The 51,397-nt window shown below is 45.0% G+C and overlaps 2 protein-coding genes and 1 long non-coding RNA gene across 3 annotated transcripts; 2 read left to right on the top strand and 1 right to left on the bottom strand.

Annotated features, from left to right (window-relative positions):
- The first annotated feature begins 1,517 nt into the window (after positions 1-1,517).
- On the top strand, positions 1,518-7,917 carry LOC309376425 (guanylin-like). Its single transcript, XM_081922761.1, has 3 exons — positions 1,518-1,644; positions 3,992-4,175; positions 6,404-7,917. Exons 1-3 carry the CDS (start codon positions 1,573-1,575, stop codon positions 6,466-6,468), a joined length of 321 nt encoding a protein of 106 aa, XP_081778887.1. The 5' UTR covers positions 1,518-1,572; the 3' UTR covers positions 6,469-7,917.
- A 2,898-nt stretch (positions 7,918-10,815) lies between these two features.
- Positions 10,816-12,233, bottom strand: LOC309377031. The gene is made up of 2 exons (XR_014171388.1): positions 11,951-12,233; positions 10,816-11,336 (listed from the first exon to the last, which is right to left on the bottom strand). It is a non-coding gene; the product is annotated as an uncharacterized lncRNA (long non-coding RNA).
- Positions 12,234-25,935: 13,702 nt separating this feature from the next.
- LOC309375798 (uncharacterized protein) lies at positions 25,936-48,835 on the top strand (the record flags this gene model as incomplete). Its single annotated transcript, XM_081921722.1, has 28 exons — positions 25,936-25,946; positions 26,097-26,206; positions 28,598-28,702; positions 29,015-29,110; positions 29,822-29,917; positions 30,010-30,105; positions 30,197-30,292; positions 31,809-31,904; positions 31,996-32,091; positions 32,606-32,710; positions 33,758-33,877; positions 35,790-35,961; positions 36,430-36,536; positions 37,183-37,284; positions 37,783-37,884; positions 39,344-39,527; positions 39,884-39,990; positions 40,490-40,588; positions 41,063-41,164; positions 42,180-42,281; positions 42,754-42,855; positions 43,277-43,451; positions 44,427-44,530; positions 44,765-44,857; positions 45,859-45,987; positions 46,692-46,863; positions 47,964-48,070; positions 48,810-48,835. The coding sequence occupies 28 exons, from the start codon at positions 25,936-25,938 to the stop codon at positions 48,833-48,835; spliced, it is 3,012 nt and encodes a 1,003-aa protein (XP_081777848.1).
- Between the last annotated feature and the right edge of the window lie 2,562 nt (positions 48,836-51,397).

A 51,397-nucleotide genomic window follows, 5' to 3' on the forward strand; every position in this document is an offset into this window, starting at 1 on the left:
AGAACGTCTCAGAAGTGAGGCAAGCACCTCTGAGACTCTATTGCAACAAGTAACAGCCTCCCATTTGGATTACTGCAATGTTTTGCACATGGGGCCGCCCTTGAAGATGATCCAAAAGCTTCAGCGACTGCCAGAATGTTAACCAGTTCTAAAGGAGTTGTATTAGCTTCATACCCACATCTGGGCCAAATCCAACACAAAAATGTAACATCAATTGAAAACATCAGTAAAGTCTGGGGGTAAAACAAACACTGTCCAAAGGCCTGCATGACCTTCATGGATTTTGTAAGACAGGCATAGGCAAACTCAGCCCTCCAGATGTTTTGGGACTACAATTCCCATCATCTCTGACCACTGGTCCTGCTAGCTAGGGATGATGGGAGCTGTAGGCTCAAAACATCTGGAGGGCCGAGTTTGTTTATGCCTGTTGTAAGACATCTAACAGAAAGCAGGCACAACTCCTGTCTGTCTTCAATTGGCAAGGAGTTCCACAGGGCAGGGCCTGCCACGTTAAAGGCTCGGTCCTTTGTGAAGGCCAACTGAACCTCAAGGGCATAGATGACCACCCAAATGCCCCATCAGATCTCAGCGATGGAGGTGAAGCATAAGGAATTAAGCAGTCCTCCTTTTGGCCCAAACACTTTAGGGCTTTGTGAATTCACACCAAAACCTTGAAGCTGGTTCAGATCCTATTTGAAGCAGGAGTTATTTTTCTGTATGCCACAACGGCCGCAAGTATACTTATGGCTAAGAAATGGAAATCACAGGAGATTCCAACATTGGAAGAATGGTGGAGTAAGATGGTGGAATACATTGAGTTAGCAAAGCTGATGGGGAAGATCCTGAATCAGCACAATGAACTGTTTCAGAAGGACTGGAGCAAATTTATATTATATATGAAAGAATATTGTAAACATCTGAAAACGTTTGGAGCTTTGAGTTGAAATGTTTTGTAATGACAATATAAGGAACTGATTTACATTTAACAAGGGGAAATATAAAAATAAGACAGAAGGTAAAAAAGTGGTTATAGAAATGTTAAGATTAAAATAAATATATATGGAAGTCAGGAAGAGGGACGGGGGGGCTGGTCGATGCTCTGGTAAGAGCGAGGTTTGAGTTTATTGATGTATGTATGGCTATTGTAATTACAAAAATTGAAAATGTAATAAAAATTATTTTAAAAAGAAATGAAGCAGGAGTTGCTCAGCAGCCTACAGGATTGGGCCTTGGTGTGGTCCCCCTGCCCTTTGGCTCTTAAAGCTATCCACCCACCCATCACCTGCTGGTGGCTCCATCCCAGCTGGGATACGGCAAGCAAAGTTCGTAGAAGGAAACACTCTTCTGACGAAGTGCCATAAAACAACAAAGATGTCAATGTTTTCTGGGCGGAGGCATTTCTTTGGGGCTATCACACTTCACAAACTGCCTAGGGGGTTGTCACTATCCTAGCCGGTGCCAATATACCTTAGTTATTCAATAACTAGAGGGCATCCTTTAAAAATCCAGCTCCGTCGCTGTCGAGCCAGTCCGCCCTGACATTCCAAGTGAGAACCAGAATCGTGACTCACCATGAACACCTACCTGGTGGCCACAGTCTGCCTGAGTGTGCTGGCCGTCCTCTCAGATGGGGTCGAAGTCAAGGTAAGAGTTGTGGAATCCTCCCAGGATTGCTGTTCTGCCCTTATGGCATCACCTTGAAGGAAAGGGCTGTGGCTCAGTGGAGAACTTGATTCCTGGATGCCTTCAGTCCCAGGTTGAATCCTTGGCATCTCCAAATAGGGTGGAGATACACCTTTCCCAAAGACCCTGGGCAGCTACTGCCCGTCAGTGTAGGTGACAGCGAGATGTAAGTAATAATGGTCTGACCTGACATAGGTCAGTTTCCTTTGTTCATATTTGGACAGCTTTCCATTTAGAACTGGAATCTTTAGTTTTAAGGGAATGGACTATAGCAGAGGATTAGAGCATCGGCTTTGCAAGAGAAAGCTCCCAGGTTCTGTCCTTGGTATCTCCAGGAAGAGACCCCAATCTAGAACCCTGGAGAGCTGCTGCCAGTCTGTGTAGACTGGGGTTTCCCAAACTTGGGTCTCCAGCAGTTGTTGGACTGCAACTCCCAAGTGTGGGGAACACTGGTATAGATTATACTGAACCAGATGGGCCAATAATCTGATTCACTACAGGGCAGCTGCTTATTGATCACTTTGGGCTTTAAGTCTGGGAGGTCTTAGATCCTGTGCATGTCCACTAAGAGGTCAACTTCTATGGTCTTAGTTGAGGGAGGCGAAACAAAGGAGACCCCTAAAGGAATAGCTTACAGCAAACAGTGGGTCCAGTTAATCATTTACCAAATGATATGTACACAGTCAGACTATTAGCAGAACAGTGAATTTACCAAGCAGCCACATGGCCACTATTATTGAGGATTATTTTTCCTCTCTCTTCTTTGCTCTGTTCTGAAATCCACCCCACCCAAATACTGGGAGAATCTCTAAAACAAATTATGGATTTGGACCTCGCACAGTTGGACACACCCTTCCTGTCACACCATTTACATGCCTTTCTCCTCCTTGCCTTATTGATGGGCATGTGTGCATTGAAAAACAACCACACTGCAACAAAGCAATTTTGATGTGACTGTACAGTGGTACCTCTGAATGCGAACGGGATCGATTCTAGAGCTCCGTTCGCTTCCAGAAGTGAGCGCAACCCTTGTCCGCACATCTGCACGTGCGCAGGTTGCAATTCACCACTTCCACGCATGCATGTGACGTCATTTTGACTGTCTGTGCATGCACGAGCGGCAAAACCCGGAAGCAACGTACTCCGTTACTTCCAGCTTGCTGCAGCACACCACCCGAAAATACTTATCCCGAAGCTACTTCAATCCGAGGTATGACTGCACTGTGTAGTTGCATGGAGATTCTTTCTCTGCTGTGTTTGAGCTGATGTGCACACACATGCCAGCATATGGATAAAACACCCCATGAAAAGAATCTTGATACAGTTGGATGCACATTGGCAGGGCGGGGGACAATTTTCAGCCAGAGGGCCACACCTCTGTTACATAAACTTCTAGGGGCCACATGATGGTGGGGAGGGAGTCAGAGGAAAAAAATGGCGGAGAAATGAATGTAGATTTTACCTTTGGGGCTAGTTTCTACACACACACACACACACACACACACACACACACCTCTCTATATTCTATAGAGGATGGGGGGAGGTGAGTTCATGTGGAAACTAGCCTAATGTACAAACATAAAATTTGGCCCCTGGAAAGTTGTCCACAGAGAAATGTGGACCTTGGGATGGTTCTTTTTTTTTTTTAAGGTTCCCTGTTCTACTGGGTTTGTGCATTGTTAGTTTTTAGCAGCCTAGCAGGCAGGCTAGGCTCCTTGCAGAGCGCAGGATTTGATCAGGCAGCACAGCCTTGGAGGATGGTCTTCTGAGAACAGGCCTCTATTTTTATTGCTTTGCAAATACATGCTAGGCAAGGATAAGCCTTGTCCTTGAAATTTCCCAGCCAAGGGATTTGCTTGAAGAGCAGGTTCCTTCACACAAACACACACAGGTTTCTAAGTTACAGTTTGACCTTTTCAGTGGGTTTCCGTGCATGAGGATGTTCCTGGCAAGGCTCTAATGTGCAGTGGTGGCTGGCGGGGCAGAAGGCAGGGGGACAACAACAGTAGGAGGAGACAGACCCAATGGCACACAGTGCCCAATAATTCTGTTTGTCCGTCTGATGAATTCTGTAAGGGCAGATGACAGCAGATCCCAATGTCTTCCCCAACTTTCTTCCTAATGTAGATCTTCCCTCACCCCTTCTTCCCTGGGACAGATGGAGGCACTATTTGGGGGTCTACCTCAGGTGCCAAAATGTATCGGGCCAGCCCTGGCACCGAGACTGGGGAGGAAGGAAGAGGAACCTACTGCATGCCCTGCCGTGGGCAAGTGATGGTGATACTCTGTTCTAATTTCCCCTGGGCAGGTGGGAGACTACGTATTCCCCTTGGAATCAGTGAAGCAGCTGGAGGGCTTCTTCAAGGAGAGGTCCAAGAACGTACGCACGCGCATGGGCGCCACATTTGGTGCATGCAGAGACCCGAAAATGCCCTCAGAGTTTGCACCAGTCTGTGCATCCCCCAGAGCAGGAATACTGCTCCGACAACTCGGTATGTGGTGATGGTCAAGTGCATGCATGAGAAGGTGGGATGACTCCTTGGCTTTGAACAGCCAGACAGAAGAGGCATATTCCAGATGGGCCTCTGTGCAAGTTTGTCCTGCAGCTAGAATATCAGACCAGCCCTGCTCATCTTGCCCAACATTCTATTATCGCAGTGACCAACCAGATACCCGGGGGAAGCCCAGAAGCAGGACCAATGAGCCCAAGACCCCTCTTCCCATCTGCAATTCTCAGATGCTGGTACTCAGAGGCATATCACCTCTACTTGTGGAGTGAAAAACTAGTAGCCATTGATAACCTCACCCTCCATTGATTTGTCTGATCCTCTTGTAATGCTGTCCAAGTAGGTAGACCTCACTGCCTCTTGTGGGAGCGAACCCCCCCCCCAAGTTTAACGGTTGACTCCTTGAAGGAAATGCTTTATCTAGACCCGTGGTTCCCAACAGAGGAGGACAATTTGATTTTTAAGGGGGGCAATTTGAGAATGAGTCATTAACAGTTAATGGCCTTTTAGGCTTCCTCCACATGAATTCACGTTTAGAAGAATAAGAATTATATATCACCGGGATGTGTGTGTCAGGATTTTAGAGATGCTTGGTGGGGCATGGCCCCCAAAAAAGGTTCGGAACCACTTATCTAGACTGTCCTGAATCTTCCAACACTCACCTCATTGGATGGCCCCATTGGGTTCTAAAATTACAAGAGAGGAAGGCAACCTTGATCCAGCAGAGATCTTCTGGGGTCTTATTCCTCCTCCTCTCCTCGGATGGCTTTAAAGGGGGATTTGACAAATTCATGGGAGAAGAAGGCTATAAATGGCTACTTGCCACAATGGCTGTGCTCTGTCGCCACTGCAACATTTTCCAGAGGAGTAACAAGGGCTGTCTTAAGTATATGCAGCAATGGGGTGCAAAGATCTGCCCAGCAACCCCCCCCCCAGGTTGACCAGTCCCAGGCAAGCAGGAGGGCGGAGCTGGCCAGCCACCTCAGTGTCTCGCTGGCTCAGTTGCCCCTGAACTCACAGCGCAGAGCCGCCCGTAGCAGAAGAGCCTGGCGTTCCAACCAGAGGGTGGGCTCTTTTCCGGACTCAACTCTCAGGCCCCGGACTCTCGGCCTGGCACCCCTGAGAGCCCGGCACCCCGGTGCCCCACATCCCTAGTGCATATGGGTTAGACAGCCCTGTTTGTATGTTGCTGCACAAACAAGAGAATTTTCTTGTGACACCTTGAAGAGTAACAGGCTTATGCTGGAGACTAGTCCTCAAAAGGTTATGTCATAATAAATGTGTTAGACTCTAAAGTGCCTCTAGATTCCCTGTTGTTGTTTTCCTACTTGCTAGGTAACTGGAACTGGGCAGAGGAGGAATGGTGGAGACTGCCTCCCCATCCTGACTCTTCCAAAGAAGAAGAAGAAGACAGTTCAGGATTGCAACAGGGGTTTGAGGGAGGTCACAGCTCAGAGGCAGATGAGGGGGAAAGCTGGGAAATAATGGGAGAGGAGGAGGAGGAAGAGGACACACCGGGGGGGGGGGCGACAGCTGACAGACACAGTGTCTTTAGAAAGCATTCCAGACCCTCCCTCCCAGACCTGACAAGCCTTGAAATTAGGAGAGCAAAGAGCTCAGAGAAAAAGCGCCCAAGGGCACCTGTAGGGGAGGTGATGACAATGGCGAATGAGGAAGGGGGTGGAAAGTCACTCAGGACAACACCATTATCCAAGAGGTTGTGTTCCAAAGCCTTTCTCTGTAAATATTAAATAAAAAGCGGAAGGTAAGAAACTTTTCCTTGTCTTTGTACATCCCTGGCAACCAGCTGTGGGAGCTGCTTAGAGCCGCCTGACTCTAGGAAGTGAGACCTCCCTCTTAATAGGCTTCCTAACCAGTGCTACCCTCCTTCTCAATAGGCTTCCTAACCCGGATCGAGGCCAGATCTAGGTCAGGGATGAGAAAACCGAAGCCTTCCAGATGTTCTTGAACTACACTTCCCATCATCTGTGGCCATTGGCCATGCTGGCCGGTGATGATGGCAGCTGAAGTCCAACATCTGGAGGCCTAGAGGTTCCCCATCCCTGGTGAAGTGACATGGTTGAGATGATTAGGGGTGAAGCCCCAGAGGTACTTATGGATCCTCTCCCCTCTCAGTCCCAATTGGAGTACTTGAGTGACCCAAAGAGTCGCCCCAAAGTCACCCAAAGACTCTTTCTTTTTCTTTGCTTCAGAAATGATCAGCGCAGATGCTGCAACCTGTGAGATTTGTGCCAACGTTGCCTGCTCTGGATGCTAATGAAGAAGACCACCACCATCTCTGCTGGCTTTCTAAGTGGATCCTGACAACTGGCCCTTGCTGCTACTGCTGCCTTTTCCTCATCCAAACCAACAGAGGACACCTCTGCCCACTTGCACAGCTTGGCTGGGCCATTGTGTCCCTGCTGCTGCTACCCAGCCTTGGCTTCCAGGACCCCATCCCTAAAACCTCTATGAGCACAATTCAGAGTCCATGTCGGAGGGGAGAGTGCAAGGGACAGGAAGTTGGGCTGCGGAAGGAAGGAGAATGGTTGAAAGGAAGGTGATTGGTCACTGCAAAAAATAATAATGACATCAGTTCCCTGTAATTTTTCTTCTGCTTTTTAAAAATTGAAAACCAGCTGTGTGAGTTTGCAAATGGGAACAGAAAAAAAGGGTGGGGAGAGGAAGTTTTTGTTGCCAGACGTGTTTCCTAGTCAAAATCTAGACTTGGCTGCATTTCCCCCTGAACAGGCTCCAGATACATTTTCCCCTATAGGAAGAAAAGTATCTGGGGTGACATTTTGAGCAAAAGGGGCAATCTGGCTTCCCTCTCCTCTACATACTCTTCCCTCAAGATTACAACCTCCTGCAGCTGATTCTCAATGAGAAGTAATATTAGATCTCAGGAATGTTAGATGCTGCCTAAATTCATTTTTTCACCCCTCACACTGCCATTCTTAGGTCAGTTCTCCACATTTCCGCACCTGATTGTCATTTTAAAAAGCACTCGGGGAAATTCACCAGCATTTTGGTGCAAATTTCTCTTAAAATGCACACATTCCCATGCGATTTCCCCTAACGTGAATATTTTTGCAAAGCAATTTCCCCTAATATAATGCATTTCTGCCTGCTATTTTCACTGTTGTAGGTACATGCTTATCCATACTTTGGCCTAGTATACATTTTTTTGGCTGGAGAGCTGCATTGCAAAACCTAGAGGGGTATGGATCTTGAACAATGGTTGTTCAAAGTACAAATCAGGCACTTTAAGCTTTAAATGCAAACTGATCTGAACTGAATATCTCCCCTATCATAACCCAGTAGCCAGTTTCTGGCCATCAGCTTTGGGGTGCATGGCAGTGGAGTATAGTGGTAGCAGAGAGGAACCAGAAATCCCAATTCCTTTCCAGCATTTTCCTTCCATCCCCAGCAAACCTTTCCTGTTCCCATGGTCTCCCTCTTCCTCTCCTCAGAGGCAGTTGATTTGGACAATGCCCCTGCTTCTTGATAGCCACACATTTTAAAATGAAATCAATATGCAGACTAAAACACTGTGTAGCCCACATAACACTTCTATTTGAGTTTAAATACCCTTTTGTTCTCTGTTGGTGATTTGGTCGTTTGGTTTTGATGGTGATCTCTTAAGCAAAACTGGCTTCTGACTTGCAAAACTGGCATCCTCATGGATATCCCTGTTTGGTGTGTCCAAAATAAAGATTTCCAGTGCACTGATGCTCTCTGCCTTTACTACTTTGATGTGAAAATGGTTTGGCTCATTTAATTATTACAATCATTTTATTATTTATACCCCCGCCCATCTGGCTGGTTTTCACCAGCCCCATTTCCCCAAAAATTCCCTGTTGCAAGGAAAAACTCTCTCCATGTAGGAATAATAATCATACTAATACCAAATTATTATTTATATATACCCCATCCACTTGGCTGGGTTTCCCCAGCCACTCTCGGTGGCTCCCAACAGAATATTAAGAACCACGACAAAACATCAAATGTTAAAAACTTCCCTAAACAGGGCTGCCTTCAGATGTCTTCTAAAAGTCAGGTAGTTGTTTGTTTTCTTGACATCTGATGGGTGGGTGTTCCACAGGGTGGGCGCCACTATCAAGAAGGCCCTCTGCCTGGTTCCCTGTAACGTCATATCTCACAGGGAGGGAACCGCCAGAAGGCCCTTGGCACTGGACCTCAGTGTCCGGGCTGAACAATGGGGGTGGAGACGCTCCTTCAGGTATACTGGGCCGAGGCCGTTTAGGGCTTTAAAGGTCAACACCAACACTTTGAATTGTGTTCGGAAACGTACTGGGAGCCAATGGATTAGTTGTATTTTCGGCGTCACCTTCAAAGGTAGAGTGCATTGCAGGAGATAACCTGTTTTGGATGTGGACAGCTTAATCTCCAGCATCACCAGGGGGGTCTGGAAGAGGCCCCAGTCTGAAAGCCCAGATATATACCACCAGTCTCTATGTAACCTTAATGGCATCTATCTCCTTCAAGCAACAACGGAGTGCATCTCTGGGGGTGAAGTCAAACCACTGTGTGAGCATCTCTGAAGTGACCTTCCCAGGGTGTAAGCCTGTGCAGTGTGTATGGAGTTCCTGGGCTGCCCAGATGAGAAGAACCCCCCCCCCCCCGGCCTCGCTGATGTGATCCAAAGGAAAGCAGAGCAATACATTTGGCACCATCTTGGCTGCAGGAATTGCTGGAAGGAGGTGTACAAGGCACCATCCAGCGATCTTAGGGACTCCACTCTGGATTGGTGTAGTGTTTACACCTTACACATCTCCCAAAATTGTCCCTGGCTACAAAATTTTCCTCGGGGTTTACTCCTGAATACTTTCTCATGAATGAGTATAACCACAAGGCAGAGGAGCTTTAGGATCAGAGTTTTCCTTCTCCTGATAAGCTACCTTGGCAAGTTGATGGACCCCATCTGCCCCTCACTTCCCTCTGTGGCACATGCAGAATAATAATAATAATAATTTAATTATATCCCGCCCTCCCCAGCCGAAGCCGGGCTCAGAGCAATGAACAACAACAACAACAGAAACCGCCTTCTTGATTATTGGTCTCGCCTTCTCAACCTGCAGTATTGCGCTAAATGGATCAACTGCATGTCTCACTATAAGGTAGCTTCCTTTCTATATTCTCAACCCTGTTTGTGGGCAAAACAAATAAATGAATAAACAGGAGGTAACACTTTCATCAAATTTCCCAGGGTGGGGAGGGGAGGAGAAATTATCCAACAGCTTCTCAAAGGTAATTCTTCACAGCAAGCGTACTTTCATGATTACAAATTGGGAAACGAAACAATACAACTCTCTCCCTATGTGTGCGGCTGTGCACGTACACGCATGCCCATGTATACAAAAGAGCTACCTAGGATGAAAAGAGATGAGCTGAATTCAATAAAGCTAATGCAACTGGAATGCAGAAAATGGTTCATTCAGGAATGTGTTGACTCAGCTCAGATTAGGATATGCAAACACTGGACCAGAGGCAGGCATGGCACAATGGCAGCTGAGGGATGGGGGCCCCAAAATTAAGAATTTAAGGAGAGCCTGCTGGATCAGACCAGTGCCCCATCTAGTCCACCATATTGTCCTCGCAGTCACCAACCAGATGCCTGCCAGAGTCCTGCAAGTAGGTTTCTGAGCACAGGAACACTCTCCCCCTTGTGATCCTCAGCAGCAGGTGCTCAGATCCATAATGCTTCTGATAGTGGAGGTGGAACATAGGACATTGATGGACATCTCCAAAAACCCGACATCATCCGATTCACTCAAAAACAGTGCCTAACATCTGCAAATCAGCCCTGCAACATTTGGGGGTGCAGACCCCATGTTTCACAGTAGTCTGTAAAACAAGCCCTCGGCACCCTAACCCCCAGGGTCACGATTTCGCCAAAAGCCTGTAGTTGTCCGATTCACTCAAAAATGGTGCCAAATCCTACATTTCATGGTAGGCCATAAAATGAGCCCTCGGTGCTGCAGGTAACACTAGCCTCTGTCCCTCTTTCCTTCTCTCCCAAGTTAACAAGACAAGAATAACCAGCAGATCTGGGACATCCCTGTTACTATGTAAGAGAAAGGAAAGGTAGTTTTACTTTATCTTTTCCTCCCAAATCTGTTATCATTTTTACATATTTATACAAGAATCAACATTCAATATTCAACCATCCTACCCCTGTCCCCAAATAAGCACCAAATGTTTATTTAATTACATTTAACATTTAAGTCATTTCAGTTTTTAAATAAAATGATTCCAAAAATCATTATGTGTCCATGGAGGCTTGTAACCATGTTCCATCAATGCTGCATATGTAATAAATCTATGACATAAGATTCAACTGCAATTCTTTATGCAAAATGAGATTTAACATCTTGAATTTCAAGCAGCACAGCATTGTATCCTGCTGAGTTAGAATAGACCCATTGAAATTGATGGACCTAAGTTAGTTGGACTGATGTTGGATACAACCCAAAATGTCCTTGGCTGAGTCAGCTAAGGATGCACCATCTTCCCTAATATGCGTCTCCTCTTTCATTGCTGGTGATTTTCACTCAGCCACAAAACGATGAACTAAGCAGAAGTATTGATGAGGTTGTGCTCATGTAACCACGTATTTATTTGAGATTTGTGCATGAACAACATGGAAGTGCAAATCTTTTAACAGTTGCTACAATGACCAGGTAACGGAAGGGTCAAACACCCAGCGGGAGATGCCTTCTCCATGTGAGAAGGGATGTTTTGTTGATGGCTGTCATTGACAAGAGCAATGCACACACTGAAACACAGTTCAGAAATAGTTGAAAAGTAGGACACATTTGCTGAACCTCTCCATCAGGAAGGACAGTAAACATGAAAGCTCTGGGGAGGTTTGCCTGGAATTGCCACATCTCAGAAATTGATGTGAAGATTCGGGAGAGCTAAAAGAACACCACTGCTCCTTCCAAACCTCAGCAGGAAGGAAGGAGAGAAGAAGACAAGGGCACAATCAGAAATCTCAGGTCTTCTGCTAGCTTTTGCTAATTGATCCTTCTGCCAGGCACATCATCTACCACCATCAATAACAGCTAGTGCAGGCAGCATTGGCACAGATATCACACAGAGCAATGTTGGGCACAGCAAGATCTGTTCAAGAAAGAGAAAAGACCAGGTTGGTTGTTTCCTGATGTTATAAGTGATGCTTAAACAGACACTCACATTCCCTGTGAACGAAGGTGGGTGGGGAGCTAGCTAGAATGCACATTTTGTTTCAAATACCTATGTTCTCTTTTCGGCTGCATGTTTCCGTAAAGAGTGTGCAGCAGGTACACATCCTGGATTCAATCACAATTGTAGAATCCCTCCAGATGATGCCCATGATGAGAGCTGCTCCCCACAGGTGGCTCCTTGTATAACTTATGCCAGGGGTCACCAAGGGGATGCCCATGGGCACCATGGTGCCCATGAGGTTTCCCCCTGGTGCCCACAAAGATGTCCATCCCCAACTTCCTCCCTGCCACATTTTCTAAAAGGGATAATGGAGGATGCTACAAGGAGGATGCTTGCTTCTAGTGCCTCGTAAGTGTGAAAACAGGATGGCGGAAGGCAGACAGGTTGGTTGGGCAGCACCCTGTTCTCCCAAAAGGACAAGCCTCCACAAGTTTCAGCTTTTAATGCCCACAACCCCACCCTTCCATGCGAAAGGAAACAGGGGCTTCCTATGAGACAGAGCAAGGAGATCAGGAGCCCTCACAACTCACCAAGCCTCTTGAAAATTAGGGGTGGCATGTTTCCCTTTACAGATGCCCTGGAATTCTTCCGGCAGCTCTGGGTTTCCGCAGAAAGTAAAGAAGGTGAGCTGGCTCCTTGTGTGGAAGGGGGCAGATCCCGTGTCCCTTTCCAAGAGCTCCTTTAGCTTTTTCGCAGACTCCAGGGAAAATGCAATGTCTCCAACCTGACCCAAGATAACCAAAACATCAAAGAAACAACAAGATTAGGGTGGTCCAGGAAGCTCCTCAAGCTGAGCTCTGGACTAAGACTGGAAACAACCCCAATGTTCTATTATTCCTTCCTTCCTTCCTTCCTTCCTTCCTTCCTTCCTTCCTTCCTTCCTTCCTTCCTTCCTGAATTCCACTCATCCTGAATTCTAGTTCCTCTTTAAGGATTTCTAAACTTAATTCTGGAACTGGACTGTAAACATCTATCTGATCATCATTTTCCCTTCTCTACTTGGGAAACTTCCTTATCCAGAGTCAGGCCACTGGTCCATCTAGCTTAGTATTGTCTACAATGACTTTTTCACACAGGGCATAGTTAGAATTTGCTCCCATAAGATGCACTAACTTCTAGAGGCCAGGTGGAAGACGCTTCATGGCACCCAACCATAAGTGTATTTGTGGAGATGGGGAACTTGAGGATATGAGTCACTGTTTATTTTACTGATCCATCATAAAGGAAGTCTGAATGATAGGTGTTGGACACCAGCGCCTCTTTGAAACGGAAGTTTATGTGCTTATTAAATTCTGATAAGGGTGACAGTGTGTGTGTGTGTGTGTGTGTGTGCCTTTGTAAGCAAAATGAAAAAAATTAACTTTTTTTTTAAAAAGGTCATAGCAGCAATTACCAACATAATGCAGCTTTTTAAAAAATAATTATAATTTATTATATATATGATAGTTCAGCCTGGATAGCTCTGTTGACTGCTGATAAAGCTACTTCCACCCTACAGAGGAGGTGGGGTTGCAGGCTTCACAGCCCCACCACGCACGCAGCGGCTGGAGTCCAGCCCCGCGCGATTGGGGGGATTCCCAGCTGCGTCACACCCTGGCCAGCCAATCAGCTGGCTCTGGGGACATGGCCTGCTACATTTAAGGCAGGACCCAGCCAGGGAGCTCCCTCTTTCCCTGCCTGCCAGCTGTTCCTGCTTTATCACTGCTGATAATGCCAAGGTTGCAGGTTCAATCCCTGCATGGGACAGCTGTATATTCCTGCCTTGCAGGGGGTTGAACTTGGGGGTTCCAACTCTACAGTTCTATGATTCTAATACACACACACTGGATTCTCTGACTGTTACTTCTGTTGTCTTAATGGTACCATCAGCATCGTGGTGATGCTCATACATCATTTGCCTGACTCTTTAGGGCTTGCAAGGAAGCTCCACTAGGTTCACCCAGGAGCAATCCCTTGGCAGCTATTTCAACCCTTTCATTGTAAGTTGCAGTAGGTGCGTCCCTGTTTGCTTGAGCCACTCACCCACCCTGACACAGCTCCCGCCTGTCGCCAGGGCTTAGAATTCCTTCACCCCCTTAGTCTCTTGGATCTCTTGACAACACAGGTGGGGAACCTCAGAACCAAGGTCCAAAGGTGGTGGCCCTCCATGGCGTACTATCTGGCCCCCACAACACTCCCCACTGATTTGCGTCACCGCTCCCCCCTGTAATTTTCCCTGGCTGACTGTGTCCTAGAACTCTGATAACATGTCTTTGATGTTTGGGTTGAAGATAGAGATGGGTGCATGAATGGATGGGCGTATCTAATCCAATAAATATTTATTGCTTGTAGTCAGAGGCCATTGCAAATACAGTAAAATGCGTATTAGCACAGACATAAAACAGCAGGTGTGCAGCTGAGCTCCTTGGTGCCTCCAACAGTGTGCCTCTACCTGACTGATTTCAGTTTTGCCACCTTGTTTTCAATGCTTATTAAGAAGATTCCTACAGGACCAGGCTAGTGGCTCATCTAGTCCAGAGCACAAGAGCACTCCAGAAAAATCCAGAAAATAGAATTCAGAAGCATTCTTGCCTCTGACCATGGAAGGAGAGCCCAGCTAGTAGCTGCTTATAACCTTGTCCTTGATGAATTTGTCTAATCGTCTTTTAAATAGCCCTGTCTGAAATCCTAAACAATGATGAGCTAGATGGACCAAGCCAAGGGTCTGACTCTAGATAAAGCAGTTCCCAATATTCCTCCTTCTCTAGAGGCGCTTTCTTCAGGACATGGGATTCTGAGCTCCACACTCTTGTCCTGAGTGAACTCTTGCCTTTGATGCAATCAGAAACTAGGGACAACCTGGAACTGGCTCGCTTGGTTGAACTTAAGAAATCATTTCTCTGAACACAGGATGCTTATTGTGTCGTGTTGTTGCCCTCTACTGGCCATTGATAGAAAGACCCAAATTTCAGCTTCTGTATTTTTTCAGAGACTGCAAAATACAGTAGGTACTTTGTTGCTGAAATGCAAACAAAATCAATTTCCTTTCCCATTCCTATTCACAGGTTCTGTTTCTTGCTTTAGATGAGGTGTAGAGAACCTGTGGCCCTCCAGTTGCTGCCGAACTACAACTCTCATCAGACCTGGCTATTGGCCACATTTGCTGGTGCTGATGGGAGTTGTAGTTTGACCACACCAGGAGGAACGAGGGGTTCCCAATACCTGCTTCAGGTGCTTGCTTAGAATGTTCTTAGTAATGTAGGCCTACCCTGTCGTGTGGCCCAGTCACGTTGCTTGAACCATCGAAGATGTTCTATTGCTGCTGTTGCCTTAAATTCGCTTTCAAGTCTTAAAATGTACACCACTCTGGAAGTTTTGTATGTTGAACAGTATAAACACATCTGCTTGTCGCATGGGAGGGGGGAGTGGAAAGCAGTGTACCAGCTAGACAACTTTGCAACACTTCTCTTTCTGAAACCTGCGTCACACCAGAATGATGCCTTGCCCTACGTTTGTGTCAAAATGCTTAGAGTTCCCCCCTTCCCAAACCACTGAGCTTCTGGTTTGCTTTTTTAAAGGCCACATGTACATTAGGCATGCCCTGTCCTAGGGGCATCTATGACCTGGTCACACCTTTGACTCAAATGAGTCATGAGTAGTCCACTGAATCAGTGCTTTTCTACTGATGTCTTGCTTACGGGCTTCTCAGAGGCATCTGCGTGACCACTGTGAAGGCTCGATGCTGAAGGAGTTGGGCATTTATCCTGATCCAACAGGGCTCATTTTATGTACATATGATCTGCTGTTCTTTTTGGTTTGCCAAGAAGGTCTCAACATTTTTATCTTTTCCCAGCACTACTATTTGCCTCAGTTCCACAGACTCCCTTCTTGGGGAAGTTAGTTCAGGTTCAGTATTCTGCCCTATAATTTCCACACTGAAGACAGATGGAAAGAATTTGTTCAGCTTCTCTGCAGTCTCCTTTAGCACCTCTTTCACTTCCTTGTTGTTCAGATGTCCACCTCCCTCCCTAGCTGATCTCCTGCCTATAAGGTATTTAAATATTTTGCGGTTGGGTCTCAATGTTTTTAGTGATGTGCTCCTCCAGTTCCTTTCTGGAATCCCTTATTTTTGGGGTTGCTACAACCCAGAACTCTTGAATCATATAACAACAACAACAACAACAACAACAACAACAACAACAACAACAACAACAACAACAACAACTTATTATTTATACCCCACCCATCTGGATGGGCTTCCCCAGCCACTCTGGGCAGCTTCCAACAAAGCATTAAAATACAGTAATGGATTAAACATTAAAAAGCTTCCCTAAACAGGGCTGCCCTCTGCCTGGTTTCCTGTAACTTGGCCTCTCGCAGTGAGGGAACCACCAGAAGGCCCTCGGCGCTGGACCTCAGTGTCCGGGTAGAACGATGGGGGTGGAGATGCTCCTTCAGATATACTGGGCCGAGGCTATTTAGGGCTTTAAAGGTCAGCACCAACACTTTGAATTGTGCTCAGAAACATAGAATTGTAGAGTAGAAAGGGACCCCAAAGTTCATCTTGTCCAATCCTGCCCACAGCCCTCCTGGGGTGGGCTTGAACCACCAACCTTCTGGTTAAGAACCATTTGCAGTGACCCACTGCACCACCGGAGGTAGCACCTCATGAATTAATCTAAGGCTTAAAATGGGGGGGGGGGCATTATGACAGCCTCTGGGTTTTGCTAGACTCCAGCCCTCTTCATCCCTGAATATTGACCATGGACAACATCTGGGAGGCAGGAATTTGTCTATGCCTGCTTTACTTTCTAAACTGTGGTGAGGTGGGAGCTGACATGTGATAGCCTCTCCCCACTCCCCATCCCACCCCAGATTTCCAAGATGGGAATCGGAAGTCGAAGGGGGAGTCGTGTGCAGGAGAGATCTGTTGCCTTCAAGTTCTGCTTGCTGGTTTTCAGAGGGATCTGACTAGCCATTCCATGCAAGCAGAAAATGCTGGATCAGATGGTCCAATCCAGCAGGGTGCTTTTAAAGTGCACGTCTCCTACAAGATAGCCACCGTTGCATGCTCATTGCGCATGAATTGTGCCAAAGTTTACTGAAACACTTTTTCCAGGCCTGCAATGCAATCCCCACTGTAGCCAAATGGGAGGTGAAGGTAGCAAAAGCAAGATGTGCCAAAGGGCATGTACCAAACCAGTTCAGCTTGCAAAGCCTGTTAGAATATTTCACTTCCATCTGTAGTTAGCGGGGAGAGCCCAGCACTGGCTGGGATTCCCCCCCCCCCCGAAACTCAAAAATATTGTGTTTTTCAAATGAATAGTGCAATTTCTGAGTTTGGACCCATCGCGAAATCACATTTCAGTCTGCCATCTTGATTCAAACTGGCACCCTGGCATCCAAATAGTGATGAAGTCTCCCACGCCACAGCTCAGGAACCAGGGGTGCCAACTTGAATAAAATATTGGGAGGAGCCAGGTAAGCCCCACCCTGCATAATCGATCACATGATGCAGTGCACACACACCAATTGAATGGTGTCCCCGGCCTCCTCAAAGGTTTTATTGGGGGGATGAAAGGACCTCAGCCCCTAGGAGTTGGCTCCTGTGTCAGGAACTCTCATGTCAAACATGGCATCTCAAGAGGTCACTAAGTCTATGTCAAAGAACAGGCCCAAGTCATGTTTTGGTCCACCATCTTGATTCAAAATGGCGCCTGGCATACAAACGGCACCAAAGTCTACTACCTCCACCTCAGGAACTCTTGGGCTGAGTTTGGTGACATTGTTCTTCTTCCTATTACTATCATCATCATTAATATATCATCACCATCGCTATTTATTTAGTCATTACCCACCCTTGACCATAAGTTCCCAAGCCGGGTTACAACACTGAAAATAATATTTAAAATAATTTAAAACAACTTTTAACCATAAACACATCTCAAATATTTTTTGAGATACACATCTCAAATCAGGGTGTCCAAATATTGACACAGACCCCATCCCCACCTCTGAAAACCCTTGTGCCAAATTTGGCAGCGATATCAGGAGTGTGACGACAATATCTCAGGAGGTAGCTGAACCTGTAGGGAACAGACAAACCACTTTCCAAAGTTTATAGGAGATGTAGGAGGGTCCAGTGCTTGAGATGCATCACAGATAAACTCACTGGGGCATCTTACTGGACACACACACACATCGCAGGAAGACTCTGCCAATGGCAGCGGCCGCCACCCCAGTGCATGCTGCACATGTTCAGGGAAATGTACCATCCCATTTATACTTTATGTGATGTAAACACACTTGATATCCAGGAGATAAGGCAATGAGTGTTTCTGATTGATGGAAGATCACCAGCTAGGATTCTGTTGCAAGAGGAAGAAGAGGAAGGGCCCCAGGAACATTGACATCCTGCTTCCTCCCCCTTTGTGGAAACCTCTATGAAGAGATTTCTGAGCTGTCATAACAGGTAGGTTGGGGGATGAGTATCTTCCATGCTACACCTATTATGTCTGAAATACAAGTCCATTAACTGTGTCTAAGTCTCTGGAGATGTGCATCTCGTCTCCATGCATGACACCAGGATGCGTTGGCACAAAGGCTGAATAAAACCCTCCAATGAATAAAAGTTCTAGACCTCATGGCATTCGTTACACACCCAATCTGGGATAGTGATGAGATGATTTCCAGCACTCTTATTGCACCTCCAGTTTGCTCTGTCTGCTCCTCCTGAATTTTGGTTTAACTTGCAAGATTTATTTTAAAAAATAATTCCAGAGAAGAATTAGTTCAGAACATGCTTTTGCATGCAGAAGATGCTCAGCATCACCAGGCGTGGCTGAGAAAAACCCAGGGGAGAAGTTCAATTCCCATCACATTTAAAGGTGAGACTACATAATCGGCACTTTCCGAAGCAATACAGGAACCGAAACACAGGCAACTTTCAAAATTTGCACTTCTCCAGATTTTGCAATGCTGTTCGTCAGCCACGTAATATGTAGGGGGGAAATGAATGAAAAGGTTCCCCCCCCCTCATTTATACCACCAGAACTCATGGACATGAGTTGAATGTTGAAAGATTCAGGACACATTAAAAAAAAAATCTTCTTCAGGCATCTTTTATCATATGTGGTGGAAGTGTAAGGTAATAAAAGCATTTTGGGAAATGATATATAATGAATTGGAAAAAAATGTTTAAAATAACTTTTATTTTAAAAAATACAGAGGCTTTTCTATTAGGAATTATAGGTACCGAAATTGCAAGAGAGCAAAATTTATTTTTTATGTATGTGACAACAGCCATGCAGATATTGTTAGCTCAGAGATGGAAAGAAGATAAAGTCCCTACCAGAGAAGAATGGCAAATGAAGTTGTTGGACTATGCCAAAATGGTAAAACTGACCAGAAAGCTCAGGAACCAGGAAGACCAAAACTTTAATAAGGAATGGGGAAAATTTACAAGTTATCTTAAAAACCACTGTAAACGATTGAAAACACTAGCAGGACTGCGATAACACTTGTAATGTAATGAGAACTATGGATACAATGGAGATATATAAAAAATCTTGGATTATTTTTAAAAAGATGCAGTGGAAAATGTTTAATAACAGAATCCACAGAGGGGAAGGTCGGAAGTTCAGAGATTCGGGAGGATCTTGTAACTTTGGGTGTGTTGTGGGATGTTTGTCTATGGAACACACTGCCACAGGAAGCAGTGATGGCCACCAAAGCCATTTCTGACCCTTGGGGAGGAGAGGGGGTTGCGGTCTAACCCCTCCCCCAAGCGCGGGGGCTGGCCTTTGGCCCCCACGAGAACTGGGGGAATCCCTGGGTGTGCTTACTACTCTGCCCGCCAATCGGCGGGCTGGGGGGCGTGGCCTAGCATATTTAAGGCCAGGCACGCCCAGGGACCGCCCTCTTTACTCCTGGCCAGCTGAGAAGTTTTCCCATCCCACCCACCCTTAGATATAGGTAGACATAGGTAGATATGACCTTGCTATGGACTTTGGTTGGTCGCCGCAAGGGGCCTGGTAGGAATTTTTCCAAGTTGGCAAACTTTCAGCCTTTTGGTTTTTTCGCCTACCTCTTAGCAAACGTCACAACTTTCCTCAGTATTGGCGGTTAGGCATTGGCTGGGGTTCAATTGTTATGCAAATGGATGGGGGGGAGGAACGCCATCACCTTCCCCCAAGGAAAGGGTAGTCCGGTAGAGGACTCCAGGGGGCGTTGTCTTGTCCAAAACCTAGGAAGGTAAGGGCCTCCGGCACGCCCCCGAGCGGTGACACCCGTGGGATCCTAGTTGGCGTACTTCAACAGGACCCCCACAGTTCGTGTTAACCCTTCCCGGTCACCATGCCGGGTAGTGGATAGGAGCCAATGCCTAAGGCCAATACCTTCAATTCTCTAATCAATAAAGTTGTGGCCTTTTCATGGCCATTAAACTTAAACATTGTGTCCGGTGTCTTTATTTCATAAGGGGGAGGGGTATTGACATGCAACTTGGATGTCTTTAAAAGAGGATCGGACAAATTCCTGGAGGACAAGTCTATCAATGGATACTAGCCATGGTGGCTGTGCCCGGTCTCCATGGTCAGAGACAGTAATGCTTCGGAATACCAATTGCTGGGAATTGCAGGAGAGGAGAGAGCTCTTGTGCTCAGGTCCTGCTTTTGGGCTTCCTCCAGGTGTCCGGTCAACCACTATGAGGACAGAATGCTGGTGGGGTGCATAAAGATGCATCAATTATATTAGGCAAAATTGCGTACAAATGTGTGTCTATTAGAATAAATTCACACTAAAATGCTGGTGGATTTTCCTGAGGGCTTCTTTATTAATATATATATATATATATATATATATATATATATATATATATATATGGAATGTGAATAAGTGAAGGTAAGTTTGAAAAAGTGAGAACCCAGGAGAAACTGAAAATATCAGATTTGCCCTTCCCTGGAGAATTTGCTTGACACTTCCTACCCGCAAACTTTGTTTCAGGTGTCATCTTCTTGTGCAGTTTGGTTCTCGTTGCTACGTGGCTGGCCTTTTTTGTTCCTCATCCTGAAATCATCCTTAGGAGCACTGCCAGTGCAGAGCAAGTGCTAGGAATGCAGAAGTTCCTGGGTCCCGTCCCTTGGCAATTGTTGATGGGAACAGCACATGACTCCAGAGCTCTGAAGCTTGTAGTAGCTGTCCATTTGCTACCAGGCCAGGTTCCCAAAACAGGAACTTAAGAAGCAGCCTTACACTGAGTCAAACCATTCATTCATCTAGCTAAATACTTTCTGCACTGACTGGCAGCACCTCTCCAGAGTTTCAGCCAATATTTTTTTTCCCCAGCCCTACCTGGAGATGCTGGGGATTGAACCTGGGACCTTCTAGATTCAAAGCAGATACTCTTACCACTGAGCTACTGTGCTCCAACACTGAGCCTCCACACCCACCAACATTTCTCCCATAAAAATAGGGACGTCCTAAATAATAATAATAATAATAATAATAATAATAATAATAATAATGTTATTATTTATATGCCAGCCATCTGATTGGGTTGCCCCAACCACTTTGGGTGCCTTCCAACATATATAAAAACATAATAAAACATTAAACATTTAAAAAATTTCCCTATCCAGGGCTGCCTTCAGATGGCTTCTAAAGGTTGTATAGTTACTTATTTCCTTGGCTCTGGGGTTGCATAACTCCATACCCTTCAACATTTCTCCTATGAAAATAGGGAGGTTCTAAGGAAAAGTGGGACATTCCAGGATCAAATCAGAAACTGGGACAACTTCTGTAAATCTGGGAGTGTCCCCGGAAAATAAGGACACTTGGCGTTTCTGAACCTCATACCATCCCCATTTATCCCAGGAACTCACTCTCAGCTCAATAAATAACCCATACTAGAAGATAAACTTGTGTTTGTTTCTGCTTCTGCCATAAACCCATCAAAATGCTTCAACCGGAACACCTCAAGTTCCAGTTTCAAGAGATTGTGACGTTCCTGGGGCAGTTGCGTTTTCTCTAACCGCTCTGCATGGACACTTACCCTACCTTCCGTTGACATTTGACCTTGTGGGTGGAGCATGGGGAGCCGCCTGAATACAGAAGCTCTTCTCTGCACCTCTGGAAGTTATTATGAAGAAACACAAGATGGATGGTGTCAACAGGATAAGGCTTCCTGATCACCAAATGTCAGCAGGGCAACAATGCAGCCGAACAGGAAATGCAAAAGGTCAGGTTACGCATGGCAGTGGGTTCCAGGTGCTCATAAAACCATCGTTCCTCAGGAGTGAACACACACAGTTTCCACAAGATGAAGGTCTTCCAGAGCACGGTAAGAATTCTCATTTCCTAAACCCAAAGCAGCATGTTTCCTTTCCACTTTTCAGCATTAGTACTGTGTTGAGATGGACAATTATGTACAACATAAACCATCCATAGTAAGAGGAGTGAAAGAGAAAGCAAGCAAAATATCAAAGATGGGGATGGGAAGCAGGGAATTGTCCCATTTTTTTTCCTTCTGTCATGATACTATAACTCAACATCCATTGGTCAGAATGAGAGGTCCACTTCCTGGAAAATTCAGCAGATCTCTGCTTCCATCTACACTGTGTTAATTCTTCTTCTTATCTGTTGTCTTCCTTCAGCTCCTTGGGGTGCTCTTGGCTCTGTCCCTCACAGGTAAGTGTCCACAGCCCCCTTGTGAGGTTTTGATCCAGCTATTGGGCAGGGAGCAGGTGTGCCTAGAGACACAGGAAGCTCCCTTATATTCGGTCAGACCACTTGTCCATCTAGTTCAGTGTTGTCCACACTAACTGGCTGCTGCTTTCCAGGGTTTGAGACTGAAATCTCTCCCAGCCCTACCTGCAGACGCTGAGGATTGAATATGGGAACGTGTAGGCAAATAAGATGCTCTACCACTGACCTGCAGCCCTTGATCTAATGCATAACATGGTTAGACCACAAAATATTAGACTAGGCCTAAAATATGCCTCAGCCTGCATGTCGAAAGGGGACTCTAATCACTCAGTCTTCATAACAGTGGATGACCATCCCTTTATTAATACAGAAACTTCAGGGGAAATGTAAAATGTAAGATAAAGATAAAGGAGCCCTGGACAGTTAAATCCAGTCAAAGGCAACTATGGGGTGTGGCGCTCATCTCGCTTTCAGGCCAAGGGAGCCGGCGTTTGTCCATAGACAGCTTTCTGGGTCATGTGGCCAGCATGACTAAACCGCTTCTGGCACAATGGAACACTGTGATGGAAACAAGGGTGCACGGAAATGCCATTTACCTTCCCGCCGCAGTGATACCTATTTATCTTCTTGCACTGGAGTGCTTTTGAACTGCTAGGTTGGCAGGAGCTGGGGCAGAGCAACTGGAGCTCACCCTGTCACAGGGATTTGAACCACCAACCTTCTGATCAGCAAGCCCGAGAGGCTCAGTGGTTTAGACAAAGTGCCATCCGTGTCCCTCTTGAAAATCTACCTCTGGTTCGACTATAAGCTAAATGTTCAAGTTCTGGGAGGAACTATTTGTTGACTGGTTTTTTTATTATTGCAAATTTATTAAGGGACATGTGAAGTGGGGAGGAAGGGGGACAGAATAAAAACAAAATGGTCACCTCACATTCCCTCCCCCCCCCCCGCCGGAGCCAAGTTCTGAGCATGGGGAAATCCACCAGAAATGTTGTTGAGGGGAAGACATTGAGGTGCAGTTGTGATGGGCCGAAGCCAGGGAGACCCCACCTCAAATCTTGATTGAGCCATTCATAGTCTTCACCGAGAGACCCTGGACCACTCAACAGCTCTCTGTCCATGAGTGCTGCCCCTTAGGCAATACTGGGTGAGATAGACCATCTTGGTATTAAAAAGAGAAGGAGGAGAAGGAGAAGAAGGAAAGGGAAAGTTTTCCTCCCATTGCAATTATATTATTATTATTATTATTATTATTATTATTATTATTATTATTATTCTATCCCTTCTTTCCTCCTAGGAGCTCAAAGTGGCATCCATGGTCCTCCCTTCCACCCAATTTTATATTCACACCAACCCGGTGAGATAGGTTAGGCTGAGAGGCTGTGGCTGACCTAAGGTCACCTTATGAGCTTCATGGCCAAGTGGCAATTTGAACCCTGGCCTCCCAGGTCCTAGTATTTCCTTTCATCCATCAAAGGGGTAAAGGGTTAAAGACCAGGCTTTCAGTTCCCATCTCCCCACCTGCAGTTTACTTCAGAAAAGCCCTCTCTGCAATGACTAGTTGTGCACATGAAGTCTCATCTAGTTAAGCCCCAGGTTTCTGCATCACTTCTGGTCTAAACCGGTGGTGACCTGCTGCTTCTTTTCTTTAGGTGCTCAGAAGGTTAAACAACCCCCTGCAAAAGGTCAGTAATTTTCCTTTTCTCTTTCTGTTCCTCGGCCACAGACAGAAATGCACAAACCGGATAGTTCAAGCTCCTCTTGTATTGGGGAATTGGAGCTTGAGACATCCTGGGGGAGGGGTGGATGTGATCCCCTCTGGCCTGTGGTTTTTCAGAGGTGCCTCTGGCTGGTGGGCTGGTGGGTGGATTCATATCTTTCTTTGCTATTTTCTTTTCAATATTTACGAATAACTCCCAAAAACCTTTCTGCTCTATAGTTAAAAAAATAATTATTCTAACTTTAAATGATCATTCTAATTTGTAAATTTAAAAATATGTATTATTACTTATATTAAGAGGATATTGGTATTTTATTGGTAATGTGCATTTTATATTTTATGTAATCTGCTTAGAGGTTTCGATAATTAAGCCTATATAAGGTAAAGGGACCCCTAATCATTAGGTCCAGTCATGACCGACTTTGGGGTTGCGGCGCTCATCTCGCTTTATTGGCCGAGGGAGCCGGCGTACAGCTTCCGGGACATGTGGCCAGCATGACTAAGCCACTTCTAGCGAACCAGAGCAGCACACGGAAACGCTGTTTACCTTCCCACGGTACCTATTTATCTACTTGCACTTTGACGTGCTTTTGAACTGCTAGGTTGGCAGGAGCAGGGACCGAGCAACGGGAGCTCACCCCATTGTGGGGATTCGAACCGCCGACCTTCTGATCGGCAAGTCCTAGGCTCTGTGGTTTAACCCACAGCGCCAGCTTAATTATAAAAACCTCTAAGCAGATTACATAAAATATAAAATGCACATTACCAATAAAATCACTCACACACACACAAGTTAGCTTAAAACTTTTCAAAATAAAATATGCTGGTTAAAAATATTTTTATTTTGAAAATTATGCAGGTTTTAAAATTATGCATTATAAATTACATATTGGAACTCATGTTTGGGTAGACTTAAATTCAATATGTGTCCAGTGGGAGAAAAGGAGAAAGAAGGACAGATGAAAGCCTCTGCCCGCATTTCTGTGCCCCCTAACCTGCCACCAACTCCATGTTTAAGTAGGGTTTCAATCTCTGATTAAACATGCAGTTCCCCGACCATCCCTCCTTTTGACAGTCCTGGATCATGCTGGGTGGATTCAACCCATTGTGCTGCGATCTGCCTCAACCCACTCTGAGGAAATTCCAAATGATTTGGGATCTGGGCTTTATTGCAAGCCAAGTGCCTGGTGCTAATATAGGAAGAGCTCTGCTGGGTCCCATCTAGACCAGCATCCTGTACTCACAGTGGCCAAATGGATGCCTCTGGGAAGTCCACAAACAGGACCAGAGTGAGGCAGTAGCTCTCCCTGCTTGCGATTCTAGGCAGCTGATATTCCAACGCATATACAGTCTCCAACAGTGGAGGCAGAACCTCCTCATTATGTGGGAATGAAAGAAAGCATGGGTGATTTAATTTGAGAGCTGCCCAAGCCATTAAGTGATTTACAATCGATAACATGCCGCTGTAATTTTGTGAGCTCTCTGGCAAAAAACAGCTGAGAATACAGCTCTGATGCAGGAGGCTGGATGAGGTGATTCTTGGGGACCCTTTCTATGGGTGTAGCCAAAGGGGGGCAGGGGGCAGCTGTCCCCCATCAATACAAAACAAACAATACAAAACAATACAAAACAATACAAAACAATACAAAACAATACAAAACAATACAAAACAATACAAAACAATACAAAACAAAACAAAACAATACAAAACAATACAAAACAAATCTGAGGTTCTGCCCCTCAACAAAAGCCTACCCCCCTAACAAAAACCTGCCCCCCCAAAAAAAAAAAATCCTGGCTATGCCCATGGCCCCTTCCAAATCTACAATTCTATGATTCTATATTGCAGCATTAAAAGAAAAAATAGTTGTGACTTTCCAGCATTCTTATTTCTTTGAAGGGAAGACCAAAGGCACCTGCTTCCTTTGAAAGTTGGTTTTTCTTTTCTCTCTCTCTCCCCCTCCCCCACTTCTTTTGCAGAATGCAAGACCCGTTGGTTTGACCGCGACAATCCTTCCGGGACTGGGGACTACGAACTCCTGTCCCAGTTCTGGGATGAAAATCCCCACATCATCTGCCCCCAGCCGCTTGCCATTGAGGTCCAGACAGTGGATGGGATTCCGGCATCTGAGACTGGGCAGAAGTTTTCTGTGTGAGATTCCATGCCCCCTATTCTACTGGTTCCTTAGCCGGGTTCTTATCTTTGAATTTCTGCCTCTTGTGGCTGCCTTGGCCCATCCCTGACACCCTGTTCTTCCCTGTGTTCCCAACAGGAATGATGCCACCAGTGGCTTTGCTTGTATCAATGCCCAGCAGGAAAAGGGCAAGTCATGCCGTGACTATCAAGTGCGCTTCATTTGCCCCGAAGCCTACTGTCCTACTGGTGAGCACTTCCACAGTTCTGTTACAAATAATACCATAACTACTTGCAAGGACTGCCGTGTATTTATTTAGGGATCTGATTCAAGGTGAATATTGGCGGCCTGTGCATACCCATAATAGACTGTTATGAGTTTTTGGGAGGGAGTCAGTCTGGATTATGCCCTAAGTCTCTTCCAATTATTGGGATCCTGCACCTGTGGGTATAGAATGTATACTAGCAAGTTTGCCAATCTGGTTCCTATCTCAAGGCAATGGCTTTGGCTGACTAGTTATGTACAGTGGTACCTCGGGTTTAGTACTTAATTCGTTCCGGAGGTCCGTACTTAACCTGAAACTGTTCTTAACCTGAAGCACCACTTTAGCTAATGGGGCTTCCTGCTGCTGCTGTGCCACCAGAGCATGATTTCTGTTCTCATCCTGAAGCAAAGTTCTGAACCTGAAGCACTATTTCTGGGTTAGCGGAGTCTGTAACCTGAAGCGTATGTAACCGGAGGTACCACTGTATCACGATTTAGCATATCCAAAGAAGTTGTTCTGTGCCATGGAACAAATGGGGGGCCTTTTCCCCCCACCCCCGACCTGGCTGGTACTTAGGAGAACAAAAGCCAGAGTTGTTGTGTGAGAGAGTGAAAAACCTGAGCCCTGAATGCTGGAAGCTGGAGGACACAGGGATATGACTTGCTCATTGCTGGGCTTTGGGGCTCCCCTAGAAACCTAATAGGAATCTGATGGGCTGTTAGTGCTATGAGCCCATCCATTCGATGCTCAGTATGTATACATGTGTAAATAAAACGTATATCGTGGAGACACCCCAGTCTCTACTGACCTTCGTTTCAAGGAGACCAAACCCCGGGTAAGCACTGGTGGCATGTAACAATATATATTGGTCCAGGGTGGGGAGGAGGCTAGAGTTCCATCAGATCCTTCTCCTTCTGTCTTGACTACAAATGGGAGTCCAAAGAATAAGACAGGTGCCTGAGCAGGGCTTAGTCAGAAGGGTAAGGTGCTTGGGCGTTGCTGTGTTATGTTCCCAAGTATTTTGCAAATGCTTGCTTGGGCACATAGCACATCTCTTCCTGGAAGCCAAGACAGAATCACATGAAAACCAAAGCCAGTCACCGAACCAAATAACCTAGAAGAAATGCCAGAAAAATATTACAGAATTGCATCATATTCAAGTATCCCTGAAATCTCCCCATGGTTGCAGGCTTAGTCCAGAACGCAAATGTTTCAAAGTTGAGGACATAGACAAAAGGAAGAGGAAATCTTCTCACACTGCATAGTTCAACTGTGCTCCCACAAGATGTAGTGATGGCCACCAAATTGGAAGGCTTTAAAATAGACAGATTCATGGAGGAGCAGGCTATCAATGGCTACTGGCCACAAAAATTGCCTCTGAAGACCAGTTGTTGGACATCACAAGTGGGGAGAGTGGCTGCTGCACTCTGGTCCTGATTCCAAGTTTCCCATAGGCATCTGTTTGGCCAATATGAGAACAGGATACTGGACTAGATTGGCCAATGACCAGTTCAAGCAGGTTCTTCTGATGTTCTTAAAGCCAGTCTAAGCAGGTGGTTGTCAGAAAGCCTTTGAAAGGTTCTCCATGTTAGCATGCCTTTTTAGTGTCACACTGTCACAGCTGATTATAGAAACTTCCCTCACATCAATTAGATTAGCTGCAGCATGGCCACTACCACCCATTTTACGTTGGTACATGGTGCACAAACAAACCTAACAGCACTCCCTCAAGCCAAATATACCAATAATGTGCAGCAACCTACAGTACAGACTTCAATACCTATCATTACCAATTCAAATCCTGAGTAGGGGATGCTTATGGAATAAGTACAAAGAACTGGTTGGGGTTGGGAGATAATGTACAGGTTGAAATGTGTCACAGGTTAAAAAAAACACCAGAGGAATCAATAAAGTGCTTTAGTAAATGGAATGCAAGCAAGCAAGCTATGTTCTTTCTCCTCATAGCCTCCAGCCCTTCAGCAACATTGACACCAGAGACTTTACCTCCTGCTCAGACCTTTCACCCTGAACCAGAGACAACCCCCAGTGCTGAGGGTCAGAAGGGAGGTAATAATGGAAACAGGGACGTCAAATCAACTGGTTGGGATCTGTTGCCCTTTAAGTCATCCAGCATATGACTTCCGGGAGGTGGAAAGAACTTCTGGGTGGAGATATCATCCAACTGCATCTTCTTTGGGTGGTGGACTGCACTGGACACTCACGATATCATTTGTGATATTTGCTTAATTTACAAATATAAAAACCTGGAGTAGATTGAAGTAAGTGGGCTTTCCTTCATTTGGGCACAGAGAAATGTCTTCAGCTGCCACTCCCATGTCTGCGCCCAAATTTCATTTCTGAATTCTCTCTTCAGTCCCCAGCCCCCAGGCTCCAGTGGAACCAGAGACGACTTTACCTCCAGTCCAGACACCTCAGCCTGGACCAGAACAAACCACCAGTGCTGAGAGTCAGAAAGGAGGTAAGAACAGGAAAAAGATATGGCAAGGCACAGACTCATTTGGGCTCGGCTGCTCTTGTGTCATGTAGACTATAGCACAGTCCTCAGTTTTGAGTTAAGATAGGAATTCCTGCATAGAATCACTACCTGGTTCTATTTGCTTTGGATGACAGACCTTAGTGGGCACTCAATGTCCTTTGTGATATATGCTTGTTGCAAATATAGATACCTAGCAGGAGAGGAGGAAAACCATCAATGGGTCAAAAATCCCCATGGAGAAATGTATATGACTGTGGCTGCACCACAAGTTTCACTTCTGACATTTCTTATCAGCCCCCAGCCCCCAGGCTCCATTGAAACCGGAGACAACTTTACCTCCAGTCCAGACACCTCACCTTGGACCAGAACAAACCACCATTCTGAAGGGAGGTATGAATGGAAACAGAGGTATCTAATCAACTGATTGGGATCTGTTGCCATTTGAATCATCTAGAACAATAATTTCTGAACTCTTTCTTCAGCCCCCACTCCACAGGTTCCATTGAGACCAGAAACGACTTTACCTCCAGTCCAGACACCTCACCCTGGACCAGAAGAAACCACCATTCTGAAGGGAGGTAGGAATGGAAACAGAGGTGTCTAATCAACTGGTTGGGATCTGTTGCCATTTGAGTCACCTAGAACAGTTGTTCCTAATTAGCTAAGTACTGCAGGCCCCCTGTTTTTGAAAGGTCAAGCCATGCACCCCATGCTTTTGAAAATTTTGATATCTCTATAGTAGCTTTTGTTATGTGAATGGTGCCACGGACCACCAGGGTAGGTTATGCAGACCCCCCTGGGGTCCGCATATCACCAATTGGGAACCACTGATTTAGAATATTGTGTGTTCCCCACGTCTAAGAAGTGACTAGAATTTCTGGGAAGAGATGCCACCCAACTGCATTTTATTTGGGTGGTAGACTGCACTGAACACCCACAATGTCCTTTGTGCTATTTGCTTAATTTACAAATATAAATGTCAAGAATGAATTGAAGCAAGTGGGCATTCCTTCAAGGAGGCACAGAACCCCACAGAGAAATGTATTCAGCTGCTACTCTCAAGTCTGCACCATGAGTTTAATCTCTGAACTCTTTCTTCAGAGCCCACTCCCCAGGTTCCATTGAGACCGGAGACAACTTTACCTCCAGTCCAGACGCCTCACCCTGGACCAGAACAAACCACCATTCTGAAGGGAGGTAGGAATGGAAACAGAGGTGTCTAATCAACTGTAGGGATCTGTTTGCCATTTGAGTCATCTAGAACAATAATCTCTGAACTCTTTCTTCAGCCCCCACTCCCCAGGTTCCATTGAGACCGGAGACAACTTTACCTCCAGTCCAGACGCCTCACCCTGGACCAGAACAAACCACCATTCTGAAGGAAGGTAGGGATAAAACTTAGATGTCTAATCAACTGGTTGGGATCTATTGCCATTTGAGTTTTCTAGAACAATAATTTCTGAACTCTTTCTTCAGCCCCAACTCCACAGGTTCCATTGAGACCAGAGACAACTTTACCTCCAGCCCAGACACCTCACCCTGGACCAGAACAAACCACCATTCTGAAGGGAGGTAGGTATGATAGAAAAGTTTGTTTTTCTGGGCAGGTTGGGTAACCAAGTGTTTTCTTTTTCTTTTTCTTTTGCCCTGCCCACAAACAGTTGATGAATGGCAGCTTCTGATTGGCCAGGGTTCCAAGAGAGGGAGTTGAAAAGAAAAGGATTTGGAGAGACAGGTTTTAGGTTGGGAGACAGGTTTCAGTTTGGGAGATAGGGGGTGAGAAGAGAAAAAGTTGGTTCTGAGTAGAAACATCCACTCTCATGAATATATCAAAAGCTACATAAAGGAGTCTCTGAGTTTAGTGTGAAGGACAGTGTATGGTGTCCCATGAGAATAATAGGCCAAGAATTAACTGGGAGGCTGAGGTTGAGCCAGGAGAAGTAGAAGCTGGCAGGATACAGTCTACTTAAGTCTCATTCCAGTCAGGAGGGGAGAGATTCTGCTACAAAAGTGGAATACTCCCAAACCAGGTAAGAGGGGTGTGGTGATCCCTTGAGTCTGTTACTTGGAGTACCTCAGCAGTAGGGTTGTCAAAGGGGTGTGTAACTGACAAGAAGTACCACCTTATTTAAGAACCAAGGTATTAAGCAGCAACAGCTGTGCAACTGAGAAAGAACTGAAGTGAAATAACTGGAAATAAGCTGAACATTTACCCTTTAGTCTAAAAACCTGTAACATCTACCTGAAGCAAAGTAACTGAACATAAGCAACTGAAGTTTAAAACAAGCTGTGCTTGATCAGAAGTCCATAACAACCCTTAGGTTTAGTATAAATATTATTAGGTGAACGGTTTCCTGAGAAAACATTATAACCAGAAGTGTCCTTTGTTTAATAAAATATTTCTCGTTTATTTGATCAAATCCTGCATGAGACTCCAAATCATAAAGTTTTCCCTCACACAAGTCCCCACTAGATAATATGGGGTAATTTGTAGAAATTCATGTAATTGGTGTACTGTGAGATGGTTGCACTATATTTACGTGAGGGCAGGCCCAATGGCGCCAAGGGGAGGGAATGTCATTGCGCCGTCACAGTATGAATAGAAACAGAGATGTCTAATCAACTGGTTGGGATCTGTTGCCATTTGAGTCATCTAGAACAGTTGATCCTAATTAGCTAATACTGCAGGCCCTCTGTTTTTCAAAAGTCAAGCCATGCAATCCGTGCTTTTGAAAATTTTGATATCTCTGTAGTAGCTTTTCTTATGTGAATGGTGCCACAGACCCTCTGAGTGTCCACAGATCACCAATTGGGAACCACTGATCTAGAGTATTGTGTTTTCCCCACATCTAAGGGGTCACTAGAATTTCTAGGAAGAGATGCCACCCAACTGAATTTCCTTTGGGTGGTAGACTGCACTGAACACCCACAATGTCCTTTGTGATATTTGCTTAATTTACAAATATAAATGTCAAGAATGAAGCAAGTGGGCATTCCTTCAAGGAGGCACAGAACCCCACAGAGAAATGTCTTCAGCTGCTACTCTCAAGTCTGCACCATAAGTTTAATCTCTGAACTCTTTCTTCAGAGCCCACTCCCCAGGTTCCATTGAGACCAGAGACAACTTTACCTCCAGTCCAGACGCCTCACCCTGGACCAGAACAAACCACCATTCTGAAGGGAGGTAGGAATGGAAACAGAGGTGTCTAATCAATTGTTGGGATCTGTTGCCATTTGAGTCATCTAGAACAATAATCTTTGAACTCTTTCTTCAGAGACCACTCCCCAGGTTCCATTGAGACCAGAAACGACTTTACCTCCAGTCCAGACGCCTCACCCTGGACCAGAACAAACCACCATTCTGAAGGGAGGTAGGAATGGAAACAGAGGTGTCTAATCAATTGGTTGGGATCTGTTGCCATTTGAGTCATCTAGAACAGTAGTTTGTAATTAGCTAAGTGCTGCTGGCCCTCTGTGTTTGAAAACCAAAACCATGCACCCCATACTTTTGTAAATTTGACTTACCTATAGTAGTTTCTGTTATGTGAATGGTGCCATGGACACCCCGGGGTGTTTTATGCAGACCCCCCCAGGGTTCTCAGATCACCAGTTGAGAACCACTGATCTAGAATATTTTGTGTTCCCCACGTCTAAGAGGTGACTAGAATTTCTGGGAAGAGATGCCACTCAACTGCTTTTTATTTGGGTGGTAGACTGCACTGAACACCCACAATGTCCTTTGTGTTATTTGCTTAATTTTCAAATATAAATGTCAAGAATCAATTGAAGCAAGTGGGCATTCCTTCAAGGAGCCTCAGAACCCCACAGTTCAGCTACCACTCCCAAGTCTGCACCCCAAGTTTAATCTCTGAACTCTTTCTTCAGAGCCCACTCCCCAGGTTCCATTAAGACCAGAAACGACATTCCCTCCAGCCCAGACACCTCACCTTGGACCAGAACAAACCACAAGTGCCGAAGGTCAGAAAGGAGGTAAGAAAAAGGGAAAGAGGTGGCAAGGCACAGAATTAATTCAGCTCTTTTGATGTGTCATGTAGAATATTGGGCAGTCCTCACTTTTGAGTTGAGATAGGAATTTCTGCACAGAGGTACCATCTGGTTCCATTTTATTTGGATGACAGGACTTCCTGGGCACTCAACATCTTTTCTGATATTTGTTTGATTTGCAAATATCAAATTTGCAAATCAAACAAATCCACCTGTCATGGTCTTTCATGGGTCAGAAATCCCCATGGAGAAATATATGCATCTGATACTACTAAGGCTGAACCACAAGTTTCACCTATGGCATTTTTCTTCAGCCCCCACTCCCCACGTTCCATTAAGACCATTAAGAGCAGAGACTACTTTACCTCCAGCCCAGACGCCTCACCCTGGACCAGAACAAACCAGCAGTGCAGGGATCAGAAGGGGGGTAAGAACAGGAGAAAGAGGTGGCTAATCAGACCCAGTTGGGCTCTGCTAATGTTTGCATGAACTGGACTGAATCTAGATTCAGACCTCACCATCTAGTCCAGCTTCCTGTTTTTCACCCTGGCCAACCATATACCCCTGGGAAACCCACATGCCTCCCTCCCCCAAAAAAAGATATAACACAAGTTTCACCTCTAATCTTCTTCTTCAGCTCCCACCGCCCAAGCTCAATTGGGACCAGAGACAACTTTTCCTCCAGCTCAGACACCTCAACCTGGACCAGAAGAAACCACCAGTGCTGAGAGTCAAAAGGGAGGTAAGAAAGGATTTAACCTGGGTCCTTCTGCATGCAAAGCAGATGATCTACCACTGAACTACAGCACTTCCTCAACCTTTGAAAGATTGATGAACTAGGAGAGGAGTCTAGATCAATGTTTGTGAGGGGCAGTTTCTCAAAAATCTTTTGGCCCACCCCCAAGTTTCCAAATAGACACACTTAAATGGTTCAGAATTAGGTCCTTGGACCCCATTGGTGTGTTCACAGCGCATCCTCGGTTGGTACGGTATGGGGGGCAATCATTATCTACTTTGTATCCATCTCTGTAGAAAATGATGGTCATTTCAATGATGATGATGATGATGAGTCAGAGTGTGGAGAGGAAGATTTTGCATCTCTAGCACCAACCCCTGACTCAGAGCAGATTCTTACCCAAAGTCCCCAGAAAGGTAGGGATGAGCAGAGAGGAGAGACAGACAAAATAACAATTGGTAAAGGGAGGGACACCCTTCCAATCCGTTGGTGGGCCACATGCCAGTATTGGGCAGGGCTGAATCCAGTGGTGGATGGGATCAATTTGAGTGTTAACTTGATTTGTATATTGGTTAAAAATAAAACATACTAAATATGGTAAAATAAAAGGAAAATTCCCTAGATGCCTAGATCCAGGTTTGGGGCAAGTACTCTTTGGTGGCATAGCAGAGATTTAAAATCACAAAACATGCAGCCAAGTAAAGTGTGGAAATAGAGGCTGTTTAACTTTTAAAATATCCCTTTCTAAGTTGCTTCCAAAGTTCCTGACTTCCCTTAGAAAAGAAAGAAACCACGCATTTGGTAAGTTAAGAACGGTTTACTTACCAACTCATCAAAGGTCAGATTCATGTGCTTTTCTATACAACAACAAGAAAGACAGGCAGTATGTATAACTTATGTTTCAAAATTGTTCCAAATGTTTTCTAAATTATTTCTTTAGAAAAATAACGACAGCTTGCTAAAGCCACATAGTTTAAGCTCGGAGGATCGAGCTTAAGCCTGGTAGGCTTCACACAGTGGAAGGAAAGAACCAAGGCTTGATAACCTCTCAAGGTTAGGGGGAGTAACCTAGCTAAGCTTGACAGAACAGTCTACTCTATGGTCTTAACCCATTCATGCATTAAGCCTATGAGTCTGGATTTATCCCACACAGAGCTTAGTGTCTGGGGGTCACAACCACCTTCTCTGCCACCCCCTTCTTTCTCTCTGCTACCCCCTTATCTCTCTCTCTCTCTCTCTGTCACCCTCTTCTCTTCCTCTCTTTCATCTCTTTCTGTGACCCCCTCTCTCTGTCACCCCTTTCTTTCTCCCTGCCCCTAGTGGGCTACCAGAGAAGAGTCAGATCATTCTTGCCAGAGAGATGAGCTAATCACTTTCAGAGGGCTTCCCCCCAACTCTCCTACTTACATCACTCCATTCATTTCATATATTTTCCATTGCATTTTTTCTCACTCACTCCCCTCCCTGACTCCACTCCAGCTGCGTGAAATTAGGATGAGGGCTGCATGGGCCCATGGTTCACGATCTAGCTCAGGATTGTCTACACTGATTGGCAGTGGCTCTCCAGGGTTTCCAGCTGGAGATCTTCCCATCCCTACCTGGAGTTGCCAGACATTGAACCTGGAACCTTCTGCATATTGCAAAGTTACAGCCCTTCCTCATAAAGATGTCCACAGAGTTGTATGTAGCATTAATCCTACCCAGAGTAGACCCTTTGAAATCAATGAGCATGGAGGGCTTGGATCCATTCATTTTAATGGGTCTACTTTGAGCAGGACTTAGTTGGGTGCAACCCTTAGATATAGATTTCCTGTATAAGACTAGTCTACACCAGAATCTCAGCCTCCTGTGCCAACATTTCTCTGTGAACTGCAAGGCACATCTGCAAGCCCATCACAATGTGTGAATGAAAACATGCTGTGGTTTTACTTAGGGATGATGCTTCTGTATCCTCATTCAAGTCTCTCCCTCGATTTTGGAGTTTTGGATTATGTAGCCTTTGCACAAGGAATTCTCCATCTTTTTCTTATTTTCCAAATGTTGAATGGAACCACACTATGTGCACACCTTTTGCATCAGTTTTCAGTCCCTTTTAGTTCAAATGTGGGGAACCTTTGACCCATCAGCCCCAGCAGGTATGGCCATGGATCATGGGAGTTGTAGTTCAGCAGCATCTAGAGGGTCAAAGGTCCCCCACTTTCTGAGTCCCTTTTCTGCCTCCCCTTCTATACGTGCACCAATAAAACAGATGTATATGTACTTCGTGTTTTGGTTTCAGGAGATATTTAACTTCGTTGTCTTGTATTTTTGTTCTTGTTAATCCCCCAGTTTGCAATACACGCTGGTTTGACGAAGATGATCCTTCTGGAACTGGGGACTACGAATTCTTCTTTGACATCTTGGACAAGTATCCCAATGACATTTGCTCTGAACCAACAGCTATAGAGGTCCAGACATTGGATGGGACCCCAGCTTCTGAGACTGGGCAGATATTTACTACGTGAGAATTTAGTATTGTGTGAAATGGGTCTTGGAAATTGGTGGAGTTTTTTAGGGGGGGGTGTTTTTTACTGTGTCTTGAGCTTTCATTTTGTGTCCAAACTAGGGATAGGAAAGAATAATAGAATAGTAGAGTTGGAAGGGACCCCAAGGGTCACCTAGTCAAGGAATCACAGCTAAAGAATCCCCGAGAAATGGCCATCTAACCTCTGTTTCAAAACTTCCAATGAATGAGAGTCCACTACCTCTGAATAAGCATGCACAATGTTGCACTGGCGATGTGGTTTAATTCTTGTCGTAAAAGAAATGCAAAGCTCGACTTCAACTTTTACTTTTATTCGAATACCTGTAAATATGGCATGACTAGGCAGTCCCCTTTCATTATTGCAGTTTAAGGTGTTGAAAATGCATTGAAAACCCTATGTGATAGCACGAGACAAGGCTATTGAGACTCATTTTCTCTGAACAGCAATGATGCCCGCACTGGCTTTTCCTGCATCCATGCTTCCCAGGGAAAAGGCAAGCGCTGTCATGACTACCAGGTGCGATTTACCTGCCCACTGTCTTTCTGCTCTGGTAAGTTTTAACTGCTTTGTTCTTTTAATCCTGTTGATGAAATTCTTCCTGGTTCAGTGTGTAGAACAGTTAACAGAATGCAGTCAGACAAACCACAGATTGTAGGTTAAGTAACGCATGAATCATAGAGGTGGAAGAGACTGCAAGAGTCATCTAGTCCAACCCCTGAAATGCAGGAATTCTTTTGCCGAATAATAATAATAATAATAAATTTATACCCCGCCCATCCGGCTGGGTTTCCCCAGCCACTCTGGGAGGCTTCCAACAAAATATTAAAATACTGTAGTACATCAAACATTAAAAGCTTAGCTAAACAGGGCTGCCTTCAGAAAAGTCTAGTAGTTGTTGTTCTCTTTGACATCTGATGGTAGGGCCTTCCACAGGGCGGGCGCCATTACCGAGAAGGCCCTCTGCCTGGTTCCCTGTAACTTGGCTTCTCGCAGTGAGGGAACCGCCAGAAGGCCCTCGGCGCTGGACCTCAGTGTCCGGGTAGAACGCTGGGGGTGGGGATGCTCCTTCATGAATGAAGGAGGAAGGAGAGGGGGAAAGACAAATGAATGTTTGGCTAATACACAAAAAATGTAGCTGCTGCTTTGGAGAGCCTGCTCCATCACAGTGGCCTGAAACTCAGAATCTTTTCCTATAGGTGGTGAGATCCCAACCACCCCGGGACTAGAACCTGTTACACCTCCTGCCCCAACTCCCACCTTGAAACAAGTTGAAAGCAGTCCAGAAATCCCAGTGAAAGGTACGTATGCCACCCTATAGCTATTCCAAGAGACACTTGGGCTATATAACCAAAGTGTCAAAGAATCCTATCCACGTGCTGGAGAAAAAGCCCTTCTCTGGATGCCATTCTTGGGAGAAGAACGAAAACGTGAAAAATTTCACATACTTTGGTAACATGAAGTGGAACTACAGGAGTTGAAAGCTACATGAACTTGCTCAAATTCTGGAATTAATTTTAGTAATCCTTCTACGTCATTTGTCTGGAATCTTGGGGGAATGGAAAGCACGACAAAGTTAGCTAAAGAGCCAATAAAGAAATAGTAGAAATAGCCCCATCTCCTAGCAGATTATATACATGTTATACAGTATACAGTCCCAAGGAAGGTAGCATCTGGAGATGGAGCTCAAAGAACAATTGCGTAAGGAATAAGCAGAGGGCTATAGCATTTCCTGGGAGGGATGACTGCATCACATTGGTCCTCATCTTTTAGCCTCAAATTCGAATCTTCCTCCATAGGTGGTGAAATCCCATCCACACCAGGTCCAGAGCCAGTAACATCTCCTGCCCCAACTCCAACCTTGGAAGAAATTATAGGCAGTCCAAAAATCCCAGTAAAAGGTAGGCATGCAACATGGCAGCTATCTTGAGAGATAATGGGGATACATACAGAAGTGTCAAAGGTCCTATCCATGTGCTGAAAGAAAAGCTGTTCTCTGAACACTATTCTTGGGAGAAGACCCGAAAAACGGATAATTTCACACACTTTGGTAACATGAAGTAGAACTACAGGAACTGAAAGCTACACAAACTTGCTCAAATTCCATAATTAATTTTAGGAATCCTTCTACATCATTTGTCTGGAATCCCGGGGGAATGGAAAGCAGGACAAAGTTAGCTAAAGAGCCAATAAAGAAATAGTAGAAATAATCCCATCTCCTAGCAGTGGTGGACTTTGGGCTTTTATATTTCAGCAGCACTCTATGCAACACCCCAAAACATTTTTGGGGGGGGAGCTCAACTCTCACCTTCTGTTCTAAGTCATTGTTGTGGGACTCCCTGTGGCACCTTCTTGACTCAGTGCTCAGTGTGGGCGAACCGGTTGTTCTCCCCTAAATCTGCCTTTGCTCCTAGATCTATTCCTAATGAATGAATAAATAAATAAATAAATAAATAAATAAATAAATAAATAAATACTCATCTATGTTGGCCCCAGACGATTGCTTTAACTGACAGATCACAACCATGCCTTCCTCCACATTCTGCCTTCTAGTAGACTTCTCATTGCTCTAAGTAATAGTGGTCAGCAATGCTCACCTGACCTGTTATCACTGGTGTTGCTGCAGTTTACTAGGAGTGACTGGTGGCAGAGAGGTTGGCATGGTGCAAATGCACCAGCAGGAACACTGGATTGGTTCCAGCAGCGCATTCTACCACAACGACCACGCTTCTGCCTTGCCACTGCTCAGAAGTCAAAGCACTGCAGCCCCACCAAGTGCTACTGGCTCTTACCATAACATGTCAGCCCCCAAATAAGTACCCTCTCCCACCTACCCACACACCACAACACAGCTCACCGCAGCAGGAAATAAAAACAAGGTATGTCATCAACACAGAGCCTGTTTCAAGTAATGCTCCATTTGGGACATGTGCAAGAGTCAAAAGTGGTGTCCACAGGAAGGAGAGCAAGTTGTTCTCTGTGTGCAGCCTTTGGAGAAAGACCTAGAATTGGGATGGGAAACTTATGTACCTTCCAGATTTTGCTGGACTCCCAGCATCCCAGACAGTTGAACATGCTGGCTGAGGAGTATAGGAACTGGAGTCCAACAACATAAAGGGGTCATAAAGTCCCACAGCCTGACCTAGAAGATAGAAAAAAGCAGAAATTATAGATGTGTGTATAGATGTAGATATCATACAAGAGATTCCAATTAATTTGAAAAATAACCATAGCACTGAATTCCTAATTCAGAGGCCTTTGATTTGACTATCCTTGGACACTGGCAAGGCACCAAGCCTTCTCCTCTTCAGATGCTTCATAAGCATTCTAAGAAACCTTCTATCGCTTTTCTTTTGGTAGAGTCTCCTTCCACTTGCAAGACCCGCTGGTTTAACGAAGACAATCCTTCGGGTGATGGAGACCAGGAATTCCTTTTTAACCTCATTCAGATGTACCCTCAGGAGATATGCAGAATGCCACTCGCGATCGAGGTCCAGACTGTGGATGGGATCCCAGCTTTGAAGGCTGGGCAACCGATTGCTGTGTGAGATGTTAAGCCTTTCTTGTATGCAATGCAATTTTTAAATGCCTAGCTGCAAAGCTGCAGAAACATAAGAAGCTTCCTTACCTTGAGTCAAACCAATTGCCCATCTTGCTCAGTATTGTAAAAACTGACTGGCAGCAGCTCTCTAGGATCGCTGGCAGGGATCTCTCCAAGTTCTCCCTGGAGATGCTGGTGACTGAGCCTGGTACTTTCAGCTTGCAAGGCAGATGCTCTACCACTGAGTTACATCCCTGCCCCTATTTCTATGGTTACAGACTTTGCTCTGTCTCAATACCTCCTAACATTCTGTGCACTGCAACTGCAACTGCAACCTATCTGCTTCTTTCTCTGAGCAGGCATGATGTCATCACTGGCTTTTCCTGCATCAATGCTGAACAAGCGAAAGGGCAACTCTGCTACGACTACCGGGTGCGGTTCACCTGTTCAGCACCCTTTTGCTCCAGTAAGTTTCTAAGCGTGCTCTTCTAATAATTATGCAGTGATAATTTGCTTTAGTTTGCAGGAATGAACACTCTCACCTTTAGCTTATAGTGTTCCCCGTACAGGTAAAGAGAAGATAAAAAATAATACAGCCACCATCTTCTGTCAGTCTGGTGCAGCTTGGGGTGGTGTCATAATCCCACATTTCACATAAATACCCACATTTCAAAATAGAAAACGCAAATATCCCCACCACCAAGGAATGACACACATGAACAGCATTTTCTAGACTACAAGCATACCACATTCTGAAAGCAGGTAGCTCAAACAGGTGAACTAAGACACAGATTACGTACATGTTGTGCCGTATACAGTCCTAAGGAAGGTAGCATCTGGAGATGGAAAGCAGGGAACAATTGCCTAAGGAAGAAGCAGAGGGACATAGAATTTCCTGGGAGGGATGACTCCATCACATTGGTCCTCATCCTTTAGCCTCAAATTGCAATCTGCTTTCTCCATAGGTGAGATCCCTCCCACCCCAGGACCAGAGCCTGTTACACCTCCTGCCCCAACTCCCACCTTGAAACAAGTTGAAAGCAGTCCAGAAATCCCAGTGAAAGGTATGTATGCCACCCTATAGCTATTCCAAGAAATACTTGGGCTATATAACCAAAGTGGAGATCCTATCCACGTGTGAGAGAAAAAGCCCTTCTCTGGATGCCATTCTTGGGAGAAGAACCAAAAGGTGAAACATTCCATACACTTTGGTAACATGAAGTGGAACTATAGGAACTGAAAGCTACACAAACTTGCTCAAATTCCGGAATTAATTTTAGGAATCCTTCTACATCATTTGTCTGGAATCCTGGGGGAATGGAAAGCAGGAAAGCAAGTTAGCTAAAGAGCCAGTAAAGAAATAGTAGAAATAATCCCATCTCCTAGCAGTAGCAGATTATATACACGTTATGCAGTATACAGTCCTAAGGAAGATAGCATCTGGAGGTGGAGTTCAAAGCCATAGCATTTCTTAGGAGGGACGACTGCATCGCATTGGTCCTCATCTTTTAGCCTCAAATTGGAATCTTCCTCCATAGGTGGTGAAATCCCATCCACACCAGGTCCAGAGCCAGTAACATCTCCTGCCCCAACTCCAACCTTGGAAGAAATTAAAGGCAGTCCAAAAATCCCAGTAAAAGGTAGGCATGCAACACTACAGCTATCTTGAGAGATACTGGGGATACATACAGAAGTGTCAAAGGTCTTATCCATGTGCTAGAGAGAAAAGTGGTCTTGGGGTGCCATTCTTAGGAGAAGACCTAGCAGGTTTGGTAACATGAAGTGGAAAGCAAATGTGAAGGGACTGTAAACTAAAGCAAACTGAACATGCCCCCAGGACTAATCTTAGAATTTTTCCTAGTTAATCCCACCAGAATACAAGGGGAGTGGCAGGCAGGGCAAAGTTAACAAAAGATACAATAGAGGGTTGATAGAAATTATCTCGTTCCCCAACATCAAGCCCTGTAGCCCAATACTCTCCAGTCTACAATCACAGTCAGAAAGCCAGAACACAGGGAGTTGAAAAACCAACTGCTGGTGAAGTCCCACATTGTATGCATTATATGTTTGGGTTGTATACTGGATTCGTCCAAATCCCAAACTGAATCAGGTCAATTCTGGGGGTCTGGGGTTGGGTTCAACCAAGTCAAGTCACAACAGCACTGGATAGCCCTGGGTTAGGCCATCTGGGAGAAAGGGCATTGAACAGGAAAACTACAGGGGGTCTCTCTGACCAGAACATTTGCCAGTGAGCAAAGGATTCAATACTTTGAGTTGAGCAAAGGATTCAGTCATGTAGGCTGGTGCAGTCCTGTAGGGAAGGTTGAGATTTTTTGGCAGGGGAGATGCAAATTCTCCTTCCTTTTTCCCTCTCCTTCCCTTATGTTTAATTAGGGTTCTGAAAACCCTAATTAAACATTGACCCCACCCCAAATTGATTTAGTTCTGGATCTGGGGCAGGTGGTCTCCAGACTGGGTCAGGGGAGAGGCACATATCCCCTCTATATATGATCCTTGAGAAGGGATGAAAAGGAAGAACCAAGAAAGGGATGGTGAAGATCAAATAAATAATGGAATGTATCTTTTCCTTTAAGGCCTCCCACAGTCACACTGGTCCCCTTCCTTCAGCCTCAAACTCATAATCTTTTTCCATAGGTGGTGAGATCCAGTCCACACCAGCACCAGAGCCCGTTACACCTCCTGCTCCAACTCCCACCTTGGAGCAAGTGCAAAGCAGTCCAAATATCCCAGCAAAAGGTATGTAAGCAACACCAGTGTTGTGTCAAGAGATGGACTGTTTGGAATAAATAAGGGTAACCTATAGTATTCCCCTGGTAGAGAGCAGATTGCAGCGGCAGCAGGAAGCCCCATTAGCTAAAGTGGTGCTTCAGGTTAAACACAGTTTCAGGTTAAGTACGGACCTCCAGAACGAATTAAGTACTTAACCCGAGGTACCACTGTATTTATATATATAGCAGCCTCACACCAACCTTTCCATTTAGGGGCTGAGTTCAAACCCCACTCAGACCAGGGTTTAAATTCCCACTTAGCCATGGAGGTTTATCCTACCTCAGAGGGTTGCCGTGTGGATTAAAACAATTAAGTGAGGAACCATCTATCATGCCACCTTTTGTTCCTTGGGGGATAGGTATGATAGAAATGAAATAATGACGTAAATAGCATTCATGCAAGAACATTTTCACTCCAGCCATCAACCTCTTTTCTACAGGTGACCAGAATCAACCTGGGGCAGGGTTAGAGCCTGTTACCCTTCTAGCCCCAACTGCTGTCTCTCCAGAAGTGAAAACTGGGTCCCAAGTTCAAGCGCAAGGTGTGTGTGTGTGTGTGTGTGTGTGCGTGTGTGCGCATGAGCAATATGCCTTCAGTTGTGTTGCCTGCTCCAAGTTGGCAGAAGCATGGTTGCTTAAAACCGACTTAATTAAAACTTGTGTGGTTATTCTTTTTATAGGATTGTCTCCAAAGTTAGTCCTGCTCACAGGAGATCTATTGAAAATAATGAACATGACTAAGTTAGGTCCATTAATTTCAATAGGTAAAACTCAGTTGACTACCGCTCCAGTATCTTGAAGGGCAGGCATGGGCTGGTTGGCTGAAACACTGGGCAGGACAATCCACTCTGCAGCATGTTGTTGTAGCTCCAGTTTGTCTCCACTTGGGGGCAAACAGAGAACGCCTTCCCATTGTTATCACTGTTTATTCAGCTACAACTCACATTTCTTTTTCTCCTTCAGCTTGCAAGACCAAATGGTTTGACCGGGATAATCCTTCTGGGACTGGGGACTACGAACTCCTTTCTGATATCATGGATGAAAATGAAATTGACACAATCTGTCTTGATCCAATTGCAATTGAGGTCCAGACAGTGGATGGGATCCCAGCTTCCGAGACTGGGCAACAGTTTGCTGTGTAAGATTCCATGGGATGAGTTTGGAGATGATTGGCAGAAGTTGTCTCAGCTGGCTCTTAAGTGAGCCTAGTTGGCTGTCTATAAACAATTTTCTTTGGCAGCCAAGACTCCTCCACGATGTATCTGTACACTGCTTCTTTATCAGCTATGAAGGCCTCCCCAGATATCTCATAGACACAGGTTTACCATCTCCAGAGAGAAGGTGGCCTTGAATGGGAATGATAAGGGCGTTTGCCTTTATGAGAACTTTGGAGATCTGTGAGTGGGTTGAGTGAAATCATAGAATTGTAGGGTTGGAAGTAGCCTCCAACCACCAGTAGTTCAACTCGCTGCAATGTAGGAATCATAGATAAATAATTCCTGACAGAGGGCCACCCAACCTCCAATGAAGTAGAGTCTACCCCATTCCAAGAGTCAAGCAGCTCATACCAAAAGAAAGTCCTTCCTAAGGTCTACTCAGAATCTGCTTTCTTGTAAATTGAAATAAGCATTGTGGACCTAATTCTATGATTTGTTCTGTCCTCTGGAATAAGCACATGGGGTGTTTGCAGCTGAGGCTGTCATGGAGCTGAAGCTATCATCCCATGTTGGAAGCATCATTCTATGGCAGGCATAGGCAAACATGGCCCTCCAGATTTTTGGGGGGACTACAACTCCCATCATCCCTAGCTAACAGGACCAGTGGTCAGGGATGGTGGGAGCTGTAGTCCCAAAACATCTGGAGGGCCAAGTTTGCCTATGCCTATTCTATAGCTGGTCAGTTGGGTGCTTGCAGCCCTGGAAGGACAGCTTCAGTTGCACGACAGCTTCAGGGTCTGACTTCCCCATAAGCCATGACAGCTTCCTTCACTCCTGTTTGTGGTTTTGGCTTTCCCTGCCTCCCTGGCCATGTTGGGATGTCACCTCAAATGACTGCCACCTCAAATGACTCTCCTTCAGCTGTTCCATGTCTGTTCCTCCTGTGATCCAAACAGGAATGATTCTACCCGTGGATTTGCCTGCATCAATGCCCACCAGGGAAAAGGCGTCATGTGCCTTGATTATCAGGTGCGGTTCACCTGTCCTGATTCCTTCTGTGGTGAGTAACAAAGACCACCCCCCAGCTCAATCATGCAAGAAAGCAGAGCTGATTGAAAAGGCTTTGCATTGGGGATAAGGTGGTGGGGCGTCTTGCTTTGCAGGGAGCAGTCCTCTATTTGAATAAAAAAGTCATAGAATTGTATAGTTGGATTGGCAAGTCCTAGGCTCTGTGATTTAACCCACAGCGCCACCCGCATCCCTAATGTTACCTAAATTACATATATGTTTCCAGTAGGAAAAGGCCAGCCTGGGGTGGAATCCACATCTGCTGCGACTGCTGCACCTGTACCAGCGACACAGGAGACGAACCAGTTCCCCACTCAAGGTAAGAAATGCAGGTGTGCACAGCTGAAGAGCTAGAAAATGTGGAAACATTAAGCCCTCATATACACAAATATTATTACATTATTACATCCCCCCGCATTTATATTCCACAGAGCTGTGACCATTGGGGGAGAAAATTTTTAGGCAAGGAAATGCTTTTGAGATGCCACTCTGCACTTCCTGTCCTGCGGAATTGAGGAAAGTCAGTGGGGCGGAGCACATGGGAAACATACAATCATAGAACTTCAGAGTGGGAAGAGACCCAATGGTCATCTAGTCCAACCCCCCTGCAATGCAGGAATAATCCAGCTTCAATCCCAGCATTTCTACGGATTGTTCCAATTCAGCAGTAATCGGGGGGTCTTCTCAGGAAAAGCGACAGAGCGAAAGGAAAACCTCTGGGACCCTGTGCCTTGAAATCGCAGAACGAAGAGAAGAGATTATGGGACAAAGGGAAGTGTAGATGAGCCCTTGGTGTGGAAGTGTTACTGAAGGAAAAGGCTTCAGCATCTATCCTGATTTTCCCATTTCTTTCCTTTTTTTAAAAAAATGCTTTTATTAACAATTTCAACATAACAGATTATCAAAGCATATCAGATTCATTACTTCCCCCCTTTTTCCCACCCCCCTTCAAACCCTCCCTCCCACCCCAGAGCTCCTCTCTCTGATTTCTCAGCACGTATTATTCTCTGCATGTTATGAAATTATACATATCCTTACCTTATCTATCTACCCTGTTAGCAACCAATAGATTTGTGTATGTTTATTCAAAACCTGCCAAGGAGTCCAGTTCATTTTGTTGTCTTTTTAGATAATTTGTAAAAATCTCCCATTCTTCCTTAAAGTCACAGTTGTCCTTGTCCCGCAATTTGTATGTCAATTTAGCCAGCTCTGCGCAATTCATCCATTTTTCTTGCCACTGTTCTTTCGTTGGGAGATTTTCCCATTTCTTTCCAAGATCTCCCTTCTCAGAAGTAATGGCGCCAATCACTTTCCCAACAGGCCAGGATCAGTCTGGGCTGACGCCTGCAGCTAGCACACCTGTTGACTCTCTACCTGTGCAGACAACGACAGCTAATACCCCCATCGACACTGTGCCAGTCCAAAGAGCTCCCCAAAGCCCTGCACCAGGTAAAGAGCAAAATCCAAGTGAAAAATTCTAGCCATGAATTTTACATCTCATTATCATTATTATTAAAGCTATAGTGTCTGGATCTCAGGGGACTGCAACACTCTTCATGTTGCATCTCTTTAATTTTGCGTGAATTAGGCTGTTTTCTGTTCGTTTGCCCACCATGCTGACTTGCAACTATGCTGACACGTAGGCCTGTGTTTCTCAGAAGTTCAGTTCATTTGGACCTCTGTGGGTGGCGCTGTGGGTTAAACCACAGAGCCTAGGACTTGCCGATCAGAAGGTCAGCGGTTTGAATCCCCGCAACAGGGTGAGCTCCCGTTGCTCGGTCCCTGCTCCTGCCAACCTAGCAATTCTAAAGCACATCAAAGTGCAGGTAGATAAATAGGTACCGCTCTGGCAGGAAGGTAAACGGCATTTCCGTGCGCTGCTCTGGTTCGCCAGAAGTGGCTTAGTCATGCTGGCCACATGACCTGGAAGCTGTACGCCAGCTACCTCGGCCAATAAAGCAAGATGAGCGCCGCAACCCCAGAGTCGGCCATGACTGGAAATAATGGTCAGGGGTCCTTTTACCTTTACATGCTCTGAAAACATAGATGTCCATGGGTTTACTTTTATTGCAACCATAAGCAGAGAAGAATATTGGGCTGGAAGATTTGCAACAATTTCTAATACTCTACTCTCTTGGTTTCTTCTCCCTTAGTTTGCAAGACAAAATGGTTAAACCGGGACAATCCCAGTGCAACTGGGGACTATGAGCTGATATACTACCTCAAAAAGGACTATCCAAAAGCCATTTGCAACAAGCCAATTGCTATCGAGGTCCAAACTGTGGATGGAATCCCAGCTTCTCAGACAGGACAGATATTTTCCAGGTGAGAATTCCTCTCTGACTTGGGAAGACGGAGATGGTGGCTATAGGCTGCATCCAGTGTTAATTCCAATCTGTTGAATTAATGAGCATGACTAAAATAGGTCCATTAATTTTATCAACTCCTCTCTAAGTAGAACTTAATTGGATAGAACTGTATAATTTTGTTTTGTTTTGCATTTAAGACCAGGGTGGAATCCACACACATTTTTTAAAAAAATGCTGCAAAAATGCTTTTTTTAAAAAATCTAGTGTTGCATTTGTATATTGCACTTTACAACACATTTAAAACGTTTTATTTGCAGCTGTACAGCTGAGTCCCAGGACTGGGATGATGAATCGGGTGGCTTAACTCTGAGAGGCACAATGCTCTTTCAGAGTTAGAGAATGGTTGTCCCTGAAATGACCCTCACAGGAATTTGAACGGTGTACTCATGCCATCAGTTTCAATGTATGGCTATTTTGGCAACCTGCCTTATTTCACCTACAAATTGTTTTTTAAAAAATGGAAGGAAATTTGAGAAAGTCACCCTAAACAAATAACAGCAGCAATTAGAAAAAAACAGAATCAAAGAATTGTGGCGTTGGAAGGAACAACTAGTTCAACCCCTGCAATAAAGGAATTGAAACTAAAGAATCCCTGACAGATGGCCATCCAACCTCTGTTAAAAAACTTCCAAGGAGAGTCCACTACTTTCCAATGGAGTTCATTTCACTGTTAAACAGCTCTTGCCGTCAGAAAGTTTGTCAGCCCTTGTAAAGGCACAATAAGTTGACAGGCAGTTCCTGCAAACCCCACTTTGCCACGACTTTTCCTGTCCTGCACCTGCTACCATCTATGGCATCAGGTGTGGGGCAGGTGACTATAGCTTAGCAAAAACAGCCTTGTGGGCCAAACAGGGAGGGTTGCCAGGTCTAGTTGGGCCTGTTGGCTGAAGGTTCCCAACTTCTGATGTAAGCAGGAAAACAATCTGTGCAGTCCACTGGAGTTCAACCAGCTTTTGCCACCTATACTGGAAATCAGGAACTGGCCACTCTCTCAAATTTGGCTACTATTTTTCCACCATACTTGTCTCCCATACTCTGCCTTGTGTCGTTGAACAGGAATGATGCAGTCAATGGGTTCGCTTGCATCAATGCCCAGCAAGGAAAAAGGGGTGTCTGCCACGACTATAAGGTCCAGTTCACCTGCCCAGAATCTTTCTGTTCAGGTGAGTGTCAATATCACATCCAGTTCTTATATGGAGCAGCCAGGGGAAATGGGTCTTGCAAAGGATTCCCTTCTTTCAAGTTAACAGTGAACTACCCAATATCACATGTCATGTGCCCGGTAGTCACCATGCCAACTCTCTTTCCTGTGACTTGGCTGGATATGTCTGAAATGCTTGTCATCTGAATTTCTCCCCAGATTGGGGAGTTTTTGAACTCTTAGTCTTATTTCTGCAGGGGGAGCCAATGTCTTGAGAATCCACCATTATTATGTATAGTTTTTAATTTCCAAATCGCTCATACACACCGTTTGCTGCTGGAGAAGGGGGAGCAATGTGATTCAGTTTGCATTTAAAGGCTAATCCACACTTTCTGAAACAATACGCAAACTGAAACACAGCCATCCTTTGGCATTTGCACTTTTCTGAATTGTGCTTTTTGGTTCTCCAGTCAAGTAATGTGTGCAAAAATGCACCCACAAATGAAAAATATGCATAAAAATGGATATCATTGCAAAAATTATATACAAAAAATGTATGCGAAGAAGTGCTTTGCAAAAACGCGTTAGGAAAAAAATGTACTAAAATGTTGGTGAATTTTCATGAGGATTTTTTATTATTATTGCTATCTGATGAGGAAATGCAGAGATCTGAATTTAAGGCTGGGAAAATGAGGAAATGAGGGAAACGGAAATTGGCAGATTCATCTAACTCTGTTTGCTGCATCTTCCCATTCTTTCAGGTCTCTCTTCCAACACTCACTACTGACATACATAGATTAAACATTGCCAAAGGGTCCAATTGTATGTATGCTTGCAAAAGGATTCATGTGTGGTGTTTTACCAATGCTTTGTGTCTGTGTGTATGCTGAGAAAAACAGCAAAAAAGCAAAGTTGATCTAATTGTGCATACAGTTGGTGTCGTCCTCATTCTTTGCTTTATCAAGGTGCTGATGTACCAGTAAAACACTGCACAAAATTAATCCTGAAGCAATTGTACATACAACCACAGCAGAGTTCCTTTGTTTCAGTGTTTTATCTATGCAAATATGTCAATAAATGAAAAGATTCTCTGACCGTTATGCTTGTTTAATGAATTACCAATACACGGGGAAGTTGGGCTTTAGAGATATGGGGAGGAAGGAACTGAATCAGTCCAGATTTTCATGCTGGATTTCTGTTTCCTCTCCTTAAGGAAATGACCAAAAAGGTGTGAAGGAGGAATCCCCATGAGCAGTCAGCTGCAGTCTTCAGCTTCTACCCATCTCTGGAAGAAGGTGGCGTCTTCTCATTCATCCTTGCTGCCGGCCTATGGCTCATACTTAATGCAATAAAGTCTCAAACGCAACCCCCAACCTTGATGGCGGTGTCTAATTCTCTTCACAATTACTGTGCAACTGCTCAAAAGGCTTCAGATTTAACAGTTTACAGGAACAACAGTGATGGAGCTGACATTATGTCATGTGAAAACAATGGAAAGGGTCACAGTTCAATGGCAGAGCATCTGTTCTACATGCAGAATGTCTCTGGTTCAATCCCCGGCATATCCAGGTAGGGCTGGTAAATATTCCTACCTGAAGCCCAAGAGAACTGCTACCAGTCTAAGATAAATGGGCACATGACCTGGCTTGGTATAAAACAGCTTCCTATTTAAATCATAATAATCATCATCATTATCATAATTTTTTATTTATACCCTGCCCTTCCTGGTTCAAAAACTGGGCTCAGGGCAGCTAACAACGAATTTAAAGCACTTAATTGTAAAAGCAGCATAAAATACAGTATAAAAACATGAATAACAATAAAATTTAAAGTTCAGAAATCAGTTTAGGGGAAATCTATCTAATAAGCATTAGATAATCACCAGGGTTAGCTGGCCGAATTAGTCCTACTTGGGCCAGTGAGGAGGCCAGGGGAGAATTAGCTGTGGGGTCTCAGAGTGGGTGATCTTCATAAAAGGGGAGGGGGAGGGAAGGGAAGGGAAATAAAAGATCAGGCTGAATTCAAACTAAAGGCTAGGTGGAATAGCTCTGTCTTACAGGCCCGATGGAAGGAGGTTAAATCAGCCCTTTATTTAGAATCATTAGGTCTAGCATCTTACTTCATATTTGGAAGAAGGACCACAACTCATTGGTAGAAGACATGTTTTGCATGCAGAAGGTCCCAGGGAAACCAGAGAGGACCTGTAGCCGAAACCTTATTTGAAGTTGTTTGCAAATATTTTTGAAACAAATGAATATAGCTTGTTAAAAATAAGAAGAATTAACTAAGTATCTGTACTAGTAATTGGTTTTTTTCTGGTGGTAGGCAACACACTTGAAGCATTCAGCTTAAAGGAAGGTTGTGGACTAATACAACCTTCCCTAACCTAGAGCTCTCTGGGTGTTCTCACACTCTCTAACTCTCATTATCCCTGACCATTGGCCATGCTGGCTGTGGTTGATAGAAGTCCAAAGATATTTGGAGGGCTGCAAGATCCCCATCCCTGATTTAACAGATCAGGTTGGGGAAGGTTGGACTGGCATCAGTTTCACGTGGTACGTGACCACTCTTAAAATGCCCAGCAATATATGATGGAAGGCTAAAGGTTCACCATCCATTCTGCAATGGGACAGAGGTTTTTGGGTGGTTCAGAACCCAATGAACACACAAATGGGGTGTAGGCTAAAGATGTTATTGCACAGCCCAAAGAAAACCACAAAGCACTGCAATTAGTTTACATCCTTCAGATTGCTGTGAACCCTATCAGCAGTGGTCTTGGGTGCTGAAGGTGGAGCTTGGCTGGTACACAGCACTCTCAGTGGATAGCCTTTCATAGACATTCAACCAGAAGAGGTTTTCTCAGGGCTTGTACACTGTTTTGTATAACGCAGTTTCTGGGAGAACACACCAGCTACCCACCAAAATGAAAGACACCTGGGCAGGCAGCCCAAACAGGTAACTTCTAAGTGTGGGATCAGCAGAAGCCTATCTTAAATATTAAGATTCCCACATGGTGACATAAAATCTTTGAGAAACCACTATTTTATGGAATAACAGGATAGGAACAGAAGTAACCATTCAAAGCCTTTCTAGACACGAAAGGAACATTGCTGCACACCTCAAAACAGCAATGGTTTCCTGCAATATCCCAATACACCATCCCTGAATTAATGGATCAAGTTGGGAAAGGCTGAACTAATATCATTCTCATGTGGGGAGTGGCGAAACTCCTGCAATCACTCTTAAAATGTTTACACTAGTTATTCTGACTCTGGTGAAAACAGTCTTTATGGGCCAAGGGAGAGAAGCATTTAGGGTGACAATAGGAGGTGCCTGTCAGGAGCTCGTC

The sequence above is a fragment of the Podarcis melisellensis genome (genome assembly GCF_964234715.1).
Source record: "Podarcis melisellensis genome assembly, chromosome: 8".
Taxonomy (NCBI): domain Eukaryota; kingdom Metazoa; phylum Chordata; class Lepidosauria; order Squamata; family Lacertidae; genus Podarcis; species Podarcis melisellensis.

Excerpts from the sequence above, each read along its gene's own strand:
- LOC309376425 (XM_081922761.1), top strand. The coding sequence starts at position 1,573 with ATGAACACCTACCTGGTGGCCACAGTCTGCCTGAGTGTGCTGGCCGTC. Across the intron at positions 1,645-3,991 it reads CAGATGGGGTCGAAGTCAAG|GTGGGAGACTACGTATTCCC; the intron begins GTAAGAGTTGTG and ends TCCCCTGGGCAG. Across the intron at positions 4,176-6,403 it reads AATACTGCTCCGACAACTCG|AAATGATCAGCGCAGATGCT; the intron begins GTATGTGGTGAT and ends TCTTTGCTTCAG.